Below are 72089 nucleotides of genomic sequence, written 5' to 3' on the forward strand. Positions count from 1 at the left end.
ATGATAGTAATGATTATTACAAGATTTGTACATTGCAAACTTGCATTTGGTTTCATTTAATTTCTTTCCTTCCATTGCTTTGCTTTGCTTGTGATCCTTATCCTGTTTATGCAAGATATCACCGTTGTTGTGCCTGTTCTCAAATCCATTTTTCCTTCTTGCCAGATTAGAGCAGCTTACTCTCTGGGAGTCACATCTCTCGTGTCTGGTATAGAGATGATTTAACATCATTTTTGGAAAGCGTGTACAGAACACCTCTGTAAGACACTGTTCATTAATTATCCTACATATTCAGTTTTAAACAAGACAGTTGGACACAAGCTTTTCATAATGATTGAAAATAAAAGATGGTGGCATGCCAAGAGTTAGTAATGATGCTTTTGCAATGTTTTCACGATCCCTCTTTTACAGGTCTTTGGTACACTGGATATGTATGTATTTTTATTGGGATTTCCTTTGAAATCTGGCTAAACTAGTCTTTGGGCTACTTTGGGTACATTTGCGTTCTTGGGGAATGTTGATTTAATGTACACTCTCCGTTGTTGTGAAAATTAATAAACATATACAGTACTTAAAAGGAAGAGGATAGAAAAAAACTTTTATTTGAAATGCAATGACATTATAATTGGACCTCGATCATGACCCCTTTTAAAATTTTATTTTGACTTTAGTCCTGGTTTAACATCAAACTGTCTTTTTTGACTGATCCATTAGGTTAGATTGTTGATCTGGTTTATGAAACTGTTCTTTTTTTTGGTGTCTTACCTAAAAGCATTGCTGGCCACCTGTGGTCTAACTCTGTTAGTAATGACAGAACCTGCAACTATTGAGAAGCACACTCCAGACTAATTCATTCACTGGGCTGATTATAATACGATTCTTATCTGACTCTAATGATCTTTTTGGAAGGCAAAGGTATTAGTGTATAATGGCTTAAATGTTAGTAAAGAATGCATCGGAAGTAGGGCCATATTGATATTGGCATTGAGGTAGACATTGATGTCCCCTCCATTAATTATAAATAGCCAAACTGTCCCACTTTTTTTTATATTAATTGTGCACTATTTGGTATAAGGACATTTTGATTGTTAAATACTTTGGATTTGTTTTGGTACTTGTGTTTAAGCATCTTTAAAAAAAATTATATATATAAAAAGAGCAGAACTGATTATAATGACAAAAAAATCTTGTTTTTATTAGTTTTTTTCTCTAATTTTCTCTTTATTTAATTAAATCTTTACACTTTAAGTTATTTTTTAAACATTTAATATTATAATTTAATTTCTCTAAATAAAAAGACCACAACCACGCTACCCCCACCACCCATAAAGTGTTCAAGATATAGTTACAGCCTTATTCAGAAGACTTAAAATATAGCATGCAAGCTGTATGAATAACTTTATATCATTTATACTTATATCAATATATTTATTTTATTTTCATTCTGGTGTCTGTTTTTGTGGCAGTGAACCCTCAGACAGCATGGACAGGTGAAGAATGATATGCTTGTTCAGGAGAACTTTAAATATTAAATGCTTCCAGACACCAGTTAAGGATGTAATACCTATAATTTGCAGACAAGGTCAAACCAGTTTCAGTTTTATAGTAACCAACACAAGTGGCTTGTGGTCTTAATTCAGGTTAAATATGTTGTACACCTTATTTGAGTTTCCTTTTTATATGGACTATTAAATGTGTTTGGCTTAGTCAAAGCATGCAAGTATAGGTATAGAAAACTTTTGCTCAGTCAGACATACGGTATATACACACACGCACACACGCACACACACGCACACACACACGCACACACACACACACACACACACACACACACGCACACACACACACACACGCACACACACACACACACACACACACACACACAGAGTCTCTCCTGACCAGACCCAGGCATCAGATTGTAAAGAAAGAGTACAGACCAGGTGCAAACAAAAAGTGAAATACTTTCAGTGGGTGGAACTGCAGGTCATGAAGTAGGTTTACTGTGCCTCTTTACATTTTAATAGGCTCTAAGATTTACTGTTTCCCTCTAAGGGACTGAGATTCTCCCCCCTCAGCATGGGATTCCTCTCTGAAAGATTGAGCTGACACATAAACACACTGCCAAAGATGATCTGCATGAGCAATTTGTTTATAACCAGTTGCCATTTATGTATAAGCCTTCACTTTGCATCATGGCTTGAATTAATATCTGAGGCCCTGATGCTTATCTGAAGAGTTTCCTCCAGCACAGTAAAGCACATTTTTGTCGAATGATCAGTGCTGTCTACATGGCTTCAGTTGTTTGTTTAGTTTCTATGGCAATTTGTTGATTAAAGCACTCAAGCAAGTTCCTTTGTGCAATTACGTTCAAACCTCATTCATTAAAATTGTGCTTCAGTGCTTCTTTTAACATTTTAAAGAGGATTTACACTTCTTAACAGATGCTTTTTGTTTGTATTTGTATTTAAATTCATGAAAGCAATGACCTTTTCTGTGTTTTTGAACTTTCTTTCTTGCTTTTTCTTGCTCGCTTGCTTGCTTTCTTTCTTGCTTCCTTTTTATTTTTGCTAATAATAATAATAATAATAATAATAATAATAATAATATTTATTATTATTATTATTATTATTAGTAGTAGTAGTAGTAGTAGTAGCAGTAGTAGTAGCAGTAGTAGTATACTTTTAATTTTTTGCAGGCCTTTAATAGTCACAAGTTATATTGTATTCCACAATTTTAGGCATAAAAATTGTATTAATTTTAGACATTTGTAAAGTCATGGAATTTATGAACTTTAAAAAATGTGTATAATCAAGTTTATGCTTAAAAACTGGGTATAACAAAACCAATATTTAAAGTTATACTATATTGAGTTACTCCCCCAAAAACTAGCATTACTCGGTTATGTTTTATGGTAAGTAATGCATTCCATTACTTTTGAGTTACTTTCGCATTACTCTGTCTGACCTGGCTGAGGCTTGATCTCATTCAGAACTTGCAGGTTTTTTTTCTTTCTTTTTTTTTTTTTTTAATAGAGGAGCTCTGCAATTAACAACACACAGTATAACCTTAATTTACCTTAAAAAAAAACACACACACACACAAAAATTAATGTAGCATAACGTTATCCTTAAAGAACCCCCTGACCCCAGAGCTAGACCAGCCTGATCTCATGAGGAAATGTAACTATTTTACGTTTTGTAGTTTAAAGGCTAATTCCTATGAATTTGTACAAGTTTAGTCGTACAAAAATGTACGATTAAAGAGGCATGGCACCCAACCCAAACCGTCATTGGGTGATGAGCAAATCATAAAAAATGAATTGTATGAACGGAGATGAATTAGCCACTAAATTAAAAAGTCATAAATTGCCATGAGATTGTGTTGCTATACATGCCATATATACAGATTAATGAATGTTTAAAGCAGTTAAATTTTTTTACTTTTATTACATTTTTTAAAAAGTAACTCAAATATTATTACTAAGTAAAAGTAATGCATTAATGTGCTCATTACTTAGAGAAGTAATATTATTTTGTAGCTCGCGTTACTTATAATGACAATGTAAGTACAAAAAAAGCATGAACTTTAATACAAATTTCTGGAAATTATATTTATATTATTATTATTATTATTATTATTATTATTATTATTATTATTATTATTATTATTATTTACAAATTATATGAAATACATCTGTGTTTTAGAGTCATTGGTGCCATCCTGAGAACCCTCCAACATGACCTGTATAGCATGCTTGATTCAAGTGCTGTTATTTAAACAATGTTCCTTACCAGGAAGTCAGTACTTCTTGTTCCTTATGTTCTTATTAAGAAAATTGCACACAGCTTCTTTGCACTTTTATTTATTTTTTACTGCCAGTGCACACTATGCACTGTGGAAGTCATCCCTGTCTGTAGCAGTGTTTCTGATGGAGCACAGACCAGAGGAAATGCCAGGCGTTCCCAGATAAGCCAGCTTTCCTCCATACGGGAATAAAGCACACTGCAGACCGGCCACATTCTCCCATGGATCAAATAAACCCCTCTGACTGCAGCCATTCATTCAGAAATATTTAGACTCCCAAATAGTATCTCTGCCATTTTCTGAGCAACTCCTCAAATTAAGCCTTCTTAACAACTTTATATAGTTGGCATTTTTGGAAGAAAATTCTGTATTTTATGAGAATGAACTGTTTGACAACATCCTAATTTAGCTATAAAGGCATGGGAGCTTGTAAAAATCTGGGCCAGAGGTCAAATGGGCCCATAATTGGCAGCCGGCACCATAACCAAACCTATACGCAGTGGTACTGGTCCAGACTCTTCTGGTCCAAGCAGTTGTATTCAATAAAACGGACAATGGCGGAAGTATGACTGCTACATTTTGTGTTTTCTGCAGATTATATGTTGTCCTTGAAATATTTGGGTCATTTAAGTTTCTACTACTTGCCTTGTCAATAGTTTATGCTGCATTAATTTCTCTGAGGGGAGCTACTGAGTAGAATATACTTGCAATTAATGGATTACTCTGTTGGTTAATGGGCTGCAGCATGATCTTTGCACTCCTCTTTTGTATTATTTGCCCTGTATCCAAATAGACAGGATTGTAAACAGAACATGACTTTGATTTTAGGAAGACATTTAGCTGAATTTTATGATTAAATGCCTGACTGAAGATTGTTTAGTTACACAAAGATCTAAACTTATCCTTACTATTCTTTAATTCGGTCTCTATAAAACTATAAATCTATAAAGAGACTTGCTTTGTGTGTTATTCTGTTTTCTCTTTGATAGATGATCGTTGGATACCTGAAACAATTAGCCGGATGACTGAGTGAGAAACGTGGTTGGTATAAATCAGTAGGAAGCAACAGGTTCCATGAAGGTGAAACCAAAGAAACCACATTAAAAATGTCTACTGTGCCACCTACATTTTCCACTGCATGATTTAAAAATCTCACACCAACTGGAGGAAAGGTACTGTACAGCAAAATAGAGTTGTTTTTTTGCACAAGAAAAAATATGAGGGGTTTGAAGGAGTTCACTGACTGTTTATCGTCTTCAGTTGGAACTAGTTTGCGCCAAACTACACACCCTCTTGCAGTGTGGTTACTATTGGAGAGCACAACTGAAACTGTCCTTTCAGCAAGGTTGTACGGCAGGTCAGTGAAAAGCATGACGGAAGCTTCACTAAATAAAGGGGAAATTTGTGGCTGACGTGAGATCCTCCCACTTAAATCAGCCATTTTTATAGAATCATAAGGGCTATAATCGTGGTCACCTAAATATGACCCTCACATTTAGCCATGGAACGGTTTAGCCGTGCTTCATGGCAGAGAGAGTAAAATATAGCATGCCGAAAAACAAGATGAAATAAAGTTTGGCTGTAATCAACCGGCGTTTGACTCAAATATTTTGCTCCAAGTATTCCTTTTCTATAGTTACAACACTGGTGATAATCGTTGGTTGAGAAACCCAGCCATTTGAGTTGGGAATATGCTATTATTTCCAAAATAAACCAGTGAGAAAACTGTAATGCCTCAAACATATGGGATGTTTTGGATGAGCTTGCCTTTTTGAAACTTGCACGGCAACTAGATCTACAAAAACATGCCCTAAAAAAGTTTTAAAGTGCCTCTTTTATGCTATTTTAAAGCTGCCTAATTTTGTATTTGCTCTCTAGCTGTAGGGTTGCGTGCATATGAGGTCAAAATAATACATCTCTCACAATCTCGGCTGATTTCTGCAAATCCTATTTGAAGGATAAATGATCGTTCTGAATTGCAAATACATTTAAAAAAATTAAATGTGAAAATTTATCAGAATATTTAAAAAATTCTGCCTTGTCAAACAAACAAAAGCAATAAAGTGGTTTCATTTCTACAAGAAATCTCTATATAATTCTCCACATAGAAAGTGTATTTAAATCTTCTAATCTTAAAGTCTTCCAGCTGAATTCTCAAATAGCACTCAAATTTCCTCTCGGCTGCACTTCATGGCCTTAGTGGCTTGAAAGGCTCGTAATTGGATGATCCACAGGTTCATTAGTCTCATTCATCCTCAACCAGATCAGTTATTTTAGCATGAACACAATATTTGGTGTGTTGGGTCCCCTGGGAAGAGTAGATCCCCTCCTCACCCCAGGCTGCTCTCTATGACATTGAGATTGGACACAATTGACGTGACTCCCAAAAGGCTTGGTTGCCAAGATTCAAAATGAGGAATGCTTTTGGAACAATGAACTAATGGATGCTGATTTCCAATAGTGATTTTCTGTTTCATGCCAAGGTGAATGGTGTAGAGAGCTTAAGTGCTCAAATACTTCAAGAAATACAAAGAAGCAGCTCGGCTAGTCGTTTACTGCTTTTTGTGGGTGTGGAATGTCTATCTGCAAAATCATTGGCTGTATATAATCTTCATAATTACTAACCGTAATTATGCAACAAAATAAAAAAACGTGAAAGTGCTTTAAATGGGTGTTATTTATAGTGAAAGTCTGATAGAACAAGATTTCCAGCTTTATGTAATTGTTCTGCTTTGACACAATGAACTGCTGGAAGCTTTTACTAAAGTGTAAGACCATGTTTTGACTGTACAGTTGGTACAATCGGCTTTTATTGCGTTTTGTGCAACTTGACCATTGCAATAATCCCTCAGTTCCACAGGAAGTGTTTATAAATCTTAGGGAGTGGTGCACCTTTGGTCACCTCAACATTAATCTTGTGAAGCAATTTATTAGCCACTTTCTCTGGCTAATGGTGTAAAGTAACTCTGTGGCATGGCTCTTTTATCATAATTTATTGCTGCAATTATCTCCTATTTTTCCTTTAAATGATTAACTTTTTAATATTTACTTTTTTATTTTAAGCACATTATTTATGTTAGATTATTTCTTGTGCTTTTGAATAGCAAAAATGGGCTGGCTTTAATCGTTGAAGTGGTTTGGTGCTGTCCAAATGTTGGAGTGTTCTCAAACAACACTGTCATTACAGCAGTCCTCCAGTCATCTATTGAGGGCTTCCTTCAAAGCCTTTTATATGCATTTGGGTATAAATAAGTGTGAAGGCCAGAGGAAACAAAATAGTCGGACAGAGGCTGGTCTGTGTTTAACTAAACCAGAGCTTTCCAGCATTCTGGCCGTTTTTGTCATTTCCTTTCCCTTTAATTGGGAACCTCCTTGATGATTTGTTGCTAAATTAATCTGCTTCTTTTGGCAACCAGTGATAATAATTCCATCCCATCAACTCTTAGACTGTGTTAGTAGCAGGTTGTATTTTTGTTGCTGGACTTGATTTGATTGATTGTGTTCTCTATTGCTCTCACTTGTTGTTAAAGAGCCCCTATTATGCATTATAAAAGGTCATATTTTGGTTTTGGGGTCTCCAAAAAACACTGTCATTGTCTTATAATATGCATTTATTTTTACCTAATTATCCCAACGACTCCCATATGATTCGTTCAGCAAATCATTTGTTGCCAAACCCCTCATTAGCGCGATGCTAGTCTGTGCTGATTGGCTCGATGACCCAGTCTGCTGTGATTGGTTAACTGCGTCCAGCGTGAGACAGAGAGAAACGCCCACCATAACTTATCAACAATTTTGAAGTGTGTGTGAGCCCAATGCAGTTTAACACCAGCATATTGCTCTATTCTTAACCATAAGTAAAAACAGAGACACACATTCAGTATTAATCCACACAGTGGCAAAAGTTGAACTATTTTAAAACAAACAGCAGAGGATCGCGAGCTCACAAACACAATTAAATCTGTAAAACAAAGCGGCACGCATCACGCTTTCAACGTGGTTTTAGACGCAATGTGAAAATATAAAGAGTTAACCAGATACAGTACAAGCAGTTACAAGTATCACAATTAAATACATAATTTGCAAGCTAGAGAAAACAAGGATGCAGCCATTTTAATCGCACTTACTTACACTTGTGAAATGGAGGAAGAAACTGATCCATGAACTGTGTGCTGTAAACTTCCTCTCAAGCTCTGACAAAGTCCCACACATCAGTAGACTTTTCTGATTCTTCCTTTATCAAACAGCCGGCGAATCCTCCGTTGTAAGCGTGTAGATTGCTGATGCACTCGTCAGAAAAATGACGGGAAAACAGCAAAAGGCTGGGGCTATTATGCCGAGGTATTTTTACAAAAATAAGCTTCAACCACTGACTCTTCACAGCCTCATCTTTGGGTAGGGAAAATAACACTAAATTTCCCTCACACTTCAGAGCACTGCATCTTCGTGACATGATTTAACAGTGTTTGTCTTCATCGACTTCTTTCTACAATGTTTGTTGGTGGGGCCGGGGGTTTAAATTTTTCTGGGTCTGTGCGTGCAACAAATGGGCGGGGCTTGAGTTCGGTATCAACGTCACGCCGACACAACTACACACTGCACGGAAGCTCATTTTCAAAAACCCATAATAGGGGCTCTTTAACATAGCTTTTAACGAAACAGTTAATCTAAAGAATTGATTTTAAAAGTGCCTTCGAATGTATTGATGCAATGCTAAATTTTTCTCTATATTAACTACTGTATGTGGTTTGGGAAATTGCAAAATTCTCCAGAAACTGTTTTAAAGGTCCATTTCCAACTTTTTTGAATTGGCCCTAATATGATATGATTGGCTTTGACCATATTTGGAAGGGTTGTGAATATAAATGAGCTCTGCACTGACACTCGTCATGTTAGTGCTTGAAGCTCACACACTCAATGTACTCTGAAATACACATTCAAAATATCCACATTTCATTAATCAAATTATTTGAGCAATCTGAGTAGATACCATGTAAAATGAGTCTTTTCAACTGAAGAGGTGGAGAGGTTTATTTTAGCTAGGAAAGAGTGAGCTTTGTTTCTGCCACCAAAGTAACCTAGCTTGCTCCTGAGTTGTGTTGTGGATGAAATTATACTTGACAACAGGAACCGATAGTTATTAAGAGTTGTATTTTGTGGTTTTGACTTGTATGAAAACACAGGCAAGATTTAATATCAACCTTTGCTTAAATAGATAAGTTTTGTTTATCAGTGGTGTTTTGCTTTAGTAAAATCACAGTGAGGCTGCTTGTCCAACAAAGCGTTTTTTTTTTTTTTTTTATTGAGCTGAGCATTTTTTTATGTTGTTGTCAATGTTAGCCCATCAGTGTCACTTTTGAGTTAGTCGTCCAATTACAGTGGAGGTGGGGTTGGACAATACCATGCAACTGTCAACAAATAATCTGCTAAGGCTTTCATCTTATAACAGTACAGTGGGGATATGATACTCTATATCATAGCAACTGAATGAAAAAACTGCTGCTCTGCAAAAACCCTCACAGCTGATGTGACAATGCATAAATCACATACTGTTTTTTTTTTTTGCCTCATTACAAACACATGGAGCAAATTTCACAATATACATACTAAGCAACAAACGATACAGTTAAACGGGTGGTATTGAAAAAATTAATACTTCATAAATCCCGAATTTTACATTCTGATGAGCTGTAAACAGATAAGACTCCATTGTCATGCATGGTCTTATTTTCAAAATAAGAGTCCCCAATACATAGTATGATTCAAGCTTAGATAAACTTAAAAATATAAAAAAATCTATTGTTGTAATATCCCTAGGAAAATTTGTGGCCAATCAAACGATGCTTGGGACATTCATATTAATGATCACATGTTAATTGAATCAGTGTTTTGTTTTTATTGGCATGTTTCCTGGAATATATTTTAATATGTACAGTCGCAGGATTTACATGAGAATGAGGAATGAGTGTTGAGGCTCAAGGTATACCGTTTCCATGTACTGAACGCTTACTATTTAGATATGTTTGGGGATAGTCAGATTGTCATTGGCACCTTTAAAATGTAGCTTTACTTGTATTTACAATTCTTTTTTACAAATTTCCTAGGTGTAACAACCAAGTTAAATTAAATACTTTATGCTTTAAAACTATATGATTTACAAGAATGTTTGTAATTGTTGTAATATTAATAAGAGATTTTAAAACATTCAGAGTGGCTGTTTTTTCCACTTGTACCTTGATGATAAGAAGTGTAATTCCCATTTCAGCTAGTCATTCAACAGACCAAGACAATTTCAGCTCACATTCCAGCAATGCATTTTTCATAAGCCTAACCTTCTCTAAACCAACCATCATTTTAATTTGGGATATGTAAAGAACCAAAGTCCAACCTCAGAAGAGGCTGCATGGTTTCCTGATGACTGTAATCTGAATAAACTCATGCTTTGAACATGCCTCACAATTTGTTAACAACAACATGGAGAAAAGAGATCTGGAATGAAAGTCAGGGGGAGTGAAAGTCATATTTTGTATGGAGCAAGTAACCGTATTTACATTTTCAACTTGGTCGATTTTTAAAAGTGATTGGTTATGTGTTTATCATGTTGGCAACAAAGATGATTTAGAAACTCTCTTTCTTATGATAGTCCTCATCTGATTTTCCTGTTTAGACATGCATCGAAATCACGCATCATGACTAAAGATAAATTAAAAAAAAGGGACTATTGTTTGTGTGACTAAAGCTTTATGGCCGATAAAGTGTTCAGAACACAGCTTTAAACCTTCAACATGAGCAGAAGGAAAAAAAAAACTCACTTTGTGTTGTGGTTGGCAAGACAAAAAAAGGCCTTTTTAATTTTAAGATGTATGTGCAGATAATTCTACAAAAGCTGTGCTACTAAAGTGGAGCACTTGAAATACTCTAAACAGTGTAATTAGAGGGCTTTTATGTAATTTATAACGCCAGATTTAAAAATAGAAAGCGTGCAAGTGTGTATCAGGCTGTCTGGCACACGGATCAAGTAGACTCAAGTAAATTGCTGTTGTTTCTGTTAGCATGCAGGAGCTCTGCCAGTACTGTATATTGACATATTACAGGGACTGTGATTTTGTCTAGAAGGATGTTATGTACCTGGATCAACATCTTTTTGGTGGTCCTGAAAGTCTAAAACCTTCTAAAACCACCAACTTTCAATTTAATCAGGCAATTAGTAAATACAGATAGTCTTGTTTCTGCATAAGCTTATGTTATATGGTCATATAAAGTGTTTAGGTTGGTTTTTGCTTTGTAATCTTTGTGATTTACTTCTCTTTTTGTTATATCATGTGGTGTGATAGGAAATCATTTAGGATTTCTTAAGTGTTTGTTACATTTTGGACAAAACCATTATTATATAAAGTAACCATTCACTTGTATATGCCAAAACTATATTACGCAGATATTCTTGCCAAGCCAACAGTGCTTTTAAATCAGGCTCAGTGTTTTCTGCCACTGGTTTAGACACACAATGTCTTGATTGTTTCACCTTGAGTGAAATTTTCCCCATTGAGAATTTTTAGAAAGTGACATGTTTCCATTTTTAAGACTGTTCCCACCCAAAAAATGTTGAGGCTCTCAAATAGTTTTTTGACCACATGTTTGGTGTGGGCTTTTTCATTACATTTCACATTTACAAATAAAAACATTATGATTTAATATTTTAATATTTACATATTTATCTAAACTAATTTTATTTTATTTATTTTTGGCCTGATTCATGTTAGAAACATGCTAGTAGCATGCTAATTCATGCTAGAATCCTGCTAATTCATGCTAGAATCATGCTAGTAACATGCTAATTCATGATAGAATCATGCTAACAACATGCTAATTCATGCTAGAATCATGCTAACAACATGCTAATTTATGCTAGAAACATGCTAGTAACATGCTAATTCATACTAGAATCATGCTAGTAACATGCTAATTAATGCTAGAATCATGCTAACAACATGCTAATTTATGTTAGCAACTGCCTAGCAATCACTCAGAATATTTTAGCAACCCCTATACCAACACCCTAGCAACCACCTAGCAACGCCTTAGCAACCACATAGCAACACCTTAGTGAACACCTTACCAACCACCTAGCAACACCTTAACAACCAGTCAAAACACTCTAGCAACTACCTAGCAAACACTTAGAACACCATAGCAACCACCCAGCAACACCCTAGCAAGCACTCAGAACACCCTAACCACCCCCTATTAACTGCCTATAACTCAAACTAACTCAAAAGTGACACTGATGGGCTACAATTGACAACAACATAAAAAATGCTCAGCTCAAGAAAAAAAATGCTTTGTTGGACAAGCAGCCTCACTGTGATTTTACTAAAGCAAAACACCACTGATAAACAAAACTTATCTATTTAAGCAAAGGTTGATATTAAATCTTGCCTGTGTTTTCATACAAGTCAAAACCACAAAATACAACTCTAAATAACTATCGGTTCCTGTTGTCAAGTATAATTTCATCCACAACACAACTCAGGAGCAAGCTAGGTTACTTTGGTGGCAGAAACAAAGCTCACTCTTTCCTAGCTAAAAAAAATGCCAATCTATACTAGAAACATGCTAACATTTATGTACTTATGCAGACTGTTTCAAACTTCATAAAAACTACTTCAGTTATTTACACTTTAAAATGACTTCAAACTTTCAGAGTCAGCTTTTCAAGCCACCATAAAGTTTGTCCTCAAACTTAATAATGTTGTTGTTGTTGTTGTTGTTGTTATTATTATTATTGTTATTATTATTATTATTATTACATCATCCGTTGTTTTTTAATTTTAGAGCTGAAGTGTGTGTGTGTGTGTGTGTGTGTGTGTGCGTGTGTGTGTGTGTGTGTGTGTGTGTGTGTGTGTGTGAAGCATTATGAAGTACAGCATTAGCTTGAGCTTCAGAATAAGGCATCTAGTGTTTGTGCTGCTCTCTAAACATTGGACCACAAGGAATGCTGGTAATTAGCTCTGTAATCACAGGCTTTGGAAAATCTGCAGAAATGCACACTGATCTCTTTGTGTAAGTGTTTTATCTGTGATTTGTGGCAGGTTTGTCATGTGTGATCAGCAGCTGTCTTCTTTTCGCTCTTAGTGTTAAATATCAAAGCATAATCACAAAGTGGGAAATAATTCAGTTGAACATGCCAAAAACTCAGGTTAAGAATTAACTAAATAAATTTGCCAAACTTTATTTGCTGTCAGTGATCTTATTTTAAAATGATAGTTCACCCATGAATGAAATTTACTCACCCTCAACTGGACCCAAACCATTTTTTTCCCTTTTGAATCTATGTTTTGAAGCTTGGAAACCAGGCTTGTATTACAGAAAGATTTGTATCTTATCTTATCTTGATTTGGGGTTCTTGTCCTATCTTCCAAAATTACATCATATTTCTAGTTAGGAAATCTTTAATTGTGTCATTAAGTTTGACTAGTAGTTAACCTAAACAAAACGTGTAAACAAACCTTTTAGGCAAACCAGATTGTGACATTGTTTTGCAATAGAAGCTACATGTAAGGCATCATGGGCATTGCTAGGCCTATTTTCGTATATTTCTACTCAGTCCCCCAAAACTTTTGGGATTAGCTCATAAACTGTACACTAAATTATCGCCTCAGTCCCCTTTAAATTTGAGATGAAAACGACGGCAGAATTCGGCTCCTCTCCGTCTTTTGTTTTTTATTAGATCAGCAAACCACAGTTGTGGACAGAGAGAGAACGAGGTGTGTTTATCGATAAATTGTTATAATATCTGCTCTTATCTAATATAACTCTTAATGAACATTTCGTTATTTTTATTTCAAAATGAACTACCAATATTAAACACTTTACAGTTCGTGTGGCATTAACTATACCATACAGTCTTGCATAGAAAGGATTAAACACAGTGACAGAAGCACTTGAGAATGCACTCATTTAAACTGTCACCGAGTCACTGACAGAGATAGAAACATCAAGTGTTGTCTAGTATTAAAAAAATACTTCTTATTTATTATTATCATTCAGATCGTGAAATATGTGAATTAGCCTGTAAGTTTAAATATATATTTACATGTATGCCATTTAATTAAAAAAGTGGCAGTTTATTTATTAATACATATTTAATACATGGAAACAAAAAATGCACTTGAATATAGAAAGTGGTTTTTACTACAGTAAACTGGTGGGTTGAGCCTATTTGGCTTACTCAGAACTCAAATGGCTGTGCCTGTCTGTTGAATACTAGTATACAACCCTACAATATTAAACAAACATTTTTTAAGTGTATTACTATTAATTATTAAACTATTACTATTTAAGTGTTTTGCTTGTAATATTAGGCTTATATATATATATATATATATATATATATATATATATATATATATATATATATATATATATATATATATATATATATATATATATATAAAGGCAGTTTTTCCCATTAGCTTTCAAATAATGCTGATGTTAGTACAGTTTTTTTGGTTGCCCTACAGTTAAAGTGATAGTTCAACCAAAAATGAAAATTCTGTCATCATTTACTCACCCTTCACTTGTTTAAAACCAATTTGAGTTTTTTCTTCTGTTGAAAAATGCTGGTTATGTGGACCACCTAACCCAGCACAAAACATCAGCAAAATAGTCTTAATAATGCTTCAAATTCACCCCAAATAGTCTGGTTCGTTTGTGCTCCATTTGTGCTGGTGAAAGTTCGGTTTGTGCTGTTTCTGCTATTAAAATATTACACATTTAATTATGGACGGTGACGTCACAAGACCCCTAACATGCTCCAAATTTATCCAAAATAGTCTCGTTCGTTTGTGTTAGCTTGTGCTGCAAAAGTATTCGTTTGTGCTGTTTTGGTTTTTGATGTAATAAAATGTTATCTGCAGGTCATTCATTGCTCCGTTTGTGCTGGTCTGTGCCGGTAAAAGTTCAGTTTTGTGCTGTTTCTGTTATTAAACTTTTACACATTGTAAAATGGACAATGATGTCACTAGCCCTGTGACTTCCATACTAAAGAAATTGATGGGTCCCAGCAACCAGCATTCTTCAAAATAATTCAAAAACAATTATAGCTATTTCCATCCAAAGATGCAAATCTGCGCAAAACTGGAATATCACATATAAGACGTGCAAATAAAGCAGCGTTTCCATCCAATGAGTCAAAGAGAACTAAAACGTCACTTCCTGATTAACTGGTGCCAAATATCAAAAGTATGAACAGAATTTGCTGCGGTAGGAGAAGCTGCGTCAATCTTTTTCTTATTTAATACATTTCTTGCACCTCAGAAGACAAATGCCGACACGCAATGAATTTGTGGTGGCGTTTGAAGGGTTGAGACGTGGAGCACAGACTGTGTTGACAGTTCTGGGGGTAATTAATAATATAATACCACTAATACTGAAATGGTTAAGGCGTTTTAGAATGACCAAAACAACATCTCAGATGCTTTACAATGTGCTCAGCCTGCTGGTTTGTCTATTCTCACACATTTTTATAATCACATGATCTCTTATAACAAAATCACGCTTTTTTAATGCGCTTACTGGAATTTGTCCAGTAAAAGTGTTTCCATTGTAGTTTATGCGCATCTTTTCTTATTGAATAAAAATTTTATCCCACTCAGTAATGTGCATACATTGTTATGTGCATTTTCAATTTATGCGCATCTTGCTGTTTCCATCAGCCATTTTTTTTTGATCTTCAAAATGCACATAAAAATAGGTAGATGGAAATGTGACTAATGAAACAATTAAAATTTTTGGGGTTAATCAACCCTTTAAGAGAGTTTTTAGGATTTTTGGTCAAGTTGGAGGTTTCTGTAAAGCCACCTTCCTATCTGTAGTTAGGAAAAGAGGCTTTTTGTCCTAAATGTGACCCTAACTGAAATGACCATGATTACCAAACAAGAAATAAAACTTACCCAGAACCCATTGACATCCATAGTAGGAAAAAAACCCTCAGGAAATTTCTTTGTTTCAGCTAGCTTCAAAATATCTTTTTTGTGTTCTTTAAAAAAGCAACATATACAGTATTAGAAGCAAGCTAAGTAAATGATGACAGAATTGAACTTTTTGTGTGACCTACAGTATCCATTTAAAGTCAGGTGATCTGTCTATTTTAATACATCAGTCCAGTTTTAACAAAAACATCCAAATGTTCTAAATTTTGGAAATGTATGTCATCCCTCATTGTGTTTTATCTGACGCAGGTGTGTGATATGAGTGAGTGGACGAGATCTGCTCTACAGATTGTCAGTATTTGGACAGACGGCTGGATGATGAGGGTGAGGATAAGCACAGCTCTGCAGGTGAGCTACAGTGGATCAGCAGTGAATTTAAATGCTGCCGATAACATTCCCAGCATTCACACGCTCATGTTATGCAGTGTTTAAGCACATATGGGCTTCTTGTTTTGATCAATTCACTCCTTTCAAACCCTTCCATTTGGGAGCGAGCTGCAGGAATGTGTGCAGATGTCTTAGATCAAGGTGTGATATTGCTCATGTGGGGCAGTAAGTGAGCACAGGCAGGTTTGGTGGAGACTTTGGAAAAAAAAGTGTTGGTTTTATTTCCGAAGGTGAAATATTGGAGGAATGATTGGTTGATTTCTGTCTGTAAGTGGATGTGTGGCTTGATACTTTATCTTCTTGCTTGTGTTTCATAAGTATGTTGTGTAACATCCTAGTTGAGGAATTGCTACACAAATAAAGGTACAAAAGCTGTCACTGGGGTAGTACATTTTCAAAAGGTGTACATCAATACCTTTAGGGTACACATTTGTCCCCTTAGGATACAGATTTGTAACTTTAAGGTTCACTTTTGTACATTTAAGGTGCTATGAGGTACAGATTTGTACTTTTTAAGGTATTAATATGTGCCTTTAAGTACCCTGTAGGAACAAAAAAGTACCTTTTGAAAAGGGACTGCGCCATTAACAGACTTTGAACGTTTATTTTTGAGAGCGTATAACGCATGCCTTTTTTTTAAAAAGATTGTTTTGAATTTTGCAGTGGACACTTGGGTCACAGACCAATAAGAGTGTCCAAAATAAAAAAGTAGTTTTAAATGTGTAAAAATCACATTTATACAGGTTGCTTTCCAACACGGGCTCATTGTGGATACTGTTTGTAACTTTAGGTAGGTTTGCAAACCTGTGTACTTTTAATTGCGTCTTCCTCAAACTTCAGTCGTTTGCATTTCCCGTGGTCACAGAAGCTCCCTTCATCTCAACTAGGTGCGGCTGGAAAGCTTGAGCGCATTGCATCGCGTGCACCTTCCTCCATTGGAAATAACGAACTTGCCTTAGTTATAGCCTCAGTCAAAGTTAACCAGTGTGCCTGGTTTAGTCTCGGTGTACAAGCCCGGAACTTTAAACTAGCACACAGTTGGCAGAACTCTGTTTAGTTGCTGCAGTTCAGAAACACGGTGTTGAGAAGCCTTTACGATTAATTAACCGTGATGAATTGAAGCGCGGTTAATAGTGAAACCGGTTTATCGTTGCATCCCTAGGTACGGTTCGCTTTTAGGTACCTTTTGACAGTGGAAACCGCCATAAAAGCGCACCAAACCGAACCGTATTGTACCGCACCATACCACTCAGTGGAAACGGGTCATTAGTGAATTTGTGAAAACAGGCACTTATTTTACTCCATAATACCGCACCGTATTAGTGTTTTGAAACATCAAATTTTTACGAGGTGGGTCGTTAGCCCAATGCTCAATCCCCAACCTGGTGGACCAGGACATACACACGTACAATACGGACAATTTTTAGCTTACCGAATTTACTTATTTCGCATGTCTTTGTACTCTGGAGGAAATCGGAGCACCCAGAGGAAACCCACGTGAACGCGGGGAGAACATGCAAACTCCACACAGAAATGCCAACTGAACCAGCCAGGGCTCGAACCAGCAACCTTCTTCCCACTTGTGCCATCATGCCGCACATATTTTACAGTTCCCAAAAATGTAGCCCTGGGGACGTTTTTCCAAAAAAAATAAAAATAAAAAGTTACAAATTTTAAAGATTAAAAATTCTGGAAATGTCAATCTTGTTTAATTAATTTATTTCTTTTTTATTTACATTGCTTAAGCTATTTTTTAAATATTGCAAATTATTTTTAATTGACAAACTTTTACCTTTACAGCAGTGTTACCTAAAAGCAGGGAACAAGCTGAAGGAAAGTGAGTGTGAATGAACCTTTTGCCAAAAATATAATATTTACAACATTTTTAAACCTTTTTTATTTCACTTTTGTAAAACTCTTTTGCGATGATGATGATTTTTCAATAAGATCTTTTTAATCAGTTCAATTTCCAAAGCAATTTAATAATCTTCACTGATTTTAAAATAAAAAATAATAGAATATCAGCAGCCTAATAATATAATATGCTTATAGTGTATGTCATGGCACTCTGTATCATAGTATCTGGACAGTTACATTAATACAATGTAATTTAATTCATTCATTCATTTTCTTTTTGGCTTAGACCCTTTATTAATCCAGGGTCGCCACAGCGGAATGAACCGCCAACTTATCCAACACTTGTTTTTACGCAGCGGATGCCCTTCCTGCCGCAACACATCACTGGGAAACATCCATACACTCATACACTACGGACAATTTAGCCTACCCAATTCACCTGTACCGCATGTCTTTGGACTGTGGGGGAAACTGGAGCACCCGAAGGAAACCCACGCGAACGCAGGGAGAACTTGCAAACTCCACACAAAAACGCCAACTGACCCAGCCGAGGCTCGATCCAGCGACCTTCTTGCTGTGAGGCGACTGTAATGTATTCAATATAGCATTTTACTATATTTTACAAAAATATGGCTATATATATTTTAAAAAGGGTTTTCAATATTTTTCAGAAATTGTGACTGTCTTTTTCTGAATTGATGGCAATTCTAAAAAAGCATACTGATCATTGAAGATGTGTATTGAAATCCTAGCATGCACAAATTGCATTTATAATGTATACATTTACAGGTAAAATTGAGCCACGCTCCCACTGTGAGGAAAAGCAGTCATACTATCTTCTTGAAGATGGTGTATTATAGTGAAATGAACACTGATTTGAATGTCTGCACATGCACAACCCAGGTGTTCCCGTACAAAGAGTTTGCTGACAGTTTTTCAATAGAGCTCTCACCTGGTGGGCATCTTTCTGGGCCTGAGTGAAATCAGCAGAAACTTCCCACAGCTATTCTCTTTCAATGCCTGCTGAGTGCAGATGAGAAACCGGATCAATAGATGCTGATGATTTGAACAGCGGCTACAACAGCAACAAGTATTTGTTTCAGTAAAGTAGCAGTTCGGACAAAGATCTGGTTTCATATTAAAGTAGGATATTCAGCATTTTCCTCAATCAGATGGGCACAGCTGGCGATCTGCAAGTGTTGGCAGCGTTGTAGGTCTAATGTTCATTGTTGGAGGCTGAGGAGGATTATGTGTGTGTTTTTTTTTATCTTGCTCAGCCCTTATGTGTTGCTGTGAGGTGTTCGCTCCAGTCTCAGTCCCTAAAGGAGCTCATTCATGCGTCTGAGGCAAAGAGAGCTGCACTCGGCAGGCTCACATTTCTGTGGGCCTTTTGTCCTGCCCCGCAGAGAGAGATCGCACAACAGGGATGTGCGCAACCCAATATTAGCCCTCATGTTTGTTCGCTTGCTCCTCTGTTCTTCATGTTATGCACAATGAGCCAAAAGTGCTCTGGAAATGGAACACGTCTTATCATGCATAATTATTGCTTTCACTATATAATAATGATTAACACCAATCTATGATATGTACAGTTATAAGAAAACAATAGCACAAAGGCACTCTCGCTAAAATGATTGTATAAAATAATGTAGAGATGATTGATCAATATGGGATTTTATGTTTGTTTAAATCACCCTAATTCCTGATATTATTATTATTGTTATTGTTATTATTATTATTATTATTATTATTATTATTATTATTATTATTATTATTATTATTATTATTATCATCATTATCATCATCATCATTATTATTATTTTTTTATATTAGGGGGAAATCCAGAACATCAGACAATATTTCAGAAATAATATTAGGAATTAACTTTCTTTTTTATTCATCTAATAATTTATATTTTATTGTGCCAGCATATACAGTTGAGACAGAATTATTAGTCCTCCTGAACTATAAATGATTTCTTTTATTTTTCCCATGATGATAATACATAATATTTTCCATGATACTAGTATTGACCTTAAAGTGCAATTTAAAGGCTTAACTAGGTTAATTAAGTAAGTTAGGGTAATTAGGCAAATCATTAGTTTGTTCTGTAGACAATCTTTAAAATGGGTTTTAAAGGAATTAAAAACTGCTTTTACTCCAGCCGAAATAAAACAAATAAGACTTTTTTTATTCCAGAATAAAAAAGTAGGAAACTGTGATGATGGTATACATGTTTATTAACACATGTAAAATAAATTAATTAAAAATTATGGAAGAAACTATTAGGGTACTTGAAAATTCGTAATTTCTTTGGATTTAAGATTTATATTCATTTTTAGACAACACAATACAAATGTTTTTAACTTCAGAAATATTCAATGTTTGGAGGTATAGTCCTGGTTTTTAATCAACAAATTAAATGTTTGTTCAATTCATCTTTATTTCTATAGTGCTTTTACAATGTAGATTGTGTCAAAGCAGATTAACATAGAAGTTTAATTAAAATAGTGTCAGTCCAGTTTTCAGAGTTAAATTTCAGTTTAGTTCAGTTCCGTGTGGTTTAAATTTCACTGCTGAAAGTCCTAACACTGAAGAGCAAATCAATCGATGCTCAGCTCCACAAGTCCCAAACAAAGCAATCCGGTGGCAACCGTGGCCAGTGAGGAACAAAACACCAATTGGCGTAAGTGAAAGAAAAAAAAACCAGGCTCAATTGGGCATGACCATTTCTCCTCATGGCCAAACAGAGCTGCAGTCTAGGCACTGGAGGCTGGAGAACACTGGACGTCCATCGTGGAGAACTGCAGGTGTGAACAGGTCATTGGTGGGTGATCAGGCTGGCCCACGGGATCAATGTGGATGTTCGTCTGTCACTGTGGTCTTTCAGGAATCAGTCTCAAGCCCTCCTCTCCTCTATGACCACCACAGCATTTGCTCAGGATACGGCCTGGTCCAGGATTATGGATACCTTGGCATCAGAGTCTTGGATCGCATCATTAGAGCTGCATAATCTCTAGGGGCCTCTGGATGAGTATCCAGCTTCCAGCCTCCGCCACTGAGACTGCAGCTCTGCACAAGACGTTTGGCCAGCGGAGAAATTAAAATGATCGTGCCCAACTGAGCCTGGTTTCTCTCAAGGTTTTTTTTCTTCACTTCCGCCATTAGTGAAGTTTTTTTCCCCTCTCCGCTGTCGCCACTGGCTTGCATGGTTCGGGATCTGTAGAGCTGCGCATCGTTGGATTTGCCCTTCAATATTTGGACTCTCAGTAGTGATTATTAAACCACACTGAACTGAGCTCAACTAAACTGAACTTGAACACTACAAACTGAACTACACTGTTCCTATTTACTGTGACCTTTTATGTGAAGCTGCTTTGACACAATCTACATTGTATAAGCGCTATACAAATAAAGGTGAATTGAATTGAATTGAATTGAAAGTATCCCCAGGTGGAAATAAAGAAAATAATTGGTGTAACTGCTGTTTATAGTGTATTTAAACGAGGTGCAAAAATGAAGTTCTATAAAGGAAAATAGTAGTTATATAAACAAACAGAGAAACAAATATGTAAAGCATATATGAGTATTTCTAACAAAATGTCGGGTGCATTAAGACAGGAGGAGAGTGTCCTACAGGTGGTTTGTCAAGCCCACTCACCTGCATAGAGCACACTAATGCATCATACAGTTGTGTGTATGCTTTATTTAAAAAGAAAGGTGTTTAATCTAGTTTTAAACCAAGAGAGTGTGACTAAGCCTCGGACATTATCAAAAAGGCTATTCCAGAGTTTAGAAGCCATAAATGAGAAGGCTCAACCTCCTTTAGTAGACTTTGCTTTTCTGGGAACTACCAGAAGCCCTGAGTTTTGAGATCTTAAAAAAAATGGGTTGGATTGTAGCATTTTGAACCTATTTTTTGTTCTGACCAATTGTAATTTTTTTCCTTTTAAAGCTCTAAATTACATTATTGTCTTTTATTTGATATTTAATAATAATAATAATAATAATAATAATAATAATAATAATAATAATAATAATAATAATAATAATAATTCCTTGCATTCTTTGCAATCAGAATGCCAGGTTTAAAGAGTTTTAGAGTTACAGAGCTAGCTGCCGGCTATAAATTATATATTTGGGGAAAAAATATCAGACTGGTATAGACCTGGTATAGCTATAACTAACTATATCTAAACATGAAAGTTATATAACTGCGAAAATAAAAATAAATGGTAGCAATGTTGCTTTGAATTGACTTGTTTTGAACTAAAGCCATAAACCGCCGTACAGTATGATTCTCTATCAGTTGTGTAGATGGAAACCAAAACATTTGCAGTGTAAATATTGTGGCGCAGAGGCATCTCTCGGCAGTCTGTGATGGTCACTCATAGATGAACTGCCTTCAGATGCCTAAGAAGTGCTCACTGTACGCTGGCCAGACCTTATGCAACACATCCCCTCAGTTCATCCATCTTATCCAGACAGTCTGCACTGCCCACTCTTCAAACAGTGGAGATCTGGCTACACATTCACTACCATATGAGTTCCCAGATAGAAATCTGTCTTCTGAGGTGATTCGCCCAGGGTGTTCCTGATCGTCAGGAAAGTTCGCTGAAGTTCAATTGACTCACTTTTGACTCATTGTTACCGAAAAGAAGAGTGGGGTCAGTTGCTTCAGGGTTTGTTTCTGGCTCATATTAGGGTGCCGGTGTAGTTTATGTCTGAAGATTTGCTCTCTTGACCCTCACTCATTGATCTTATCAAGGCATTACAAAATCAAAGTCTGTCAAGATGAGCGTATGAAAGCTGTTCTAAAAGATGCTGAACTAGAAATGATTGATTAATATGGGTTTCACAATGGCAAAGTTTAAATAATAGAAAAGTAAATTGAATAAATTAGTGCAAATAGCCTCTGGCAACACTGCCTGGTTGGGACAATCAAAGTGATAAATGATAGACATTCAGTGGTTGACCTTTTGTCCAACCTGTACTTCTCGTTTTTTGTAGTTACATAAAACATTGGACAGCCAATTTTGGAAAAAAATGAAGCCTTCCATTGACTTCCATAGTATTTGTTTGCCCTACTATGGATGTCTATGGTCACAGGTTTCCAGCGATCTTCAGAATATCTAAAAAAAAAAAATTCTAACTGGCTTGGAACAAGTCAATTGTGATTATTTGATGTGAGAATTTAATTTTTTTGGTGAACTATCCCTTTAACCAAGTTTATACTGTGAAAAGTGTAAGCTGAGATTTTTATATACTATTCCTTCAATTCTAATGATGTGGCAGAGTTTCTCACATCTCCAATACACATCTCTGCCATTTGCTTACAATAGCCATGTGCTTTTCACCATACACAGTTCATTGCTTGTGATCTTCTTTCATATAAATTTGTCATGTTTGGTGTCATTTGACAGTTTATGACTTCAGCGTTGTAGTGATGAAATCAACAGAGACAAATATTGATGTATTTCAAAATACAGTCTGTTTACTATTGTTGAGTCATGGCCAGAGGAGAGTACAGTATGTTTATGTACTTCTCCCTCACTTTATCTCCTCAACTTTACTTTGATGTTTAGCTGGTTTTGGGGGTTTGGCGTTTGACAATGCTTTGCTCGGGGTATAAAAAGGAAAGGTAACTGTTGATCTGGGAGAATGGCTTTTACTCTGCTTTTCCCTTCTCCCTATGCTAATAAAGGCTGCTTTATTACACAGCAGTTCATATGTTACACCTAAGTTTCCATATACTGTACAGTATGTTAGTTTGTTTCATTCTACTGTCTGTATATTTAAACATGTAACTTTATAAACATCTTTGCCTGCTTTAAGGTGTTGAGATTCTCTTTATCAATGATGATAACAACTTTAATGAAGTCAGATTAATTACAGTGGAGTCAGATAAATAATGGATTTAAACAAACCATACTTCAACTGCTTTCTGTTATTGGTTCAGAATAGCAGAATGAATTACAAAAGCGCAATGTTTACTTGATTCTAACACAAATCTAACACCGTTTGGAGTGTAGTTTTGTGGATTTCAAAGCGGAAACAAAAAAGCTGCTGCTGTTCAGCAAAAAAGCAAAAAAGAAGGATAACAACCCTTAAATGGGAATGAGTTACCCATGTGTACATTTGATCCAATCCACTAATGTGAATCTTAAAGAGAACGTGAATTTATTTCTTCTACTGAACACAAAAGAGGATATATTAAAAAAAATAAAGTACTGTAACCACTGACATCCATAATATTTGTTATTCCTACTATGGAAGTCAATAATTAATGACTTCCAACATTCTTCAAGATATCTTCTTTTTTGTTCAACAGAAAAAATAATCACATGAACATGGTTTGGAACCACTTTTGAGCGGGAAAATGTTGAGAAAATAACATTTTTGTATGAACTGTCCACCCTGATCTCACGAGAAAATGCAAGTATTTTACGTTTTGTCAGTTTAGTGGCTAATTCGTACGAATTTGTACGAGTTCAGTCGTACGAAATTGTACGATTTTAAAAAGGAGGCGTGGCACCTAACCACACCCCTAAACCCAACCGTCATCGGGGGATGAGCAAATCATACGAAAATGTATGAATTCGATCATACGAATTAGCCGCTAAATCAAAAAGTTACGAATTGCCGTAAGATTGTGTTGAACTGTCCCTTTAAAACCAGATGTAAGCAGGATTAATTCAGTCCCTGATGTGTATTATTAGGAACTCAACAATTAATTGTGTGTGTTTTTTGTTAGTAGAAGTTTTGAAGCCATAAATTAGGTATAAAGAACTAAAAAAATCATGTTAGCTATTTAATATTACCTTTTGTAGAGCATCTGATGACCAGTATTGAGTAATACCTCCCAATGCTTACTAAGTGCTTTGTGTTTATAGGAGCTGTGAAACCTGATGCAGCTTAAAGAGATGCTGTTGACTGTAATACAGACGCGTGTGTCATAACACTGCCCTCAAAGTGCGTTATGCTATGGAAAGCAGGTATACAGAGAGCTCTTCTGTTCTGTCAGGCCAGGATGAATGTGTCCATTTATGCCTTGCATTTCTCCTCAGGGTGACTGATAGTGGCGATCTCTGCACGCGAGTAACGCTTCTCCACTGTCTGTCACACAACCAAAGAATGATGTCACAGTCTTGTCCGGCGTTTCCTTGGCTTGAAACAGAATGGAAAACAAACAGCGGAGGTGTAGCATCTCCTGTCACGCCATGCAGGAGAGCATGGTTAGTACTGAGATGTGTGCTTATGGCACTGAAGCCTGGTATTTCACACATCAGTGAGGACAGTGTGTGGCTGTAAACCAAAACAACATGCTATTGCTGAAGCCACAGTCTTCCTTTCACTGCTTGGTGTACAGTAGGAGTCGATTATTTTGTCTTGTATGTTTTTAGATGCTCTGTTTCTCTGAGTCAGAGTTATTATCAAGCATCTTTCACATAAACCAAGGTGGCTTTTGAAAATTAAATAGGGATAGAAATAACCGTTATGTTTTTGACTACTTGTAATTTCTGATTTACGGTTTGGATGAAATAGCATACAAAGTTTGGCACAAAAACATGTAAACTGATAGACTGATGTTGGAATTTTTAGCAGTAGTTTAATGGAAATCTACATTTGTGTATATATATATAAAAGAAATACATTTAAAATTCATAGAAATACAAAATCTTTGCAAAATCTAAATAGAAATATCCAAATATTCATTGATTATTAATAGAAAGAAAAAAAACTTTACTATAAGATTCCATTAGAAAATGTATTTAATATGACCAAACAATGAACAAAACATTTATTATGATATTTATTTTTATTTGTTAATGTTCATTTATTCATTCAATTTCTTTTCGGGTTAGTCCCTTTATAAATCAGGGGTCGCCACAGCAGAATGAACCGCCAACTTATTCAGCATATGTTTTATGCAGTTGATGCCCTTCCAGCTGTAACACAACACTGTGAAACACCCATACACTCTCATTCACACTCATACACTATGGCCAGTTTAGCTTAATTAATTCACCACATGTACCACATGTACCACATGTCTATGGACTGTGGGGAAAGCGAAGCACCCGGAGCGAACCCACGTGAACACAGGAGAACATGCAAACTCCACAAAGAAATGCCAACTGACCCAGCCAAGGCATGAACCAGCGACCTTCTTGCTGTGAGGCGATCGTGCTACCCATTGCGCTACTGTGACGCCCTTTGTTAATGTTGTTTAATGAAAATTAAATTGTTCATTGTTAATTCATGGTGCATTAACTAATGTTAACACGCACAATTTCGGATTAAAAAGAAAACCTTTTTAAATGTTGAACTATGATTAATAAATGTTGTACTAGTATTGTTTATTCTTAGTTAATTTTTTGAGATTGAGATTTTTGCGATTCATGAGATTTTTTTTGTCCACAGAGTCAAAACCTAGCTTTAACATTTCATCTGAAAGATGGTGCTCACTGACAGTATAGTGTCCCCTTCACTATACTGGGGCATTAGGACTCACACAGACCACAGGTTGAGTGCCCCCTGCTGGCCTCACTTACACCACTTCCATCAGCAACCTAGTTTTCCCATGTGGTCTCCCATCCAGGTACTAACCAGGCTCAGCCCTGCTTAGTTTCAGTGAGTAACCAGTCTTGGGCTGCAGGGTGGTATGGCTGTGGAAATATCATATGTATTCACCAAAATATATTGGATAATGTTTTTAAGATGCATTTTTACCCAATATTTCTATTTATTCCTATTTATGTTTTCTATATTTCTATTTTCGAAAATTTCAAATTTATCCAACTGTTTATTTTAATGCACTACATATATTTATGAAAGCAGCATGCCGCTAATAAATCTATATCTTTGGATTTATTTATCATTTAAAATAGAGTTTTAAGACTGGGCATTTATCAGTTATCTGTCATAACATTGGCACATCCATTGTTCTATGAATATCATCATACAGTGTAGATTAGTTGGTGCAAGTGACTACAAATGTTTGTTATTGTGACTTGACGGCTAGGTCGATTTTTATTTTTCAATTCAGTTCATCGCAGGTGCTGTTTTATCTCCATGCATACAGCGGGTGATTTGATGTGTTTGTTGCTGTCTGATACCATACAGTGGTGAGAGCTGCATGAATTACAGGATCCACTTTAAACACGAGTTTGCAGACGTTCTCCGCTCACTGGAGGAAATTAAAAGCTACAGCAACTTCCTTTCAACTTCCCGCACGGCCTCTCATCTTGTGCCAGTGCCTTAATGAATAGTAAATTATTAGTCTCTGGCTTCCTTTTCACGACAGGCAGTTTACAGTAGACGTTCATCTTGGACATGGAGAGGGACTTGCATGTCGTTTTACACTCCAAATAAACAACTACCTGGCTAAATGGCCACGATACAGCCACCATGCATTTCACCAAATACTTACAAATCATGACATCAGTAACAATGCTAATACTGCTCTGGAATCATTCACAAATGGAGCATTCATTTTCTTTTCGGCTTGAGTCCCTCTTTATTAATCAGGGGTCGCCACAGCAGAATGAATCGCCAACTTATCCAGAACATTTTTTACACAGCGAATGTCCCTTCAGCTGCAACTCATCCCTGGGAAACACCCACACACTCTCATTCACACACATACTTACACTACTGACAATTTAGCTTGCCCAATTCACCTATAGTGCATGTCTTTGGCCTGTGGGGGAAATCGGAGCACCCGGAGGAAACTGTGGGAACACTGGGAGAACATGCAAACTCCACACAGAAATGCCAACTGGCCCAGCCGAGGCTCGAACCAGCGACCTTCTTGTTGTGAGGCAACATCGCTACTCACTGCACCACTGCACCGTCCCCCAAATGCATAATTTATTATTTAAATTTGATCATTTGGTAGTTATTTGGTAATTTTGAAATTTGGTTTAAAATTAATTCCGTTATATTTGCGTATTAGCGTCACACACATAAAATAAACAAATACATGAATAAAAGAGCATTTCATATCCAATCATCACAGTAATTATGTTAAAAATCAATTTAAACTTTTTTATTTAATAGTTCCCATAATTGTCATTTGATTTTGAAATAAAATGTCCTCTTGTAGTTGACAGGGAAAAATAATAATACACACTATGTGTGTTCTTAGTGATGCTTTTTAAATACCCACAATCACTTGAATTTCTTACATTTATATATCTGAATGGTCCTCCAGGTTGGGGGTTGAGCATTGGGCTAATGACCCACCTCGTAAAAATTAGATTTTATGAAACAAGAACATGGTGTGGCTAAAATATCAACTTCGATATAAACGGTCCTGAGAGTAAGTATATAAAAGGGATGGGCAGTATTTATGAAGAATTACAAATAATTATTTTAAATGCAAAATAGTGTTTTGCAATTTGTATTTGATAGGGTTTATGAAAATGGCTTAATATTTTGTATCAAAATACTTTAGTGTCTTGTATTTTTATATTTTTAAAATACTGTAAAATGCTTTGTAAGAAGTCTACATGATGACATCATAAAAATGAAGCCCTTGATAGTCGTGTTTTCTCACTTATTTGCCAAGGCTTGAGATCAGACTACAAAACTGATTAATATTGAAGAAGTTAATGAATGCTTGGTGTATGGGGGACAATTGTGCATCGCCTATAAAGAAAGTAACAGACAAATAGGGGTAATTTTGTGAGCAGGTCATACTCAGACAGGAAAATAAGGTTTGTGAAAAAATGTCATGCTCCCTTGCAAAAGTATTTTGTGGTATTTTCAAATTACAGTATTTTATTTTGATACATTTTTGGCTGCTGTATTTTGTAGTTTAATTTGATACACGTAAAACGGAGGTATTTGGTATTTTATTTCAAAATACATGTATTTGCAATGTATTTTTGCCCATCTTTGTATATAAATTTATGTTTATGTGTCAAAGTACTGTATGTGGCAACACATTTAGAAAGATAATTCTGACTAGGCTGAATTACTGCCTAGATCTCTATTTGTTATATGTACAGTGCTCAGCAAATATAAGTACACCCCTCACAAATCTCTCTTTTCAATTCATATTTTTAATAGGAAGTTATACAATATTATAGTTGTGCATATACATTAGATTAGTCAGTACTGAAGCCAAATCTGGAGCTTATCTAACAAAATAACTTATGATAACGGTCTAAAAACTAGTACACCAAAATTTATATGTTATAGAAAAATATTACATACAAATTTTACAAAAGAGAAAAAGCAAGAAAAGTAAAAAAAAAAATAATAATAATAAAAAAAATGCACAATTTTGTTGAAATTTTGTAGGTTGTAATTTTTATTTTGCAATATTTTACTTGAATTTATTTGTATTATCTTTTTATTTCTAAACATGTTTGGTGACTAAAATATTATTTTAATAAATATAAATTTCAATAAATTTAAATATAAATAAATCTGTTTTGTTTAAATGGACCAAAATACATTGTCTCTTTATTCACTGAGAAATTAATCCAAATTTTCGTATTCAAAATGAGGCGTTCTCAATTATACTAAGCACTATAAATCATCACACAAACTAAATTTAAGTACAATTCAAACAGCAACTAAAACCTAATTTTGTCCAACAGAGCAGTATTCCTGTTTTTACTGCCTCGGAAAACAACCTCAAGATTCAAATATAACCAGACAGCACCTCAAACAATTTACATTTACAGCTTCTATTCATGTAGCAACAATATCATTTTTACTGCAGGTTTATTTAAGTCATAAATAGGAATAGAAGTCCTGACCACCATGTAGGAAAGTAATGTAACACAACCAAAACAGATTTAGAAGGAGAATCAAACTCCTCCTTACACTTTTTGTCTGTTGGAATTTTGGATGAGTAACACAAAGGCCAAACATTGTGCCCAGATTTTAGTGGATCTCCACAGTTACCCTGAGATCTCCTCTGATCCCTTGCCAGCGTTATATTAATGTGTTTACAGACCCACACCTGTCAGAGGAGCCCTAAATCAGCAGATCTGGGTTGAGTAAATCCTGAATGCCACACTGTGGGTCAGGGAGGTTCATGCTCTCCCCACGGGCGAGCGGGGAATTAGCAGATTAACCCCCGAGGAGAGGCGCTTCTGCAACATTCCTCACTCCTTCTCAAGACATGCGTGTCTATCTGTAGAAGACCAAGAAAATGGACCCATCTCAGCCTTTTAACTCGAAACTAACCTTGACCTTGGTCTAAAAGATCTATTTTGAGTGTCTTTTAAAAGTGTTAAAGCTTTAGGGCTTGTAGACGTTTACTTTCAAGTACATGTCAGGGCCCATGATGAACGTTTTAAAATGGCTTTGACCTTTCGTGCAATGCACAGAGAGCCTTAAAATCTCACGAGACACAAACATGCAGTAATAAAAAGCAGGCAAAGGCAATAAACATCCGTTTTTCGTTTACGACGACTATCGTCTGTTTATTATTCTGAAGTATGTACCAAAATAATCGCTATACGTACTGTAAAAATAGCATTTTGCATTGTGTAACTACGTAAAAATGTTTACAGTCAAGCATCTCTAATTGTACAAAAAAAAAATAACAACACAATAAAGATACAAACAATAAAGAACCGAACATCCTCACGTCAGTGTGCAAACTGTTTATACAGATGGAATCGCCTCCGTCTTAGGTGGCACTCCATGATAAATTATTTAAATAGCATTTATCTACACACACAAATGAAACAGTCTTACAAACAGAGACAACAAAAAATAATTTATCAACTTAAAAAAAAAAAGGAAAGGGGGAAAAGTACTGGACATTGAAGCACTGGCAAATGTATTGCTTAAAAATACACACACATTGTTGACTCCCATTTTTACTCTATCCATTGTGACGTTGGGCTGTTTGTTCTATATACTATTTACAACTTGTGCTACAGTAGCAATAAGGCAACCGATTTGTTTTCTTTAAGCAAAGGAAGAAAAGCTTTTGCTCGATCAAATTATAAAACAGCAATGAGGTAATATTTGTACATTTAAAGTTTTCCTTTATCTCTCTCTCTACAGAAACGGCTCAGCAGATCGTCTCCTTTGGAAGTGATGAATGAACGTTTCTTGACTTGGATCGGACAGAGCTTCGATTATGAGGGTTTGCTTTTCTTTACGATGTTGAAAAACTTGCTTAAAGTGTGGGTGAAATCTGTCTAGCCGAAGCATTTTGTAAGTGCTACATAAATATACATATATTTAAAAGTCTAAACTTCCCTTAGAAATCAGCATTTGTAAAGGAGACTGGAGTGCTTGGTTATCTAGAGTCTAATTAGTCGTAATGCAGAATCTTTAAACCTTGCTCTGTCCAATTCTTCTACAACCTCTCGTATTCCCATTTCAAATGAATTCTGAGTTTATCCATCGAGCCCTGAGAAAACCATGCCCACTAAACCATCAGTTATCTCCTGCCAGACCTTCTGCTAAGCCAAAATATTAATAAAATGACAGATTGGTCCTTTTAAAAATCACCTTCTTTGGCTGGCAGATCTTTTACTTTTTAAATTCCTCAGTATCTTAAACATTCTCATTGCTTTGCTTCTCAGTGTACAGTTTTATTAAACACTGAATATCACAATAGTAATCTTTCTTAAAAAAGGCTTCTGCTCTTTAAAGTTGCCATCATTTTGGCTTATATTATGAATAGAGCATAGAAGCACATGTGAGAGAGAGAGAATAAAGGTTTTGAAGTGCATAGCTGTCTGCTGGGAGCTTTTCCCCACACAGAGCCCAATGAGGTTTTTCAGAGAGATCTCAGCCTTCCCAAATAAGCCAAGCGAGGGAGACTTTCTTCTGCTCTACCTGCTAATGGTGGAGGAGTCCAGATTCGGAATCGGTTTCTATCCCAACCAGTGACATTACATTGAAGTTGACCAGCTGCTTTCTCACTCCACCGGTGTGCGAGCAACAGCAGAAAAAAAGTAGCATCAAATCTGTCCCTGGACTTTGCTTGGAATACATATTTATATTGAAAGGTGCATCTTTGATAAACTTCCAGCCTGTGCAATTACGCATCTGAAAAAGGAACAGACAGGAAGTGTTATTGTTGAGTACGGGAATAAATGTAAGTGAGTGCTGGTTTGGAAGTCTGCGACGTGTTGATACTCACCTCTGCATTCGTATTTGAGGTCTGAGAAATACACCATCTCTTGTGAGAAGACGAAGAGACCTAGTCTTCCGCCTGCGTATGTTTTGTCGTAGATTCTGCCAGAATCTGCCATGATCTTTTTGCCTTCATACATGACCACTCTGAAATATGCAGAGAAACATTTTGTCAGCACATTAAGTGAAGTTTATTTATAAACAAATTTCGAGAGGATCACGTGCTTATGATTGAACACAGCTGGTCATGCGTTAGCCAATTCATAATTCACCAATCAGATGATACCTAAATCACTATAAATACCCTAAGTTCCATATCACAACCATTTTAGTTTTGAAGAATCCCCCCTTCCACCCCTACTCCTCCTCCTTTCCTAGATGGGTGGCATGGTGGCTTAGTGGTTAGCACTGTTGCCTCACATAAAGAACGTCACTGGTTCTAGTCCTTACCAAGCCAGTTGACGTTTCTGTGCTGAGTTTACATGTTCTCCCTGTGCTCACTTGACTAGTCCAAATCGCCACTATAGACGTGCTCCTAGTAAGTAGCTATATCTTAAGAGCAATCCCTATCTGTTCATTAGCTACTACGGCAGGGGAGTTTCGACATCTACCTGAGCTCAAACTCCCCTCTCGCCCTGCAACAGGAGGGAGCACTGGGCTCGAGGATCTTATGAGCTCTCCCTGGACAGCATGTCAAACACGCTTTATAATCAATCATCAGCTAAGTGTGAACTTTTGAAATTAGCCTTTCAAGAATGTGTATGAGACACATTAATACTAATACAAATATAAAATGTGTTTGCTATTTTTCATGTTTTAAGCATTTCATTTCATCACTTAATTTTAGACTTATTTATAGACTAAAATCATTAGTATTATAGACTATTATTATAGACTAATATTATTAGTATGATGATTTCAGCTTATTTAATATATTAGATGAAAGGCTTTGGATTTAATAATGTTTATAGTATTACCTTATGTGTCCAGTTCTTGGTCTGTGTGTCAGGTGCCATCTGTAAGCAGTAAAGTCCTTCCATCCCACATTCTTTGGGTCATGCCACAATGTGCGCACCTATAACAAATCAAATCAAGTCAAATTAAGCATTCACATGAAGGCTCTCAAACCTGATATTATCATCTTTAGAAGACAATTTACACCCAAAACTGAAAATTCTGCAATCATTTACTCACCCGTTTGACTTAAGAAATAAAGAAAATATTTGAAAGAAAGCTAGAAACCTGTAACTACTGACTTCCAATAGTAAGAACTCTAACAAAATACTGTGGAAGTCAATGGTTACAGCTTTTCAGCTTTCTTTCAAAATATCTATTTGATGTTTAACAGAAGACAGAAACTCATAAAGGTTTGGAATCATTTGAGGGTGAGTAAATAGTGAGCGTATTTTCAGTTTTTTTTGGGTGAATTATCCATTGAAGCACACTATACCTGTCCTGGTGTGTCTCCAGTGTGCCAGAGGGCGTTTCTCAGATGCTCCCCAGGACCTGTGGTGGAATTAACCACTTTGATGGACAGCCCTGAGTAACCCTGTGCTTTGGTAGGTGTGCTGGACCAGTAGGTCTGTGTGATCTGCTTCCACATGACCACATAGAAGCGAGAGCTGGACTGGTATCCGAAAACAAAGCCAGCGTAGTCGTCATCCCTCTCAGTGTTGATGAAGAATGTCCCACTGAAGTCCACTGAATTGAACTCATCAAAACCTTTAAGAGAGTTTGAAGAAACAGGTAAGAATTTTGTGGTTGCTGACATATTTTAGCTGTATGATTTGTTTTTAATGCTTTTGAAATTCAGAATGGAATATAAAATTAATGGAATGCATAAAGTTTTATCCAGTTATATTTAATATAATGATTATTTTAGTTTCATTTTTGTGTTAGTTAATTAATACATTATACAATGCATGTTTCTTTGCTAGCTAAGGTACCATGCAGGAGTTTGTTTACCTTTTATGATATAAATTGAGTATTTTCCACGTGTTTTTCCATTTTTAAAATTAAATTCTACACGTTTTATTTTTTGAACTTACCAACAGCAATGCCAGGATCGCAGTTGACCGTCTGAACCAGCTCCTTTCCTTGATGACGAACCACCCAATTGGGATCGATCTGAGAAGTGCCCTTGGGATCCAGAGGAACCATCTGGAACTTGCGGAAGTCTGTTTCACTGATATCAAAGTTCTCAGGACAGACATCGTAGATATCCAGAACATTGTCCATGTCAAAGTCATCTTTACAGGCATCCCCACGTCCATCACCTACAAAAGAAGGAAGGTAAATGCTTAAGTATACATCTGTACATTAATGAGTGCAATGTGAAGTGTTACGGGTATTCAGGTGTAAAACGCACCATCAGAATCTAGCTGATCTGGATTGAAGACCAGTCTGCAGTTGTCTTTTTCGTCAGGAATGCCATCATTATCATCATCGTAGTCGCAGGCGTCTCCTTTACCGTCCTTGTCGTGATCAGCCTGGTTGGCATTGGGGATGTATGGACAGTTGTCTAGGTTGTTCTGGTGACCATCCTCATCGATATCTTGGTTGCTGTCACACTTGTCTCCAACACGGTCAGAATCAGAGTCCAGCTGTTGGGGTTCAAGTAGAGAATAAATATTTACATTTGTTTGGTTCAGTATTCACATTTTTACACATGTGGCTACTGCATTTTAAATTATGGGTTCCATTTTCCATACTTGTGTTTTAAAAAGAATAAGACAACAACCAAGTATACATTTACAAACCTTATTTTTATAATAGATAAAAATAAATTGCAAACCCAAATGTATGCATTGCTTAGTTTTCTCTATATATACAGTTGAAGTGAGAATTATTAGCCTTTCTGTTTATTTTTTTCTCCAATTTCTGTTTAACGGAGAGAAGATTTTCAACACATTTCTAAATATAATAGCTTTAATAACTCATCTCTAATAACTGATTATTTTTTATCTTTATGATGAGCTTGAAGTGACATTTAAAGGCTTAACTAGGTTAAATAGGTTAACTAGGCAGGTTAGGGTAATTAGGCAAGTTATTGTATAACGATGGTTTGTTCTGTAGACTATTGAAAAAAATATAGCTTAAAGGGGCTAATAATTTTGACCCTAAAATGGTTTAAAAAATTAAAAACTGCTTTTATTCTAGCCGAAATAAAACAAATAAGACTTTCTCCAGAAGAAAAAATATTTTCAGACATACTGTGAAGATTTCCTTGCTCTGTTAAACATCATTTGGAAAATAATTAAAAAAAGAAAAAACCTTCCAAGGGGGGCTAATAATTATAACTTCAACTGTTTGAGTGTGTATACATTATACATTACATTAGTGGCCAAAACTTTAAGCTCACTGTGTTTTGTTCCTTCAGATAATTTACATAAGTAACATTAATATTCAATAAGACCATAATATTGCTGCAGGAATGCTTGAATTGAGTTTATGGGCTTTATTCATGGTCTATTTAAATAATGTGTTTATTCGAATAAGTTGCTTTTGGAGTTGAATGAACTGTGAGTACAATAATGCCACCTCATTTTAGATGGTTTTTAAAAACTCTTGATTTGTTTACAGTTTAATGGAAGTTACTCTCATAATACTTAAAAGCGGATATATTGTTTGTTTTATTTTGACTATTATATATTATTATTTAGCCATTATATGACACTAACCTGACTAAAGTCTACAGCCTTGTAAATTGAAATACTGCCACTATAATAGGTTTAAAAACTTAGGATTTCTCCAAAAGCAATCTCATGTTCCCGAAGCTTGGCACTACCACATTCGCATTTCAGTGTCTAATGAAGAAAGGAGGGGTACATTCCTTCTCTTCAGTTAACCATGGCACAGGTGTGATCCGCAGGGATTGAGTGCCGACAGGGCATGCATAAACCCACCGGCAAATCTCTCTCTCCTCACTAATAACCATTCTTTACCTCCATATATCCTCTGGGTTAACTGAACACCAGTGAGTGTCCCTGAAAAGACTCCTAGTGCTTTATTGTGTGGCTTTGGCTTCAAGGAGAAGAGGATTTACTCCTCCCATACATAGCTTAGTAAAGACTGTGACTACCCTCTGGGTTTTTTTTTTTTTTTTTGCAAAGGCTCTGCAGCTGAACTGATTATATAATAGTTCGAGAACACCTGCGGTATTCAGTCACTCGTTATTAAGTCTCATATACGTACCTGATCTGGGTTGTGTTCCAATGGACAGTTGTCACACTGGTCTCCAACTCCATCAAGATCAGTGTCTTTCTGGTCGACGTTGTACAGATATGGGCAGTTGTCTTTCTCGTTCAGAATACCTGTCAAAAATAATTGCATAATGGTGAAGGTGTGCATTTCTAAAGAAAGTCTGGGTTATTGTAAAAGATATCCAGGTCACTGGTTTCACCCTGAGGCTGAAAGAAAGTAATACATTGCTTTGCTATAAAAAAGCGTTGTGGTATTTTAATACAATTGAGGATCTTTTTAGGACAATTTTGAACTTTTTAAAAACATTTGTTAGGGTTTTAATAATTTAGTTTTGTGTTTTAATATAGTTTTAATATATTTGAATATATAGTTTTAATTTAAACAATAAAAAAGCAGAAATATTCATATGGCAACAGCATAAAAAAGCTATATTACATGTTATATTTTTCAGCTACAATTTATTTTATATCAATAACAAAATTATTTTTCCTTGACAAGTGTTTTTGTTTGCAAAAAAAGATATTTGTTCACATATTATACCATAATGGCAAAAAAATGCTGATCTTATTCTTATCATATTCTAATTTTTATAATGCAAAATGTAAACAATATATATATTAACCTTTTGCTTGTTTTTGTGTTGTCTTCAAATTAGGCAGATCTAATTAAAAAAAATAAATGTAAAATAATTGTAGAGTGACGCAGTGGCGCAGTAGGTAGTGCTGTTGCCTCACAGCAAGAAGGCCGCTGGTTCGAGCCTTGGCTGGGTCATTTGCTGTTTCTGTGTGGAGTTTGCATGTTCTCCCCATCCAAAAGACATGTGGTGCAGGTGAATTGGGTAGGCTAAATTGTCCGTAGTGTATGAGTGTGAAGGAGTGTGTGTGGATGTTTCCCAGTGATGGGTTGCGGCTGGAAGGGCATCCGCTGCATAAAAACGTGCTGGATAACTTGGCTATTCATTCTGCTGTGGCGACCCCGGATTAATAAAGGGACTAAGATGAAAAGAAAATGAATGAATGAATGAAAATAATTGTAGTTGGCGGTTCATTCTGCTGTGGTGACCCCTGATTAATAAAGGATCTAAGCTGAAAAGAAAATGAATGAATGAATAAAAATTATAATTATAAAAGTAAAAAATTCCCAATATTATTGCTAATGTGTTGAATTGTGTCTACATTTTATCTTCATGTGAAAAAAAATGTCCATTCTTTTGATTCTTCTAATATAAATACCGTCAAGCAGTGACCAACGTATTTATAAAAAGAGAGCACAATTTCGTACCATCTCCATCAATGTCCACAGCACAGGCATCTCCTTCTCCATTACTGTCAGTGTCGGTCTGGTCTGGGTTGCTGTTGTAGGGGCAGTTATCACAACGGTCACCAACATCATCCCGATCATAGTCGTACTGTCTCGGGTTGAAGACGAGTGGGCAGTTATCCTGTTTTAAAAGAGACCACAGTTCAGGTGGGAAAAAAAACAGTCAAGCAAGCAGTTCTCTCACACGAAGGTTATTACTTTTAGATGTTTTAGCTTGTAATTTGGCTGTGGCTGTGTAGGTCTATTTAGAGGAGCGCAACGATAAAAGCGAGCCTTATTTTAGGATTTGAACCAAGCATAATATTGGATTAGCAAGTTACACTGCAGGTCTTTCAGAAGGGTGCTTTTTTTTGAGGTTTGTCTGCAAGAGAAACTCAGTTTACTTTACACATCATTTTTTTTTCCACACCTCTTCCTGAATTCCAAACTGCAAGCCAAAATTTGGCCGGCTTGACTTTTTTCATTCATACATGATGCATAATTTACATATATTCACTTTTATGGACTGTAATGAATCTATATTTTACCCTGTCATCAGGAATGCCATCGTCATCATCATCATCGTCACATGCATCACCAATGCCATCCTTGTCATAGTCTTCTTGCCCAGAGTTTGGAAGATTTGGGCAGTTGTCCTTCAAAAACATATCGTACATCAACATTAACATCCTCCACAATGATGTTATTCATATTTTCTTGTACAAATGAACAAATTATATGCAAACCTTCTTGCAGTGATAGGTTGCGTTCTCAACGCACACAAGATCAGCATTCGGCCAGCCATCAAGATCAGTATCTTCTCCGCAGATGTGTCCATTTCCAGCAAAGCCAGGTTTGCATTCACAGCGGAACATGGGGTCAGAGAAATGGCCCAGGTAGTTGCAGCGAGCGTTTTTATTGCAGTCGTGACTTCCATCGAGGCAGGGATTTCGAGGAGTGCACACCTGCAGCAGAGATCAGTCAGTCAGCACATACTGGTTGATGAGCAGGTGCACTGGCAATCTCAATGAACTCTCATTTACCTGCTTCTTAGCAGCGGCGTCCTCCACTCCACGACCGAACGGCTGTGGGCCGGTGTAACGAGTGGGGCAAGGGAGACAGTTGTAGCCTGGCACTGTGTTCTCACATCTGTGGACTCCATTAAATTCAAAGCAGGCATCTGGTACTTCCTTACACTGTAATGGAGAGGAAAACACATTTTTGTTCATAATACTTTAAATACTTTAAATAAGTATAAAAGAAAGAATAGAAGTATAAATATTTTTACATATCAAACACTATTTAACATAATTGGGCAGATTAATGTCCTCTTTTCCAATTTAAATGACCCTGAATCATCACTAAAATTCAAACCACTAATTTAATGCCAGTTAACTGTAATGTTAACAGTGAAATATTAGTTTTTCATAAATATTCGTGAGTTTAAATTTCTTTTTGTGATTTTTACTTTTTTATTGAAAAATATATATTTTTAATGTCTTTTATCTCTTATTTGTCAAAAAATTCATAAAATATATATGCATACATTTCTAAAAAGCATTGTACTGCACCTCATTGATATCTTTGCAGTTGATTCCATTGCCAGTGTATCCTGTGGGGCATTTTCCACATTTCCAGGACCCATCTGGAAAGCTTGTACACTGGGCCCCTTCAAAGCATGGACTCGAAAGACATCCATCTGTGGAAATGAAAATAAGTGAATCGTTTAACATAAACACACATGTTAGTGTCTAACATCTGATGGAGCTGAGTGACACTGCAACTCACCAACAGGACAGGCTTGTTTGTTGCAAAGCTGGTTGACCTTTGCGTCTCCCACACACTCTTTGCCACCATGTTTGGGTACTGGATTATTGCAAAGACGCTTACGGTTTTGGACGCCACCACCACAGGTAACAGAGCAAGTATCCCAGGGCGACCATGGTCCCCAGCCACCGTTGACTATAAAAACGTGTATAGTGACAAATCAGACAAATGTACTTCCTGCTTTTAATAAAGAACCACTGGATGTTCACTTACTCGGACATGGTGATTTCTCACACCTCTCAGTTTGCCGCCCTTCACCCTGGCAGTCTTTGCCATCCATTTGAGGTGTCGGGGAGTTACAGAGACGGATGCGTGTAATAACGCCAGCACCACATGTGACGGAACATGAGGACCAGGGTGACCAGTGACTCCAGCTGCCGTCTTGCTTAACTGTTGAAAATGCAGATGTTTACTTTTCTCCTCTACTCTAAGGAAAAAGCGTAGACACTTATTGGTTATTGGGTGTCACTCACAGCGCTTGTCGCACTCCTGGAGGTAGCAGTCTCTGGTCTGCACCGACGTGCCCTCACAGTTGTTATTGATGCGGTCACAGGAACGGCCGCGCTGCTGAATGCCCCTTCCACAGGACACTGAACAATGGGTCCATTCAGACCAGGGGGACCAACCATCCTCGGCGGAGTCGCTCGCTGTTGAGAGAGCAAAGCGAGACAATACTGAGCTATTCTTTCTTTCTGAAACAGCAAAATGGAGAAAAGCTTTTAATACTGGGCCTTAATGGACTCAATTTAGCCTGGGCAGCTTGAGACGGAGCACTCCAGGGAACCCTGGCATGAACCAAGCAGTTGGAATGCAGGGGAAATGTCAGCGTACTTAATGCACAGGGATACCTTTGAGTCATTCTCCAAATGTGGAAATGGTATTTGCAAACAACCTTGATTATGCCATGAGTTCAAACACATGAGGCTGATATTTATTAAAACGGCAAGCCCTCGAGACGTAGGAAGACTGCTGTTGCTTTCTTGAGTCTCGGCCAAACGGTACCAATTTTCCACCTCTCTTTAACCAATTTAGACAATTATGGCCATTTAGTGATTCGGCGATGCACAAAGCTCTAGTGTTCCATTCATTAGTTAAACTCTGGTTGAAGTCTATTGTACGTCTTAGAATGGTTGTGGATGTTTGGGTAGCAACAGCTCTTACGATACAAAAGCTTTTCAAAGTCAAAATGTTGCTTGTTTGACAATTTATTCAATTTGAAACTAATGTGTTTCTTTTCGCTGTTAGAATTTAGAGTGCATGGCTTTAGCATCTCTTTGTCTAACCAAGAGCACATTCATTGATCAAAAATACAACATTTTCTGTTTAAATTTATTGTACGGTGATATTTATTTCTGTGATGTCAATTAAAACATTGCATGATCCTTCAGAAATCATTCTAATGCAGTATGTTGAGTTGGTGTGCAAGAAACATTTCTTATTATCAGTGCTGGAACATTATGCTACTTTAATATTTTTATGTGAATTGATCTTTTTTATTTATTTACATGATAGAATTTCAAGATGGTTCTAATCTAATGTTGGTTTAAATGTATGAATTTAAGGTGTCTTTGCTAAGTGGAAGGTATTTATTTCTTTAAAAAAGTCTTTCTGGCTCTAAAACTTTTGAACAGTAATCTACAGTTTATATATCCAATATATAAATTCAGTTATGGATAAAATTATTGTATTTACTCTATATTTAGGTAATTTTATTGTTGATTTGTAAAATTTGGCTAATACTGCTGAAGTTTAATTTAGGATCCAAAAAGTGCACACAGCTTTCACATTTGTTTAAGCCTGGTTTTATAAGTGACATTTGTGTGCTGTTCTTTATACTCTACATGTCAACTTTGATGACAATGGGTAATTAGCCATTTTGCAAATGAAATCTAAAATCTTGCCAATGCAGCAGAACTGTGATTTTTGTTATGCAGAAGCACTTACGTGTTCCACAGCGAGGGCAGCACTCTCCATCAGGCACTGTGGCATTTGCACATGGGATTAGGGGACATGAAATCTTGCGGCACACTGTTGCAGAATTCTGTGGATAACACAATGACTCTCATTAATCACTTGTTAAAGGATATGCCACAGCTGCTGTAGTCGTGCCACACAATGTTTAACATTTCAATAGTAATCTCTGAAAATGTGAACACTGAGACTTGATCCTGTGGTCGTGTTTAAGTCTGTCTTTTAAATATTCCAACATAGTGTTGATCTGATGTGCCAGTTTAGAGAAACCATGAATATAGTTTATTAGGTCTGGTTGAGTCATATGCTCTCTTCAGTTACCTCCATTTCCCAATTTTAATTAAAGACTAGGAAGCTTAGGGAAATGGATACACCCAGCTTAAGTCTGCCACAGTGGACAAGGCTAAGACCAATACTGGGTGTCATAACACCCACAGTGACACTGCTAACACACAAATTAGTGCCTTAATGACAGAGCAGGTAGCTCTGCAATTCTTTGGGCTCATACCTGGCAAGTGCACTCTGTGCAGTCGTCCACTGTCCATTCCTCCTTGTTTTTGTGTACAATTCCATTGTGAAGACATACACCAGCACGAATGCCCATTTGATTCATGAGCATGTTTTTGTCATCCGTCTGCAAAAACAATGTATAGCAAATTAATACAACTGAGACTTTATACAGTATATATAGTTATATATATATTATTCTTTTTGCTAACCACTTTTCGGAGTTCATTGGACAGCTCTTGCACCACCACACCAAGACCTTTCAGTTCCTTGAACATGGCAGCCAGATCCTCACATGAAAAGCCACAAATCATCTGCAGATCTGTAAAGGAGAAATATGCAGTTTTATAAGTTTAAAATTGGATTTTGCGCACTTTAAATAAATAATATTTTTAACTAAAAAGCAAGGTTTACCTTTTGTTTTGTGGCCAGTATAATCTGTCCTGATTGCAGGGCTGGATCCATTTATGGGATTGTCAAGAGTGATGATATCAGTCATAATTGCTGCTAGAGAAAGGGATATTCAGATGGCTTAGAGATTATTGTTAAAAAATGAGCAAACAAGAATTCAATTAAAAATGAATGGAAAAGTGAATTGAGCTTAAATTATTGGTCTAATTTTGCTATTATTCATTCACTGGCATAGAAGATGATGCGTTTAGATTTATGATGTGATGCTTTTTTGTTTGCCTGGTTCATTTTGTAGCATTTAAAAGAAAAGATGTATTGCTAATGTGACGGTCCAAAGATTTTTAGAAAAAAGTTCATTTTACAATTTCTTTTATTAAAAGTAATGAATTTTGAAGTTAATATGTTAAGAAAACCGAACCAACATGTGCACAAAAGATTGCATTCATCATTATTCTTATGGATGCATACTCATGTGTTCTGCATTACACTTACAGTTTTGGCATCCTTTATTCCTCAGGATGGCTTCCAGCGTGGTTCCGAATACAAAGCGCACGTTTTGCAACACCCCCTAAAAATCCACAAGTGGTTAGTGCTTCTCATCGCTTCTGTTAACATGCAGCAGAGTTCATACAGTGAACAGTCCACTCACCATGAACCTGTCCTTCACTGCGCCTTTGCCGATCCTCATTTTGGCCACACCTGGAATCTCCTGAGTCAGGATGGTGTGGATGGAAGCATCGAGCTCCGCCACGTTCACCTCCTCACATCCCACATAGAACTGAACCCTGTCTTCTTGCACGAAAAGAGTGATGTTTTTCCAGTGTCCCACCGCCAAGTCCGCTTCCTCGATGGACACGACCTGCTGCTTGTTCTCGGTGGAAAATACAATGTCCAGAGTGTTGGCTTTCCCGTTGGAAACGATTTCAAACACTGGTCCGGAGCCGTCATTCTTCTCCACGGTCAGCAGGCTTCCCCTCGTGCGCTTGAACTGCTTGAAATTAACCAGCAGCAGAAATCCTCTCTCGGCGTGAATGGAATCGATTAGGTCCCTGAAGGCGCTCTCGGGGACCGGGGGGATCAGGTCGGGGTTCAGGATCTTGTAGGCGGGGCTGTACGGGTCGTCGCCTTTCACCAAGGTCACTCCGTGGTTTTTCCTAGGGACTTGGACCAGCTCGAACAGATCGTAAACACTGTTGTCGTCTCGACTCTCTATCAGGAATTCATAAGTTAAAGAAATCTCGTTACAGTGGATCAAACATTTAAAAAGTTTTTAAATTGTTACACGGCTTTTTGGAGAAATTGAAGTCCTTGATTCTGATTGGTCAATTCAGCTGTCAATTATTTTAATCGAATATCGTTGCCAATAGCAACTCCATATAACTGGCCGGTCACATACGCTCATATAATGTATTTACCGTTACAAAAAACAACTGCATTTCAGGTAGATAAATTTATACGCTTTTACTTAAGTAGTGGACTTAACTATGACTGTACTACAATACTAATCGTGACTAAATTGTTCTGCTTTTAATTAAAAAAATATACAGTAAACTTTGAGGTGATTTACTACTTTTTAAACGTTATAAGTTACCATAAAGTATCTGAAGGCACAGCCTAGCACGTTTTCTTTAAATTAACTATATGGTGACTATATGAAATATAGTTAAGTATATTTTTGAGAAATATAAACATGTCACACTTAAAATAAACCATAATATTTTAAGTTTAAAATAAGTTTGCTAATATTTTTTCCAGTGCTAAAAAGTCACAAAATAAACCCACAAGTGCCAAGTTTATTTTGTTGCATTAACCAAATGACTAGAAGTAAGTTAATTTTGTAATATTTAACAGCTATTTGTACTTTAAACCCCAGGACTGGAGCCGTCACAAACACTGGACGGCACCAGCTGAAGAATCATCGCTCACCTGCGACTCTCGCGCTCTCGCAGTTCCAAAGCATCAGTAGCAAAAAGATTGCAGTTGACTTCATTTTATCACTTATTCTTTTACCTATCAGAAATCACAAATAAAGGCAAAAGTTATTTAAAAATCAGCAAAACCTAGGCTTAAACGGGTCTGGTCAATCAAAGCTTTAAAAAAAAACTTAACGCACCTTCCAAGAGTTTAAAACAGCAGCAAATCCAGGGAAAAGTGTTATAATTCCTAAGATGCGTCAATCAAAGGTCGTTTAAGAAATAATTTTCCTCTTTAGTCGCGATCTACAGCATTAGATATTGCTTTGCTGTAGTAGTTACAGTGGTCAATCTAACTATTTCCAAAGAGAACAAAGTGCTATTTAAATAGTTTCATGACATTCCTGAGCGCGCCTCTCCTCCAATCAGATGCTGGAAGGGAAAAGGGACGAGCTTGCGTTACCTCACAGAGCGTTTGTCTGACTTACACACGAGGGAAAAACGCACAAATTCCAGCCAACACATTCCATAAACATACTTTTGCTTTTTATGACCGCTGCTTCCGTTTAGTGCCTTTTTATTTGCCGCAGTCTTGATTATTTTCGTCGCACTGCTTTTTATTTGATCATTCAGTAGTGCCAGTTATTTCTTGTCACTGAGGATTCGGTCTATTCCGTTCCTTGTTTTAGGTATTGTATTTTTATTTCACTCAATCTATAATGAATGGTCAAATGTATGTTTTTATGTCCAAGGACCACCTTTTCTTAAAGAAAGTGTTTATTTTGACGAGTACGGTGTATCTGCCATTCACAGCATCTGATGGGATGCCTGTGAAGTAAGGGCTGCAGTAAGGTGCGTCTCCGCTAGAGGCCGATCTATGGTTATTTGAGCACCTGGGTCTCTACCATAGACTGCAAAAGAGGTCTCTACACGATTTCTGATGTTGACTTCTGTAAATAAATGTCGATTCAATGTTAAATCATCTAAATGTTATTTATTTCATCACTTGTTATGTTGTCGCGACTGTCAAGATAAAAACTACCCTGAAAAATATAACAGTTCAGATGCAAAAACCTAAAGTTCCATCTTAACATTTTATTCCAAAAAGAAGCATTTTCCAAGACTCCTATATTTTGTCTACTAATTTCACATTAAAGGCAATCAAAATAACTTAAATTTTTATAAAAGGGAAATTACGTAACTTTTACATAGAAAAAATGCTAATTTTAGAAGAAAAATTAAAGTTTTGGCATCTGAACTCTTCATATATCCTTTTGTACAAGTACACGTGGTAACCAACTACACTAAACATAGTTTAACCATGGGATTTGGGATAATGATGCTTATATAAATGGTAACAAAATAACAAAAGCAAAAACAAGGTATTAACCCAAAAGCTACTACAAGAAAATGAAAATGTAAAATATATAAATCATACAAACTAAATTTCCAGAATTGTATATGAAGTTGTTTAATGAAATATGTTTGAAATATGTTTGACAGCACTGCTTCACTTTTGACATCGTATAGTCTTCATATCTTCACTGAAAAAATGTTCCACACAATTCTTTCATGTTCTCCCAACAAAAATCGATTAAGTTAACTTAAATGTTTTTACAAATTTAAGTAAATCAAACTTAAAACAATTAAGTTATCAAAAATAACTCAATAATTGTGTTGATTCGTCTCATTTTAAATAATTAGTTTGAACAAGCATCCAAAATATTTCTCAGCATTTTATATACACTCATATTCCAGCAGGTACAATGTATTTTTAAAAAAATATTTAATTGTATGTGCTTTCGAAAGGTTCAAATGGCATATGCTAATGCAGGATACCTGTTAATATATTTCAGTATTCCTTGGCACTAACTTGGTCACATTTTAGCTTATAGCTAATATTTTTAAGTATACCTAACCCTATGGAAAAAGTTCCATGTAGGATTAACGTTCTACATGTGATCAATGCCAATAAATAGTTTACATTTTTCATAACTTATTTTTTCATATTGATATCATTCATATGTGCTGCAGCACTGGACAGTGAGTCAACTTTTATAAATTGGTGAAAATGTTGACATGAGTTAATTCTAATGAAAAAACTGCTGTTCATGTATTGTTCTCAACTGAAAGAGACTTGGACCTGGATGCAGAAATGTGTTTTTCTGTTGTTTTTTTGGATATTTGACTAACTCTGTTAAGATGATTAAAAAGGGATCAGCCAACTATTTCTATTCCTACTTAAACAGTCTATTTAGACTGTTCAAGGATTTTGGAACGGAAGTATGCAATCTTCTGCTTATTGCCCACCCTAGTGCTTGGTGATTTTTTTTTTTTATAGGGGAACGGAACAATAATTAAGACACTAAATGTGCTTTTTTTCACAGTGTCTCACTTGTGAGCAGCTTGACAAGTTCATTGAAGTTTGATCCTCATCCGGCTGATCCTGGTAGACGTCAGACAGGAGGTAGGCTGTATTGTTTAGAGGATCAAGACAAAACCTGACCTCAGAGAACTCTCTGGACAGATGTAACTGATGATACAAGAAGTTATGCGTCAACCATCATTGCTTTGTGTTTACTTTTTGTGCCCTGTGGCCACACAGGCCTATTGTTCTCACAAATATGGCACTAGGTCTCAAGAGATGCTGTCAGTCTGAGCGTCTGCAGCATAACTCTAAAAGCTAAATGCCTTCCAAAGCTTGGTCATGGAAACCATACATTCTTCTAATGACGCACGCAAGCTTCTCCAAGTTAACAGCTTCTGTGCAACTTGAGTTGACCGGTTGCAGAGGTGAAAGAAAATATTCCAGTTATGAGACAGCTGCTTACTTTTGGTGTAAAACATCATAAATAAAGAGATGGCTCCAAAAATTCTTTCCAAAATGATCCAATTTTCAAGTTTATACATATTTTTGGAATTCTTTTTGAGCTTTTGCTGTAAGCAACAATGATCCGATGTCTAGCTGATGTCTGATCTGTCATGGCAAGCTCAAGTTCAGGAGATAAGGGAGTAAGATATGACTGAGTAAATATCTACTCACTGCCCTATAAATGCCGGAGGGGCAGGAGATTTCAGTACATTACTCATCACAGTTTCTCCAGATTTAAAACCAACCTTGCACACCCACTGTTTTGCCAACCTTTTTTTTTTTTGCATATTTGGTAGCAAGTTTGGACACACCAGGAAAAATTCTTTTTGTGAAGTGGGCTGTTTGTCAGAGAATTAGAAACCGTTTTGAGAGTTTTATTCCAGGTTGTGTGTGTGCATGTTTCCTTCTCTAAAATGTTATCATAGTAATCCAGAGGCAAAAAAAGACAAAATAAAAAATTTGGAAATAATCTCAAGGCATTTATATACCTTAATTGATTATATATACACTTGCAATCAGAATTATCAGCCCCCCTTTGAATTGTTTTTCTTTTTTAAATATTTCTCAAATGAGGTTTAACAGAGCAAGGAAATTTTCACAGTAAATCTGATAATATTTTTTCTTCTATTGAAAGTCTGATTTATTTTATTTCGACTAGAATAAAAGCAGTTTTTAAAAAAACATTTTAAGGTCAGAATTATTAGCCCCCCCCCAAAGCTATATATTTTTTTGATAGTCTACAGAACAAACCATCATTATGCAATAGCTTGCCTAATTACCCTAACCTGCCTAGTTAACATAATTAACCTAGTTAAGCCTTTAAATGTCACTTTAAGCTGTTTAGAAGTGTCTTGAAAAATATATAGTCAAATATTATTGTAAAGAGAAAATAAATCAGTTATTAGAAATGAGTTATTAAAACTATTATGTTTAGAAAATTGTTGTGAATATGTCATCATAACTTAATGGAGGTGATGTTTCAGATTTTTTTGTGGATCTGACATAATTTGATCCTTTGTTTTTATTGATGTTCACATTTGCATTCAGCAACTACTCACAATAAACGCTAGTCTGTCAGAAATCATGCTACAGAAAAACACAGCATGTCATGTGACTTAACCAGAGCACATCATTGGCTACACTAAGGTCTTCTCTTTCCAACAAAAAAAAACAACAACTAATGTTGGTCTTTAAGAAACAGTGGCAGGGAAATGAACATAAGTATCATGTTGCCATATGGTGACACCGTGCAGTAGAGGGTTAAGTATGTAAATAGGACATCAAAAGAAAGTGAATAAATGGATAAATTATAAACATTTAATGTATATGGTGCGACTGTTCAGATAGTAGAGAGCATTTGATTGGTCAGAAGATTTGATTAGATAATTTTTAATGCAAATTGTATAGTTTTTTTTGGAACACAGGTAGCTTTTAGGTAACCTTAAGACTAACATATATAAGACTAACAAGACTAAAATCTTTAACACTCATCTTCAAATTCCTTGGTTTTATCCATTAGCATTAGCTTTGTGTTCAGTTTAACATAAAAACGAGAACACTATTTCTTCCAGATTTTTGCTTATTTTAATAAATATTAAAGTAGACATCTCATCTTTAACCTAAATGTATGTGTGTATAGCAACTTTATTGTATAAATGACTCCTCAGATGTATGTACATGCTAACAGCTAGATCATTCACAATTATTAAAGAAAAATATTTAATTTTAATTTAACGTCGATCGCTTTACAGTCTTTAAGAAAACCTAACGTACATGAATTCCTTTCCATACTAACCCAAAATAACCTCTCTGTCCAAAGGCAGCCAAGCTAGGCAGTGTTGACTCTTCAGAAACACTTAAGCATCTTGTTTATGTCTCTCAGCGAGTTATGTGCAAGAAAAGCTGTATTGAAGAGAGTTAAATCAGGAGAATGGTATGTTCATCTGAATTCATCTCCAACATGAGGTAACAGGCCACACAGGATCATTAAGTACCTAAAGAGAGAAGGGTCTAGTCTGCATATTTTGTCATGGACTGCTTTGTGTGACTATTTTGAACCTGAATGTGGTAATTCATCCTTAAACTGGTCTTGAATTAGACCAAGAAGAGCTGGAGCGTTTCAGATGTAGGATTAGAATGGACCGTGAGCACCTGTGCAGCTGCTTCGATAATCCACCCTTTACCTGTAATATCAGAGCATAGCTTTAGAGCAGTGCCAGATCTCACAGATGAAAGGATATTTGTTTCCACAGGTCCCGTATTCAGCAAATCACATAATGTCTTCGAATGTCAGGGAATGTTTTCCAAGTTTGTTCCATCATCTCTTCAGCAGAAGGTTACGGTGTGCCAGGTTCCTTTTTAATGTGTTTCCATGCACAATGTAATTTGCATTCCTGCGTCTAGTTAGCGGTAAAAAGAAACACACTGTGTTCTGAATCACTTTGCGGTGGTTGCATGAGAGCACTCCATTCCAGTCCTGAAGATCCACGCCATATTTGGCCAGTCTGAACATTGGGTTCTTCAATGTAGATACCTTTGTGTGACATAATGTTCGTCATTGTTAATTGCAGAGCAGCTTAGGTGGGACTGATAAGCAGAATTAAGTAGGTTTGTCTAGTATGATGTTTATTGAGGTAAATTTTATTGCATATAAATTCATAACTTGTAATATTTGGCAACATTTAATTTACAAGCATACCCTTTCTTTATATATTTTAAATATGTATACTTTGACCATGAGGGTGTCTGAGGAAGATCTTGAAGCCGATCTTAAAGTAAATTTTATTTTTGTAAAGTGACTATTGTAAATTGTAAAGTGAGTTCAGGTTTTGTATTTATGAAGTAGATAAGAGTACAAAGTCAGTTAGATTTTATGATAATATTAGCAGATTGTAAAGTATAAACCAAGTTTAAGTTTGTAGATTGTAAAGTGCGTATGAGTTTTGTATTTGTAAACTGAGTTGATTGTAAAGAGAGTACAGGTTTATGTGCGTAAAGTATGCGTATGTTCATACAACAGGTAGGTGCTTGTAAAGTGAAGAGATTAGTAGAATTTATAGTCAGAGCAAGTTTATGTTTGTTAAGTAAGTAGATCATAAAGTGTAGAGTGGGTAAATGTTCTCTTCATCCAAAGTTTTCAATTTTTCTTAAATGAAAATGATGGGCGACGCGGTGGCACGGTAGGTAGTGCTGTCGGTAATGAGTGTGTGTGGATGTTTCCCAGAGATGAGTTGCAGCTGAAAGGGTGTAAAACATATGATGGATAAGTTGGTGGTTCATTCCGCTGTGGTGACCCCAGATTATTAAAGAGACTTAGCCGAAAAGGAAACGAATGAATGAATGAAAATGAATGTTTTGCTTCAATAATAAATAAATAAGAATAGGTTTTCAATTATTTTTATAATTTAACAATTTGTTTCCATTCCATGCGATCAAGAGAACAAAATTTTTACTTCTTAGGAATCTGCTCAAGTTAAAAATAATTGTGGAAGTAGCTTCAACTAGGGATCCACCATAGCTTAAAAAAACCCATAAAAAGCACAGTCTTGGTCTAAAGCTTTAAGACTTAACTCAATTGAGCAAAAATACATTCTGCAATACATATGACTTAAAAATCATAATCTTATCCAAATTAAAGGCACAATATATATAGTTACAGTGCATTCGGAAATTATATATAGCGCTTCACTTTTTCGACATTTTTTTTGTTACAGCCTTATTCTAAAATGGATTAAATTCATTTATTTCCTCAAAATTCTACACACAATACCCCATAATAACAATGTGAAAAAAGATTTTTTGAAATTGTTGCAAATTCATTAAAAATAAAAAAGCTGAAAAATCACATGTACTTAAGTATTCAAAGCCTTTGCTGTAAAGCTCAGGAGCTCAGGTACATTCTGTTTCCACTGATCATTCTTGAGATGTTTCAACAGCTTAATTGGAGTTCATTTGAGGTAAATTCAGTTGATTGGACATGATTTGAAAAGGCATACACCTGTCTATATAAGGTCTCAGGGTTAACAGTGCATGTCAAAACACAAACCAAGCAAGAAGACAAAGAAATTGCCTGTAGACGTCTGAGACAGGATTGTCTTGAGGCACATGGAACACTTTGGATTGAATGGCAAGCGTTTGGAGAAAACCAGGCACCGCTCATCACCAGGCTAATACCATCCCTACAGTGAAGCATGGTGGTGGCAGCATCATGCTGTGGGGATGTTTTTCAGCATCAGGAACTGTGAGACTAGTAATGATAGAGGGAAAGATAAATGCAGCAATAAGACATCCTGAATGAAAACCTGCTTCAGAGTGTTGTTGACCTTAGACTGGGATGACGGTTCATCTTCCAGCAGGACAATGACCCAAAGCATGCTGCCAAAATATCAATGGAATGGCTTCAAAACAACTCTGTGAATGGCTTTGAGTGGCCCAGCCAGAGCCCAGATCCAAATCCTGTTGAACATCTCTTGAGAGATCTGAAAATGGCTGTACACCGTCGCTTCCCATACAACCTGATAGAACTTGAGAGGTAATGCAAAGAGGAATGGGCAAAAATTGGTGAAAAAATGGTGTTCCAAAAAAAATTTTTGGCTGTAATTACTGCCAAAGGTGCATCAACAAAGTATTGAGCAAAGGCTGTGAATACTTAAGTACATGTGATTTTTCAGGTTGATTTTTTTTTTTTTTTTTTATAAATTTGCAACAGTTTTAAAAAAGCTTTTTATTCACATTGTCATTATGGGGTATTGTGTGTAGAATTTTGAGGAAATAAATGAATTTAATTCATTTTGGAATAAAGCTGTAACATAAAACAATGTGGGAAAAAGTGAAGCGAAATGAATACTTTCCGGATGCACTGCATTTTTCTGACATATGCCACATTATGACAATGTTTTGAAGAATGTTCAAATCTAGAGAAAGAAGTATTTTGAACTTGTTTCACAAACTGTTTTCGACATGTCATCTTGCTAATTATGCCATACACCCTTGATCAGCATTATAATAGAACCATAAAATGAACAGAGTATAATAAAACAAGACTGTTTCTTGTCAGCAGGATCATGACTGGAAGAACCATAAGTGGTTGACTGTGGCATAATAAAAGCTCTGCTGTTTCAGCGCTCTCAGAGTCAGCTTTACCCAGTTTCACACCACCATGATAATAAGAGTTGTACATTTCAGCTCATTCGTGAACATGATTTCTCCAAAGGATGTACTATAATGTGTTAAATGAAATCTAATAGTTAAACTTTTTTTTTTTAATTGTGAATGATCTTTAAAGTATCACATGGCATTTAAGAATTAGAGTAATGGCTGAACATTCTGCTTTGCTGGCGCACAAATAAATGACATTTACAAAAGTATCATTTTCATATAGTTTTTTTGACCAGACGTTTGTTAACCTCATTGGTTTTGTAGCCTGTCCTCAGGATGTAGTTAAATTTTAGTCTTGCCAGTTCTTTTTACTCGTGTCATTTAAAAATGGACTTGACATCACTGCACTCTGGCAAACTGATTAATTCTCATCTGCTAGTTACGTACTTATCGCAGCATTAACTTTCCTCGAGAAGTGGAAACATCTGTATACATTCTACAGAAGCACAGTCTTGTTGATCCAAGCGGCAGGAGGCCACATGCCGTCACCATTCCTGAAGGCTTTCACCATTAGGCTACTGTTGTCAATGATCTTATCATTAACCAAGCCAGACCGCCATCACTTGACTCCATCAAACCAGACAGCGTTTTCTAATGGCCTTTTACCCACTTCAGTCTGATCTGAGCATTAGGCTTCTTTATTTTTCAGAGAATACCAGTAATTTAAAAGCAGCAATGGTAACACTTTACAATAAGGTTGTATTAGGTAATGTTAGTTAATGCATTGACTAACATGAACAAACAACGAACTAATTTTTTTTATACAGTATTTGTTCGATTTAGTTAATGTTAGTTCATGAAAATACAGTTGTACGTTGTTAGTTAACTCACAGTGCATTAACTAATGTTTAAAAGCATGAATGTAACAATAAATTTGTAAATATTGAACTATGATTAATAAATGCTGTACAAGTACTGTTCATGCTTAGTTCATGTTAGTAAATACATTAGCTAACATTAACTAACGAAACCTTATTGAAAAGTGTGTCCGCGGCAATTTTGATGCATTTAACAATTTCAACTATTTAAATATATATATATTTTATTACAATTTAAATGTTTTTTCCCCCCAGTTCTTCTGGGCGCTGCTCTTGTTGGCGACTGGCAGACTTGCATGTGTGCTACAAGTTGTTGCTTGCTGTTTTGTCAATTCGAGTTTTAAAGTTGAATTTGAAGTTATGTAATAAATGTAGTTGATCGATGGATTATTATTATTTTTTTTTATTATAATTTTTTTCATTATAAATGATATTTTTTTTCATTATTATTTTTCTTTTCTTTTCAGTGTTTGTTTGTGTACCTGATGTGTCATCAAGTGTGTCATTCTTATTATGTGGACCACCACCATGTCCAAAAGAATTGCCCCAAGGCAATTAATAAAGCTTTGAACTAAATTAAACTAAATATAGTTATTTTATGCATTTGATGAGATAAACCTATTCCTTTTAATGAATAAACTAAAAACGATACCCACAGCAGAGCTCCATGTTCTAATCTATCTGTTTTAGAGTTTTGAATACAGAATTACAGACACAATTTGAGTACAGAAACATATTTTTCCTTTTATTATTTGTAAATCAGTACACAACCTAAAGAAATATGCAATTACGCATGGGCCATAAGATTCTGATGGTACTGTAAGTTAACCTTTGATTAAAATATCATGGTTTACGGTACTGTGATTACTGTTCTAAAATAAATTCTTTTTAAATGTCTGGGTAAAAAACTGAAACTTTTTTTCCCTTTTGAACACAATATATTTTATTTTGACAAACATTTGAAATATTTTGGAACAGGCTAAATGTCAGGCTTAATAATTGAAATGAATTATTGACTTCTGCTGTCTTTATTACTTTCAAAAACACTGAATTCTTCACAATTTAAAAAAACATCTTTGCATATCTTTTATGCTGGAACGGTATTACAGAAAATGTTGACTGTTTTAAAACCTTGACATTTTCAAACTGCGGTATACCTTGAAAACAGTCATCGTCCCATGCCATGTACCTGGTTCATTCCGGTGTCTATTATAACCCTATTGTCCAAACTACTTATTTAACTGTGGCTTATCTGTATAAGACGGCATGAATGTTCAATTTCCATTTCCTCTTGATATACAACTGAACATTCCACCTACACATACACAAACATTCCAATCCCAATCCTAAAGTACCAACTGTAATAAACATGACTGCACCACCCATATTTGGGGATATTGGAAGTTCACCTGCCATGCCCACATTCCTGACATTGTTGCGTACTATAGGAAAATATCCTAGGAGACATTTACACACACACACACTGAGTCATTCGAAACAGAGCAGCTGACAGAACATCCCTTTTATTTATGCTGTTTCACTGAGCCAATAAGACGTTTCAGTAGTGCAAGTTTGGAAACTAGTTGTCTCGGCAGGAGGATGCTTCAGAGTCATTTCTGTAATAGCCTCTGGGTTCAAACTTACTCAGAATTGTGCTGTCCTGCAAACTGTTATCTTGAAGAACCGGCCCAGACGTGCTTGACATCGCAAGCCCCAGTCTTTGTGCATCAACAACTACGCAATCAGTGAGAACTCTTCCTCGTGTCTTGCACAGACTAGGTGTAAAAGGGGTGTCGTCTTTGTTCTAGGTAATCCAAGACATGGATATAATTTAATCAGGTACACACTTGCGCTGTGTTCTTCTGTTTTTCCAATACATGTTGCTGAGTAAGAGTTACTAACTCATTCAAGGCTCAATATGTATGACTATTTATTAATATTTCAAAAAACACTAGAACAGTGTTAAATGTTTGGCTGACGGTTGAAGTAAAAATGATTAGCCCTCCTGTTTATTTTTTCCCCATATTCTGTTTAACAGAGAGAAGATTCTTTTTCAGCACATTTCTAAACATAATAGTTTTAATAACTCATCTCTAATAACTGATTTATTTTATCTTTGCCATGATGACAGTAAATAATATTCGACTAGATATTTTTCAAGACACTTCTATACAGCTGAAAGTGACATTTAAAGGCTTAACTAGGTTAATTAGGTTAACTAGGCAGGTTAGGTAATTAGACAAGTTATTGTATAACGATGGTTTGTTCTGTAGACTATCACAAAAAAATATATAGCATAAAGGGGCTAAAATCTTGACCTTAAAATGGTTTTAAAAAATAAAAGCTGCTTTTATTCTAGCCGAAATAAAACAAATAAGACTTTCTGCAGAAGAAAAAATATTATTAGACATACTGTGAACATTTCCTTGCTCTGTTAAACATCATTTGGGAAATATTTAAAAAAGTTAAAATATTTAAAATATAAAAAAAATTAAAAGGGGGGCTAATAATTCTGATTTCAACTGTATGCACCCAAAAGTGTTGAAAAATGTTTAAATATAAAGAAATTAGCAATTTTAACTATCGAAACAGATCGTGCTGTGTCGTTATGCTAATGACATCATAGACTCGCAATTTCCTTTTTGGTGTTATAGAAAAGAGGGAAACACCAAATTATTTTATTAGACAGCACAGAACAGTATTATAACAGAACTTTAAAATGTTTTTAGAATGATAAACCAGCACTGCTTCTTTCCCATATGATCACAACTAGAAGAATCTGTAGACTCTGTGCCATAATAAAAGCTCTGCTGCTTTTGTGCGATATTGCAATCTTTTTTCTTTAACATTTGCTTCAGCACTCTCATTTCAATCTCTTTTTAGTATGCTCTGCTTCATGCTACTATGATAGTATGTTTTGAGTACTTTAGCTCATCCATGAACATGATTTCTGCAGGCGTTCTGTAGAATGTAATAAAGACTCCAACTCCCACAATTCTACAGTCAGTCTCATCAAACTAGGTCTTTGTTTGTTTTGAAAATGTGCCCTTTATTATTTACATGCTATGGCTTTAATATATTGGGAAAATGACTCTGCAAATGTTTATTTTAAAATGATCAATAACCCTACTGTTTGTGGTTTTGCAACAAAATAGAGAGGTTGGAGGTTCTGGTTGGGGGTTCTGAAGAAGTGAGTAAAGTTTTGGTTGTTTCTGTGGTTCCAGATCCAGCATCTTATCTATTAGGAATGTCACCTCCCAGTGTCGGGCAAGCTTCTTGAAAAATGTAGTGAGCTAAGCTATTAGCTACACTACTTAAAATGTAGCTTAACTAAAAGCTACACCCTGGGAAATGTAGCAAGTTAAGCTAAAAGCTACTTTGCAAAAGTAGCTTAGCTACATTTAAGCAATTTTTGTAATTTTAATTTTTAAATCCAAGCAACTTAAATTATCATTCTTTTTTTTAGTGATCGCTAAAACTGTCAGGCAGAATTGTTCAGTTCAGTTAATTACTGTAAATAATATAGTACCAAACAGAAACAAATTATAGTATATAACAGCAAAAACAAAAAAATCCAATAAAACCAGGTGTTACGCATTTAAAACACAATAGTAATGTGTAGTAAAGGGAAATATTTACGAATAAGCATTAAATTACACTAACTTACATATTGTAGTATCATTAATAAGTATATGAAATAATAGTAATTACCGTAGTATACTTTAGCCTTTACTACAGTAAACTATATATATAACTCCTCTCCCTCAGTCCTCTTGACTAATAAAATAGCTTCGCTACTGAAAAGCTATTTGATTTATAAAGTAGCGACGCTACCGCCACGCTACTGAGAAATGTAGTTAAGCTAATAGCGTCATTACTTGTAGCGACGCGACTGCCCTACACTGTCCCCTCCTGTAAGTCTTGATAAGTACAAAATGAGATGTTTCAATTTTCTTATTTTTAATGCAAGAAAATGTGTACTTTTACAATGGATCTCAGATAAGGCTCCCTCTGATTGGATGTGGCACCAAACTATTCTTGAATGCGTGTCGTTAGATTATCTGATCTGTATTGTGCAAGATAAATGTAGAGTTTTTCATAAAATTTGAGAACCTTTTCTGACATATGTTGATTTTGATATTGCTTCTATCCTGGCAAGATTATTTATAAAATGTCATGGTTTTATTGATTGTTTTACACTTACTATTAATACTTTAATATTCTTTTAATTTTCCAGACCTACAGAACTCCCATGTATATGTGCACCTGCAACCCCTATTTGTGTATGTGAGCTGAACTGTACTTTTGTCATTTGTTTAACTGTTGCTGTCATTGTATCATCATTATTATTATTATTATTATTTTATAAAAGCAAAAACTATATATATATATATATATATATATATATATATATATATATATATATATATATATACTGTATATATACATATATATATATACATATATATATACTGTATATATACATATATATATATATATATATATATATATATATATATATATATATATATATATATACATATATATATATATATATATATATATACATATATATATATGTATATATATATACATACATACATACACACACACACACACACACACACACACACACACACACACACACACACACACACACACACACACACACACACACACACACACACACACGTTAGCTGCAGTTTTCAGAAGAAGTGAACACTAAAGTCAGGAAAAAACTACTTTTATTGGAGATCGCACACCGTTTTCACAATCGGGAATTATCGTTCGTGTTCAAGAGAACGCTGTTTTGTGAACATGAAAATTGGGAAAATCTATTTAAAAAGTGCAAGTTTTTGAAAATTAGATCATTATTGATAAACTATAGAAATGTGTAAATTGTTCAGTTTGTAGCTATGCGCGAGTCTTGGACAAACAAAACTATGGTGGACTGCAGAACTTGTTTGTGTTTCTCAGGTAATCGAGTAATTAACTGCGCAAGATAATTGGTTTGTTAATCTCCATACAGTATGTATGGCTTCTCCACATACATGTAGTAGTCTTGCTTGTTCATTTAGTACAGTTTTGCACTTTTTAGTATTAGTTACATGATATATAGTTGGACAAATAGCTCAAAGCCATAACAAGCTAAAATGGTGGCATGGTTGCTTCAGCAAATGCATTTTATCGCATGTGATAAAACATTAGTGACTTGTCAGTCTTTTGATGTATGAAGTACTGGGAAATGTAAGGATCCCAAGGTCACGTTTATCCATTTCTGAGAAAACTGAACCCACTTTGCAGGGACACTCATTAGACATTTCACTTTAAAACAAGCAAGAATTGACATACTGATGTATTGGTAAAATGTCAGAACATGCACATTTTCATGAGCCTGGGCTAGTTTTGTGTTTGATGTTTTGCGCATAATCTATACCTATTGATCATTCTATATCCTTTACAAAACATGCTTGCATCATTGCTTTAATGACCTTTCGTTTGTGCACTTTATATTTGCATATTTCTTAAAAATAGTTGCTAAATGATGTAAAAATGGGGCATTTGTTATCCATTCAGGGCCACATCGTGTATTAAAACACAGTTACAGTACTGAGGTTGGTTATGTGGAAAATGGAATGGCAATAATTTTCAAGAAATGGATAAGACACAATGTTTTTCGTGAGTGTGTCCTGAACTGAGACATTTTAAGCAAGTTAATTTTGGAAATACAATCCTTCATGGTGAAGTTTTAAACTTATGGTGACTGAATTATTGTCATTGATACTATGTTGTCGCTTTGAAAATGAATGCTGAAAGATCAAGTTTCCCACAAAAGGAATGTGTCTGTGTGATATGGCATTACTCTCCAGCACAATATCAGTAGTGTTTCCAGGATCTCCAGGTTTTGATTAAGATGACCTTTGTTTTCTGATATTGCTGCACTGTCTATATTTAGGAATTTCGTTGCTTTCTGGCTACACTGCATGTAATGGAATGAAAGTCATTTTATTTATCTGACTTTTGCAAAGTGTGGGTGTATTTATGCCGTTGCTAAGAGTTACTGTGACTTGAAGATCTAACACTGTGAGATACCTGACAAAACAGAGACATCTGGTAGATCACAGCAAGGACATTAGATAAGGAAAACCCACAGCTGTGAACTTTAAGTGAAATTGTTAAATGATTAAGGATGTAGGCTATGTTAAAAATACTAAAAAAAGCAAGGATGATATATTTTATTTGAGTTTATAGTATGAAATGGAGTATAAAATAATATATGAAATATAATATAGCACTAAATGTGCACATGGTGGGACGCCTCAGTGGTTAGCACTGTCACCTCACAGCAAGAAGGTCGCTGGTTCGAGCCTCGGCTGGGTCAGTTGACATTTCTGTGTGGAGTTTGCATGTTTTCCCCGTATTCGCGTAGGTTTCCTCCGGGTGCTTTGTTTTCCATCACAGTCGAAAGACATGCGGTAACGTGAATTGAGTAAGTTAAAATTGGCTGTATGTGTGTGAATGCGAGAGTGTATGGGTGTTTCCTAGTGCTGGATTGCAGCTGGAAGGGCATTCGCTGTGTAAAACATATGCTGGATAAGTTGTTGGTTTATGTATTTCGCTGTGGCAACCCCTGATATATAAGGTACTAAGCTGAAGGAAAATTAATAAATAAATAAATGTGCACAATGGACCTTCTTCGTAGATGATAATTTCCACAGTTTCCATTGCAGATATCATTGTTAAATCGTTTACAGATATTTGAGAAGATGAAATGTACATTTATATCACTTGCCTGGCACAAGATTGCAGAAACCTTTAATTTCTTTCTCTTCTGACTAACGTAATCAGTCTCTCAATATTTTATTGCTGTTTTGAAAAGTTACAGAAATCAAAAAGTGGACCTTTTCTTTTGCTACTGGGCCACATGGGAAGGGGGGAAAATAATTTTACTATATAGGCATTTAGAAAACTATGACTATGGTACTGATTACGAGCACCCTGAAAATGCAAAAAGGGTCCATCATCTGATTTTAAAATGCCGGTGACAATAATTGCCAGCTGAATCTCACAACAGTTTCCTCCTGTAAGCGTTTTTCACCTTGAACGTTTGTAAAGTAGAGCATTTCTCAACTTTTGAACACTTTCAGTGTTTTTTTCAATCCCGTAATTCCTGTGGATCATACATTTATTATAAGGTGTGGTCACGTTTAGCATAGTTCTGCAAAATTTTGCAGGCAAAATCTTGTCCTATTTCAATAGAAATTTACATGAACCAGAGTTTCACATTTGCTAGTGTTGGTCATTTATTCACCATTCTGACCAGCGCAGAGAGCTACAACTCTCTGACAATAGATAATGGGCCTTTTTACATTCATAATGTAGACTGAACAAGATTTTTTAGTTTTTTCCTATAGTCACTGTATTTAGACTAAGATTCTAGATGATTCTAACTTAGAGCAGGGAAAATAAGTATTGAACATTTCATGTTTTTTCCTGGGAGTAATTTTGTAAAGGAGCCATTGACGAGGAATTAAACCAGATTTTGGTAAAAACCCAAACAATACAAACATAAAAATTAAAACAAAAAAAAATAAAATTCAGAAAAATTAGTTATCATATATATTAGTTAAAATTAAATTATCTGTAATAACTATGGAATGACACTAGCAGAGAGTACTGAACTACTGAAACATATTTAATACTTTATATAAAAGGCTTTTTTTAATGATGGCAGGTTAAAGACGCCTCTCATATGGAGAATGATGTCACATGGATTGCTCAGGTGTAATTTTTTTTTCACAGACCTCAACAGAGTGTAAAACTCTAGATGGTTCTGTGGGTTTTGTCTATCAAATCCGATCTTTAGTTTGTATTTTATATTGGATTTAAGTTAGGTGATTGGCTGGGCCATTTTACAGCTTGACTTTCTTTCTCTGAAAGCATTTGAGAGTTTCCTTGGCTGTGTTTTGGATAATTGTCTTGCTGAAATGTCCACTCTGGTTTCATCTTCATCATCCTGATAATGTAGATGTTTGACTGAAGCAGCTAATAATCATTTTTGATGAGGAAGGGCAGAGGGTTGCTGAAGAATTACTGAGAGGTTTCAGCTGCTGTCTGGGCTTTCACTGCCTTTCTACACCTCCCTTTCTTCATGTGTTCAATACTTTTTCACTTCTTCGTTTCATTTTATTACGCATAACTTAATTTGCAAACTAATTAGTAAGGGTGTCACGATCCTCCAGATCCTCTAGTGCAGGTCTAGCATGCTAATTAAATGCTTAAAACTGGAGTTTTCTACCACTGAATAAGGTCACATGTCCGCAGCTATAAATACGCCTACCGCGCTTGTAATTGCCTTTGCACGTGTTGAGTTACTTGGAAGTTTTATTCCAAATGAAGACGGGAGAGTAGTTTGTGTTATACTTGTCGGTTTAACAGATAAATCTATATATTTTTTGGTGCCTGCGGAGACACCCAGCCATGTTAGTCAGGCTGCCGTCAACATAACTCACTGGAAATCGGAAATACTTCCACACTGGCGACTTCAGTGAAGGAAGAGGGGGTTCAAGTTCTGTCGACGGGTCTCCCACATCTGCAGTTGCCATGCTATGTTTTGGTTGTTTGTTGTAGCTGTTAGGTTGACTCGCAGCACTTCAACAAGCGTGTGTTTTTATTCGCTTGGTAAGCCAAGCTGACGTGAAATGGGGGCGTGGCAGCATCGACGATTCCATTTTTTGATTTGATAATTGAGATTGAGCATGAATTTTGATTGATTTCGAATTTAATATCGAAATCGTGACACCCTTACTAGTGATATTTGTTTTCTTTGCATATTTGGAATTGTTTGGTTGTTACCAACATCAGAGGAAAATGTAAAGTATGAGAAAAATGGCCAAAAATATTGATCTGTTTCTGCAATGCAGATGTGAGCACTTATTTAATTGTTTTATGAATTCTGATTCATTAGCCTATGGAGGAAATGACTAGGAATTACAAACGGCAATAAACGTCAAACTACTTCCTCTCACAGCAAGTGTGTTTATGACTATACATAAAAACAATAAAATAAAAAAAATGCTTGTTTACAACATCAAGCAGCCTAAATCAATAGCATCCTACCAATAATGTTTGAACGACTGTGCTGGCTCTTTCGTAAAAAAATAAGGTCAATATTCTTGTTTTGTCATTGATAAGAAACTGCTGTCTATATGTTGTGTCCAGTCACTATACAAAATTAAATAATCCATTAGTGCATGCAATTATCATTTACGAATCACCAAATACAAATCTGGCTATGCATATCATTTAATTTATTTCTAAATTCAATTGTAAGTCCAGATTAAATAAATTTAAAATCACAGATTATGTAAAACATTTGGATTATACACCTAAATACTATATGTGCATATACATGTGACTGCACAAACAAACTGTGCCATAAAAGCTCACTTTTTGAACATCTGCCCGAGCTCAGACAAGATAAAAGATTCAGAAGAATAACACCCTCATGCTGAGTAATGTTGTCTCGCTTGCGGTTTTTCCCTGTCAAACTATCTTTTTCTTTTATCCTTCCTGCTGCATCTGAGAGGAAACGATGAGCTGTGCGAAAGGGGTGTAATGAATAATGCGTGAGAAAACAGTTTTAAAGCACATGTGCTGTCACGACAGGTTTAGCTCAAACTGTTGTTTTTTGGACATTGAGCGTCGTCTCTACACAGCAACAGACAATTGAGTTGTGGTGAATATATTCATGTCTTCACCAAGGATATAGCATTTTTTTCACCCCCCAAAGGCATGCATCCTTCAACATGTTGATTCTTGGGGCAGCCGAGCTTTCATCAGCTTTATTAAAGACGTTTTGATGAAAAAAAGTGGTCCCACCCTTTAAGAGCGAGAGCACAGCTGGAGCATTGTGTATGTCCATGAGGGGTCTTCCTGAAGATTTAATCCAAAATAGGCATCGGTCTCAGTGAATAATCCCAGCACACTGTTCTCATGCTTACATCTGCATCCTATGAAAGACTGCATGTTTGAACTGAGCTTTCGGATATACAATTGCAACCAAGGCTTTGTCTGCAGCAAATGGAGAATACTAAAATCCATTTGAAAAGCCTTTTGCTCAATGAGTTCAATATTGTCACCCAGAAGATTTCCCTGACAGCAGGTCTTGTCGCGCTGATGACCCCTGTCAATGACTCTTGAGATCATTTACTCCACTGGCATTCTTAACAAAACTATATCTATTCACGCATTCCTCCATTTATTTAGGTCAGGCAAACTGTGTCAATGGGGTCACAGTAATAAATACCAAATAATTAAAAATTAAACTTTTTTTTCATTTAATTTAATATTTATTTAAAGGAAAAAAAATGTTAATGGAAAATTTCTCAATTCCGTTTTTTTAATAAAAAAAGAATTAGACAACTTACAAGATATGGGGCCCTTTCTTCTGTCACTTTATGGGAAATTCAGTATCACTTTATTTTTATGGTCCCTTTAATGCATTTTTTAAAAATTACAGTACATTGCATCTACATGCCAACTAATTCTCATTAGATTATAAGTAGACTGTTAAGGATAGTTTAAGTTGACATGTACTTGCAAAGTTTCTCATAGTCATTTAAATGCCTGTTGAAGGAGCAGTATCAGCAGATATTAATCAGACAGTCTACTAATACTCTCATGATAATTCATTGGCATGTAGTTGCAATGCAACTTTTAGTCAACAAAATGTCCAATAGGGACCATCAAAATAAAGTCTTCCCCCAAAGCAATGGATTGCATCTAAAAAGTTGTTTTGATTATCACTGTTGTGTACTTATAGGCTGGGGTGTTTTTTATTTTCTTGATTGTTTTTATGCATATCAGAAAATTTATCCTGGAACTTGTGATTATTGTAAGTTTATTCAATGACCAAAAAAAAAAAAAAAAAAAACACAGACTGGCAAGAACAAAAATAAATGCTTGGAATTGCAGCAACAAAAACTAAAAAAAGTTTATATAATTTTGACATTTTCTTACACCTGTTGATAATATTTTTTCACATAAGTGATTACGTTAAAAAGTGAGTAAACCCATTGTCTTAAAAATTACAAGCTGAATTTTCATAAAAACTTAAGTATTTTTGTTGTAACTTAAGTGTTGAGTTCACTTAACTTCATTTTTATTATATGCACATAGCTTATTAACTTAATAATTTGAAGGCAATGGATTTACTCACTTTTTCAGCTAATTGCTTTTTACAGTGTACTTGGCATTCATGTTCTCAAACTACTTACTTTAAATGAGCCGCATCAACACAACCCAGCCAGCAATTTTTTTGTTTTTAAAAGATGCAGCTGAAAAGAAAACATGACAAGATCCCCCCCCCACCACCACCACCACCACAAAAAAAAAAAAACAAAAAAAAAACTGTGAATGATTAAATGGTCTCAGCAAACATTTTTTGTTTTTAAAAGATGTCTATTAGACGTCTAAAATAGTAGTCTTGGCTAAAACAAGGCTAAATTTGGGCTGTCAGTGAAAATCTAATAGACATCTAAGAACAGGCCAAAACTAGACTAGTCATCAAATAAACAGAAATGAATGATTACACATATAAAGTCTATTTGACTACTAGTTTTGGGCTGTTCTTAGATGTCTATTAGATTTTCACTGACAGCCCAAATTTAGCCTTGTTTTAGCCCAGTGTTTCCCAACCCTGTTCCTGGAGGCACACCAACAGTACATATTTTGTATGTCTCCCTTATCTGACCCATTCGTGTCAGGTTTTGGGGTCTTTTCTAATGTTCTGCTGAGTTGATTCAGGTGTGTTTGATTAGGGAGAGGTTGAAAATGTGTACTGTTGGTGTGCCTTCAGGAACAGGGTTGGGAAACACTGTTTTAGCCTAGCTGTCTATGTTTAGATGTCTATTAGACGTCTATTAAACACAAAGATGTTTGCTGGGAATTCTTGAGGTGTTTTTTGGCACAACTTAAATGTTTTATGTTTAATCCACTTAAATTTGTAAGAACATTTAAGTTAACTTAATCGATTTGTGTTGTGACAACATGAAGGAATGTGTGGAACCCAGCATTTTTCACAGTGTTTGTTGTATAAGGCATTCTACAAAGTTTCACTCATTTCTTTGTTTGTTGTTCATCATAATCAAGTATTTTGTATTGTAATTCATGGAAAATCCTGTGGAAATTCCTCATTTAATCAGAGATGACCTCTGTGAGCAATCATAAATGACCTCTGCAGCAAATATGAAACGGATGAGACATACATTTATTCAATAACATTAAATGGCTGATTATGAGATGAGAAGTGTAATTTAACCCGCATGAATGGAAAAAAGACAGATGGTTTATCATCAAAATATACTTTTTATTTGATTAGAGGCTGAGCTGAAGCAGATGACTCGATTTGTCCGTGACTGATCTTTAACATAATTAAAACCTTGATTTTGCTATGTGTTTTATTGATTACATGTGGTTATTTTGAATAGCGTATGTCTTAAAAATGCTAAATTACTCATTCGCCACAGTGTGATGTCTTCCCTGCGTGTACAATTGTATACGATAATTACAAGGGCACCCTTGGAGAGACAAAATGTGCAAAGAATTATGAAGAATGCAGTCTTTTTGTGCTTTGGTGTCATAGTCATACTAGCTTTTAGCAGCTTTTTCTAATTCATCACACTGTGGCACATAAATGCATTCACGCATTGTGTGTCTAATGGTTCATTCCCAGTGGATGTCATTGGCAAGCTTCACCGGGTCCCTTTTCAGCTGTGCATTCAGCTGGATCTTGTTTTCATTCACTTAATTGATCTTTTGTACAAAAAACAAACATGTCTCTTGCCTTCAAAAATGCCGCGCATAAAGCAGATGACCATCCACCTATCTCAAAAATGACAGAGAGAAAAAACACTCTTAACCTATTATTTCAAGTCAGACTACAGAGCATAATGAGCACAAAGTTCAGTGTGAAGCGCATTGTTCTCTGCTGAGTTTAGACAACTAACCACCCATGAATGTTCTAGTAGGGCTTTTTAAACTGGGGGCCAGAGAAATGTTGCTAGGAACCTGGGGGTCCACAGAAAAGATCAGTAAAAACAAATACCTTTATGGTAGTCCTGGATTTTCTTCCGGGAATGTGCACGCCTCTGTATCCTGAAAATAAATCACTCCTGTCTAAGTTGGCAATACCTTGTTGAGCTGCCTTGAGTGTTGTGCTGATGTGATATTTTTTCACACATATATTGCATTCAATTCAATTCAAGTTTATTTGTATAGCACTTTCCACAATAGTATCATTCCAAAGCAGCTTTACAAAGGTTGGGATAAGATATTCAATAGCCAGATAGTTCCAAAAAGTATATAAATGGGATCTCCGTGGTTTTTATTCTTGTCATTCTTGTCAATATTATATCATTTTATGTGAAATCGATCACAGTTAATGTAAAATCCTTTTAAAACTATTTATCAAAATGGTTGATTTTTTTTCAATGCTAAAAATGATATCAATTCAATAAAGATCATGTGTCATGATTATATTTTGTAAATTTCCTTCTGTAAATATATCAAAACGAAATTTTGGAAATAATTTTTAATATATAGTTATATATATAGAGCAAGGAAATTTTTACAGTATGTCTGATAATCTTTTTTCTTCTTGAGAAAGTCTTGTTTGTTTTATTTCGGCTAGAAGAAAAGCAGTTTTTAATTTTTCAAAATACATTTTAAGGTCAAAATTATTAGCCCCTTTAAGCTAATTTTAGTCTACAGAACAAACCATCATTATACAATAACTTGCCTAGTTACCCTAACCTGCCTAGTTAACCTTATTAACCTAGGTAAGCCTTTAAATGTCACTTTAAGCTGAATAGAAGTGTCTTGAAAAATATCTAGTAAAATATTATTTACTGTCATCATGGCAAAGATAAAATAAATCAGTTATTAGAAATGAGTTATTAAAACTGTGATGTTTAGAAGTATGTTGAAAAAAATCTTCTCTCCGCTAAATGGAAATTGGGGGAAAAAAAATAAACGAGGGCTAATAATTCTGACTTTAACTGTAGATCGTCTATGAAGTGCGTGCTTGTATTAATAATCAAGAGTGCTGGTGAAACGGATATAAAAACACGACACAGAGAGGTAATTTGATTAAAAAAAAGAACATTATTGCATTAGATTTTTATTTAAAAGTTTATTTTTAACCTAATTTTGAGAGGATCACATGCTTATGATTGTTTGCGGCTGGTCCTGCTTTATCCAATTTATGATTTACCAATCAGACGATTACTAAGCCACTATAAAAACCCTAAGTTCCATTTAACAGCCATCTTCATTTTGAGGAATCCCCCTTTCACCCCCACTCCTTCTTCTTTCATAGATGGGTGGCACAGTGGCCCAGTGGTTAGCACTGTTGCCTCACAGCAAGAACGTCACTGGTTCTAGTCCTTACCAAGCCAGCTGACATTTCTGTGCGGAGTTTACATGTTCTGCAAGTTCTCATTTGGGTTTCCCACGGATTCCCCGTTTTTCCTCCCACCATTCAAAAACATGCAACTTAAGTTAATTGACTAATCCAAATCGGCACCATAGACATGCTCCTAGTAAGTAGTTATCTCATCAGAGCAATCACTATCTGTTCATTAACTACTACAGCAGGGGAGTTCTCGAGATCTACCTGAGGTCAAACTCCGCTCTCGCCTTGCAAACGAGAGGGAGCCCTGGGCTCGAGGATCTTATGAGCTCAGGGCTCTCTCGGACAGCATGCCAAACAAGCTTGATAATCAATCATCAGCTAAGTGTGAACTCTTGAAACTTTATAACGCAAAAACAACATTACGTACTCATAATACGGCTGTTCTGTGTCAGTTAAATCAGTTGACTGTTGAAATTCAAAAATTTTAACACAATTGTTGGAGTTATTAAATAAATAACGCAATAAAGGTTAAAAAATAATCCAACAAAGCACCAAATATTTAACCCAACTGGTTGGGTTATTAATAAATAACCCATTAAAGGTTAAAAAATAACCCAACAAAGCACCAAATATTTTTTAACTCAACCATTGGGTTAAATAAATAACTCAACGTTTTTTTTAAGAGTATAAATATATCAAAACACAATTTTTGATTTAGTAAAATCTGGTTTAAATGTCCTTTTTTTTTTAAACTCCCAGATACAGATTTCTACACAGTCATCCACTTATTACCATATCCAAACAAACCAAACATCAGTTGAAAGCTTATTTATTCAGATTTCACATAATGCATATGTCTCAATTTCCAAAAATGTGCACGTATGTCTGGTTCTGTGGTCCATATCAATTCACATGTAATATTGAAACTATTAATACAGATTTATGCTAAAAAATGAAACTCTGTCTCATAAACATGTTCTAGTAAACATACTGAGGTACAAACTAGTTTGTGTGCCTTCAGTGCCATTAGTGTTCATCTTTAACATTTCTTTGACCTTGCTAGGAAACCAATCAGTGGAATGCATCTCATTTAACAACACAAAGCAGCAATAAATTAGTCTTCTTTTTACGACTGTAGTAATTCTTGACCGAGGCTATTACAGCATTATTTCTGCTGCTTGTAATCTGACCTTGCCAAGCACATAATCTTGGCTTTTTTCCATATCCTCATGCCTCCAGTCACACAGTGTACCCAAGGACCCATTATCACGCTCATCCCAAATAATAAGTCTGTATTTGCTCTGCGGTATTTCATCGCATTCGCCGCTGCGCATCACTTATTTCCTCGACACACTCATTTGTAGTATTACACGCCAGCCACATTTTATCACTTCATTTACTTGTGAGATTAAATTACATCTGAGAATGGATTTTCAATGTAGACGTCTGGATACTTTTGGTCTGAAGGATAATGCTCTAAGCAGATCTTCTTGATATGCTATTAAAATGCTGGAAGTAACTCTAACAATCCAGCAGTAAATATTACAAAATTGCTAAGTGATTATTATGTAAACATCCTGTGACATAATACAGGGTGTCATGATAAAACCCACACAGCGCCTAGATTAGCTATAAAAAAACTGCGTAAGGAAGACTGTGACCAGATAAGCTTCTGTCCTTCTAACTATATTGTTTGTAATGGCCAAACTTTTGCAAGTGTTTCGTTGCCAAGTGATACCAAAACCAGCATATGATCTTGTATCTAAGTGATATCTAGTTAGAAATACTTTTGCCTCACTTCCCCAGGAAAACAAACAAGAAAAAAAACACAGCCCTTACATAAAGAGACCACATGAAACAGCTGCTATATTATTGGGCATGTTACTCATTATACTTGCATTATTTTTTGTGGATTTGTACTTCTTTTGAGCACTTTAAGATGTGTTTGCCTGTTATAAAACTCTTTTGATCTGCTTATCTTTTTTTTTTCTTGTGCCAGAGCCTTAAAATTGGGGTTTAAGGAATGATTAGCTGGCATGATTTCTGGATTACATAATCACGTTGTCTATCCTGGCTGTAATCGTAGACTTGCCACTGCTGTAACAAATTGAGACTGTTCCTTGAAACCTCTCTTTAGCCACAAATTACTTTCATTTTCTTGCCTGCAGGAGCAAGGGAAACAGGCCAAATTATCACTTTATATGGAAATCTGGACGTTCTCCAGGACCCTTAATGGAGTCATAAATGGACAACGGACCCTTTCCTTCTCTCCCGCAGTGTGCAGAGTCACAGAGGTCATGTTTGCTTGGGTTTCCAGACACAAAAGCAGTCAAGGTCTGTGCTTCACTTGCAATCGTTGACACCTAAATTCATGACAGTTTGTTTAAGCCAGAATATTTTGTTTATGATCATGGTACTGAATAAAATCTAGTTCAAGATATGGGAAGAAATGAATTAGCAATGTTTTGTAAACAACAACAACACTCAGTTCAAACTCCATCACTCACACCTTCACGTCATTCTAGAGAACATTTGATTGGACAGAAAGTTTAACGAGAAGCTAAAGTGGCTTTATTTTAAGGTGCAATTCTCGTTATTTTCAGCTATTAACTATGACTTTTTGCTCAATAAACTCCTAACTTGCATCTTATTCATAGTTATTAAAGTAGCAGATAGGTTTAGGTATTGAGTAGGATTAGGGATGTAGAATAAGATTATACTTTATGAGAACTAATAGACAGCCAATATCTAAATAATATAACCAACAAGTAAGCCAGTAGTTAATAGTGAGAATTGATACTTATAAACATAAGTGGTATCTACTAATAAATACACACTTTATTAGGTATACCCTTCTAGTGCTGGGTTGGACTCCCTTTTGCCCCCAAAACTGCCTCAATCCTTCGTGGCATAGATTCTAGAAGGCACTGGAAACATTTCTCAGAGATTTTGATATTGACATGACATGATGCGAATGTCCCATTCCACCACATCCCAAAGATGCTCTATTGGATTAAGATCTGGTGACTGTGGAGGCCATTTGACTGCAGTGAACTCATTGTCATGTTCAAGAAACCAGTTTGAGTTGATTCGCGCTTCATGGCATGGTGCATTGTTCTGCTGGATGTAGTCATCAGAAGATGGGCACACTGTGGTCATAAAGGGATGGACATGGTCAGCAACAATACTCAAGTAGGCTGTGGCATTGACACAATGCTTAATTGGTACTAATGAGCTCAAAGTGTGCTAAGAAAATATCCCTCACACCATTACTCCACCAGCCTAAATCGTTGATACAAGGCAGGACGAATCCATGCTTCATGGTTGTTGATGCCAAATTCTAACCCTACCATCCGAATGTTGCAGCAGAAATCGAGACTCATCTGACCAGGCAACGTTTTCCAAACTTCTATTGTCCAATTTGGGTGAGCCTGTGCCAATTGTAGTTTCCTGTTCTTAGCTGACAGGAGTGACAACCAGTGTGGTCTTTTGCTGCTGTAGCCCATCTGCCTCAGGGTTGGACATGTTGTGCGTTTAGAGATGTTCTTCTGCGTACCTCGATTGTATGCAGATGCAGTTGTCATGCAAATCCCAGTAGATCAGCAGTCTGTGAAACACTCAGACCAGCCCGTCTGGCACCAACAACCATGTCATGCTCAAAGTCAGTTAAATTACGTTTCTTCCCCATTCTGATGCTCGGTTTGAACTGCAGCAGATCATCTTGACCATGTCTACATGCCTAAATGCATTGAGTTGCTGCCTGTGATTGGCTGATTAGAAATTTGCGTTAACGAGCAGTTGAACAGTTGTACCTAATAAAGTGGCCGGTGAGTGTATATTATCATAAAAGAGAGACTGCAGTTTTTAATGCGCATACTGTATCTTTTAAATGCACATTTTGCCATTGATCAAGAGCATACTACTTTATAAGATTTTAAAGTTAGTATTTTCATAATAAAATTCAAGAATTTTTCATTTTGATTTTATAGGGCTGTTATTTTCACAGTTAAATAGAAATATTTATATACAACGTAATATAAAGCTTTGCTATCAGGGAAAAAAAGAGTTCCTTCAGAAAGCCTCTGTTTAATATCAACTAAAAGTTAAGTAAAAACATATCACAAGGGCTATGATGCAATGGCTACGAACACCCATGACTGAATAAAGCTTTTATTTTATAAAATGATTAGGAAATACACTGTGGCAATCGTTGGCTTATAAAATCCAACTGTTTAATAACATTAGAAATAATCGTGTGTACTTAATCCGAGGAGCCTGCAGAGTGCCCTGTTTTATGCAAACACATAATAACTTTTGACAATAAAATTCCATTGTATAAAATTCCTGCACATATTAACAATTTCCTCTTTGGTTTCTAACATCTGTAATTTTCACTTAAATTTTGTCACCGGGCAATAAAATACCCCGGACAGTTCCAGAGTGTTTCTGGTTGGACACTTAATCAAGAAGCACAACACATGCACATGTGCACCATCTGGGCATATTTGTGAGAGAAATAGCTGTCTTGTTCCTGGT

General features: G+C 35.8%; 1 protein-coding gene across 2 annotated transcripts; it reads right to left on the reverse strand.

Moving 5' to 3' along the window:
* Nucleotides 1–30452: 30452 nt before the first annotated feature.
* Nucleotides 30453–44652, reverse strand: thbs1b (thrombospondin 1b). 2 transcript variants are annotated; one of them, XM_056480719.1, is made up of 23 exons: nt 44491–44652; nt 44304–44387; nt 43027–43586; nt 42870–42945; nt 42381–42470; nt 42179–42288; nt 41968–42093; nt 41433–41529; nt 39962–40135; nt 39702–39878; nt 39450–39623; nt 39233–39360; nt 38705–38857; nt 38408–38626; nt 38210–38317; nt 37644–37803; nt 36354–36472; nt 34528–34762; nt 34208–34435; nt 33610–33881; nt 33137–33234; nt 32167–32306; nt 30453–32072 (listed from the first exon to the last, which is right to left on the reverse strand). In XM_056480719.1, exons 2-23 carry the CDS (start codon nt 44365–44367, stop codon nt 32065–32067), a joined length of 3516 nt encoding a protein of 1171 aa, XP_056336694.1. In that variant the 5' UTR covers nt 44368–44387; nt 44491–44652; the 3' UTR covers nt 30453–32064. The 2 variants fall into 2 exon arrangements, with proteins under 2 accessions (XP_056336694.1, XP_056336693.1); XM_056480718.1 differs by having other exon boundaries at nt 42381–42473.
* Between the last annotated feature and the right edge of the window lie 27437 nt (nt 44653–72089).

This window comes from Danio aesculapii, chromosome 20, assembly GCF_903798145.1.
Source record: "Danio aesculapii chromosome 20, fDanAes4.1, whole genome shotgun sequence".
NCBI lineage: Eukaryota > Metazoa > Chordata > Actinopteri > Cypriniformes > Danionidae > Danio > Danio aesculapii.

Excerpts from the sequence above, each read along its gene's own strand:
- thbs1b (XM_056480718.1), bottom strand. The coding sequence starts at position 44,367 with ATGAAGTCAACTGCAATCTTTTTGCTACTGATGCTTTGGAACTGCGAG. Across the intron at positions 36,473-37,643 it reads TGTGGACATTGATGGAGATG|GTATTCTGAACGAGAAAGAC; the intron begins GTACGAAATTGT and ends TATTTTTGACAG. Across the intron at positions 34,436-34,527 it reads AGATCAGCTAGATTCTGATG|GTGATGGACGTGGGGATGCC; the intron begins GTGCGTTTTACA and ends CTTCTTTTGTAG.